The sequence below is a fragment of the Neovison vison genome, chromosome 13 (assembly GCF_020171115.1).
Source record: "Neovison vison isolate M4711 chromosome 13, ASM_NN_V1, whole genome shotgun sequence".
Classification (NCBI taxonomy): Eukaryota; Metazoa; Chordata; class Mammalia; order Carnivora; family Mustelidae; genus Neogale; species Neogale vison.
The window spans coordinates 113,721,776-113,791,874 of record NC_058103.1 but is presented as its reverse complement, the minus strand read 5'-3'; the positions used below and the strand labels follow the sequence as shown (position 1 = coordinate 113,791,874).

Genomic DNA, 70,099 nt, shown 5'->3' with positions numbered 1-70,099 from the left:
CAAATTCCACCGTAAGTGTCCTTTGCTAAATTGCCAGGGGCTCCTAGGCTTCCTCAGGACACTGCTTGACCCCTCAGGGGCTTTCCCTTGAGACTCTGTCACATGTACCCCAGGGCATTTGCACCTGCTAGTCCACAGACTAACTGCCCCTCCTCCTCTAGGCCCTTATCCCACTTGTCTTTCAGTGCCCAGCTGAAACATCCTCCTCCCCAGGAAGCCATGCCCATCTCAAGGCCAGGTGGGGGCCCTCCCTCTGGGCTCCCATCCCCCCATGCTAGACCCTTTGGAGCTCTAAACATGGAATATTGGGATTATCTGGGGACAGGTCTGTTCCCCACCTACAACCCTGACAGCAACTTGGGGGCAAGGCTTGAGTCCTATTCCTCTCTGAAATCTTGGGGCTGACTGGCTAGATGCTGGATGTGGGCGGTGGGTGCAAGGCCAGTGGGGCCAGAGACCAGCATCCTCAGAGTGGAGAGCAAGGGAGGGAAGGAGAAGGGACACAAGCTACACCCCTAGCAAGGCCTTTCCCATATCCCCTGGCTCCCCCACCCTGCAAATCCAGACCTGAGCAGCTCACTATCCACTCCCTAGCCCTGGCTCCAGAAGGCTCAGATGTGGCAGGGCTGATGGCCCACAGTTGGCCTTTGTGATGCTGACCGGGGAGGTCAGAGCAGGCGGAGATGGGGCTGCTGTCTTCTCCCTCCTGCACATCACCTACCAGGCCACCTAGAGAGTGGGCTGTGACCAACCCCAGAACACTGTGGGGCACTGTAGGAGAGCGTGGTCCAGGCGTGGCCACGCCCCCTTGCCCTAGAAACACGGTCCCTGGAATTCCCCGGTGAAGAACGAAAGAGGAAGCTGAGGAGAGGTGTCTGAAGCCTGGCCCGGTGGGGGACTCAGCCATGCAAAAGAGGCTCAAAGTCCACAAGCTGGTTTTAGTTTCACTCCTGGCTCAGGCTGTGTGAGGTCATTCATTCGTCCATTCAGCAAACAGCTTAAGGACCTGGGGAACGCAAGGCTGTGGGACTTTGTTACAAGTCACTTGTGCTTGCTGAACCTCAGTTTCCCCATCTGCATTGGAGGTGTTAAACTAGTTCGGGTTTCCAAAAGTTGGGGATAGGGGAGGATTTTTTTTTAAGTGATAAAAGGAGGCATTAACAATCATTGACTCACAGCAGGAAAGTTACGCCTTTTCTTCTTCTCTGTCATTCTTATTTAATTCAAAAAATTTTTTATTTATTTATGACAGAGGAGACAGGGAGAGAGGGAACACAAGCAGGGGGAGCTGCTGGCTGGAGAGGCAGCCAAGCAGGGAGCCCGATGTGAGGCTCGATCCCAGGACCCTGGGAGTGTGACCTGAGCCGAATGCAGACCCTTAATGACTGAGCCACCCAGGTGCCCCTCCGTCAAACCTTCTGATGAGATCAGGCAGTGAGTTTCATTTCCCTGCTGAGGAGTCCTCACACTGCTCAAAGGTCCTCAAAAGTCTGCACACCTCCCCTCCCCTTTGGTAACGAAGAGGTACTAAGAAGGACTTGAGGCATAGCTAGCAAGGTTTGTTCTGGTCGTATTAGGAGCGTGGAGATGTTTTTTAAAGCTGGGCAATATCTATTTCAGATGATGATATTAAGTTTCCTTTTAAAATACTTACATTCAGTCTTAAAAACTGTTTTTATTTAAAGAAAAACTACAAAGTCACTCAACAGGCTGGTGGGTTAAGTAAAGCAGGGCAAATCTCCCTAGACAATAATTTACAAATAACTGATTTCCTTTGCTCCTTGGGTCCAGGGCTGCTGCCTTGCGAAGGCAGCCGTGTTCTTGTTGGGAGACAGGACTCCGACCTGACAGCTGTGGCTCCTGAAACTGGACCAGCAGGGCCAGGGGAGGGATCCCCACCCTGATAAAAAGGTGATGGCAAGTCAACTGGTAGAATCTTGGGTAACATGGATGCTTGGGGCTTCCTGGGGACTAGGGAGTGTGTCCCCATACATGCCTGAATGCAAATTACTTTCGTTGACAAACAAGCTGATCTTGGTAGTGCATGCAAAGCAGTTGACAGTCCCTGTTGGGAACAGCCCTCTGCCCTCAGAGGCAGGCTCTCTGTTTCCTGAAAGCTGGCTCGGGCCCACTGCTCCCAGCCTCCTCCCTTCCCCTCTCACTCTTAGTGCCTGCCCTCCTGCACACCCTTCAGGGGAGACACCTAGGGGTTCTCCAAGGAGTAGCCTCCAGCCCCAGCACAAAGATTTGCAAAATATTCAGCCATCCAGGAGCAAACTAGCTCAGCACTAGAGAGAGGCAGGCAACTCAGGGGCTAATGTGTCTAAAACACCTTTTCTTTTCTCAACCTGCAAATCCCATGCATCCTTAAATAGCCAGGACAAACCTGATTTCTGAAAGCCTTATTGGGTAGCTCCCTTTTACCCTTGTAAAAGTTGCCCCATCCAACCTTCTCATAACCCTCAAAACCTGCTCTCCAGGCCACTATTTATTAATTGCATTGTTTTATCATTGTTCTGATAATTTGAGTTTGTTTTCCCCACTTGGGTGCATTGCTTGAGGGCATGGACTGTTTATCTCTATATCCCTTGTCCTGTATACGGCCATACCACCCTGAACGCACCCGATCTCGTCTGATCTATATCCCTTGTCCCTGGCCTCCAACAGTGGGGATGCTCTGTCTATTTCTGTTGAATTCATAGATGGGTGAATAGTTTCAGCTTCGATTTGGGAGCTAGTTTTCAGATTCCTTGTTTTCCTTGAAAGCCTCATTCTTTTAGGTATTCAGTAGGTTTTTTTTTTTTTTTTTTTTTTTCAGTAGTTATTTATTAAGCACCTAGCAGGTGACAGTTACTCTGTTAGGAGCCAGGAATGCAGAATGAATCAAACTTGATCTCTTCCCTCAGGAAGTTCACTGTCAGGTTGGAGAATAAGGCAAACAGCAAATGGATAACAACAAGAGAAACTTTTGAACGTCATTGTCACTTAGCTGTAAGCCACTCAGAATTTAACCCACTTTGTAAGAAAATTCAGATAGAGGATCAAAGAGGTGATGCGGAAACATGCAACCCTGAATTTGAATTAGAAGTGTCAATAGATTTCATGATGTGTTTTATCTTTAATAAATACACACACACACACACACACACTTAGCTCGCTACTGAAGGGATCTAAAAACAATGACCAAGCACTCCTTGCCCCCAGATTATGGTCTCTAAATACCATGTCCCACTAAAAGGACTTGGAGACATGGCTGACTCCAGGTTCAGTACAGAAAATGTACAAGAGGAGTCAGAAATGTTGTCTTATATCAGAAAGCAATGAAGTTATCAGTGACTACCAAAGTCATATCAAAAAGCCTCAGGAGGCATCTTGAAGAGGATGATTTGAAAAATGATAAGGATAACTTCACTTGACTGAAGCATGTAAAATATGCTTAAATCCACAATTTCATAATCTTGTCTTTAAAAAAGAAAACCCCATATCGGTCAGCTGTTGAAGATACTAACTTACACTTTAAAAATTGCCAAATAAAGCAAATGAACCAAAGATTAATCCTGCATTTAAACTATACATTAAGATAATCCTATGGTTGAGGAGGAGCAGTTTCTCTTTACAGAAGCATTCAAGCAAATAGACGGAGGAGTGACAGAATTAAAATGTCACCATTTTGTAGCCCTTAATGAATTCATGAATCTAAATGTTATCATCAGTGACAGCTAATACACAAATAGAGAAACATCAGTATAGCATGTGTTTCCTCATGGATCCATGAAGTATTCTCGACCCCCCAAGCCCCAAAATCAAGCCTTGAGTTAATCAAACCCCAAGATCTAAAAATTTAGCAATCAGCCAAATTCAGACTGTGAGACGCTCTAAGACCAAATAATTTTCTTTCTTAATAAATGTGTGTGTGTGTCTGTGTGTGTGTATGTGAGAGAGAGAGAGAGAGAGAGAGAGAAAATAAGACATGAAAGAGGAACCTAAAAGATGTAACAACTATACTTGCCCTGTATGGACCTTATTTGGATCCTAATTCAAATAAACAATTTTTAAAAAAATTATGAGACAATTGCAAAAAGTTGAGTACTGATTAGGTATTGGATGGCATTGGAAATTATTATTCGTTTTTTAGAGGGGGATCATAGTATTGGTTATATTTTTGAAATAGATCTTAAGATCTTATATAACTTAATAAGATCTTAACTGGAGATACTTAAATATTTACTAACTAAATGTTGAGCTATCTGGGATTTGCTGCGTGATACCCCACTGGTGGTGGTGGCCAGTAGAAATGGGTGGGGTAAGATCAAACAAGATGGGCCCTGAGTTGGTAACTATTGAAGCTTGATTAATGAGCACAGGGAGATTTGCTATACTGTTCTCTCTCTGTTCAGCATGTCTCACAATGAGAAGCTAAACTAATTTAATTCATGTTGTCTCTGTGTGACATAGTTGCCCTTGCATCCCTACAAAATCATTAGAATCACAAACATCTAGGCTGGAAAGGAGCCAAGGATGGCTTATCTAGCCTTCAAGCATCAGTCCGTAGATGGGAAGACCAAGTTCTGGAGAGGCCCAGTGATCCTGCTGAGATGATGTGGTGACCCGAGGGCTTTGCTCCTCTGTCACTGGGCATGCGCACCCCCAGACCACCCCCCCCACTTTTGTCCTATGAATGGTGGTTTCTTATCAGATCCTGAGTGGTCTGGCTTTCCTCATTTGATCCTTAATTATGAAATATTCCAAACACATGGAAAAGATCAGAAAATAATATGACACTACTGAAAATTTTTAAGATTTTTAAAATGTGAACATTTTAACTTTTCTCCATGTTTTTTAAAGGTAATAAAATATGATAGGTATAGCTAGACTCCCAGCTGACCCTCAGTTTCCTTCCTTCCTTCCTTCTTCTCCCACAGATAACCACTGTCCTGGGGGGCAAGCTGTGTTTTTTTCACTCATGTTTTTGTATTTTGATATATATACTTGAAATTTAGAAGTGTTTTATATTTATATTTGACATAAGTAGTATCATATCATCTATTTCCTTTTGCAACTTGCTCTTTTCACACAACATTGTGTTTTTGAGATTTATCCAAGCTGATACATAAAGATCTAGCTCATGTATTTTAATGCCCACATATAATTTCATTATAGGGAAGTGCATAGATTATTTTTCTTTATCCATTCCCCTGATAATGGACAGGCTATTTCCAGTTATTTCTGCTACTTCAAATAGTGGGGCGATGAAAACCTCCATGTACATCTCTTTGTACTTGTGTTTAAGAGCTTCTCCAGGGTATATACCTGGACGTCGAATTACCAGGTCATAGGGTTGTGTTGCTTCTACTTTGACAAGATTGCCCAGTGTTCGCAAACTGGGTGACTCGGGTATGCTCCACAAGCTGTAATAGATGGGGTTGCTGATTCCCCATCCTGGTGCAAGCTTTGTATTAGGAAACTCATCAAAGACCTGCCGATCCAATGGGAATGAATTGCTTGTTTCCCTCTCTCTCTCTCTTTTTTTCCCCCCAAGATTTATTTATTTGAGAGAGATAGAGAGTGAACAAACAGGGGGAGTGGCAGAGGGAGAAAGAGAAGTAGGAGCCCGATGTGGGACTCAATCCCAGGACCCTGAGATCGTGACCCGAGTCTAAGGCAGAGGCTTAACCCACTGAGCTACCCAGACACCCCTGAGAATTGCTTGTTTCTGTCCTCTACTCATTTCCCTGAGTTGTTTGCTCTCATGTACTGACTTGGGAGAACTTATTACGTATTCCAAATATCACTTGTCAGTTGTGCATCCTACATGCATATCTTTTCATGTCTTGTTTTTCATCTCTTGCTATGCAGATGTTTAAAATTTTAATGTAATCAAGCCGATCTTTTTTTTTTTTGTTATAGCTTTCGCTTCTTGTGTCCTGTTCCATAATCCTTTCCTTCTTCACTGAGGCTGTTCTCCAATATTTTATCCTGCAAGTTTAAAGACTTTAATCCCAGTAGAGTTCATTTTTGTGTAGTGCGTGAGGTAGGGATCCATCTTCCCTTCATAATGGTGGCCTACTGTCCTCGAATTATCTGCTGAGACACAGAATGCCACATGGGTCATAGTCGGATTCTTATTTACACGGGGGTCTCTTCATGGACCTCATTCTGTCCCACTGGTCTGTTTGACTGCGTAGCTTCACAGTAAGCCTTGGCTTCTGGAGGACAAGGCCTCCTTTCTCACTCCTCTTCAAAATTATACTTGCTATTTTTTGGTCCTTTACTGTTCTGATAAATTTTAGTGTCTGCATATCAAATTAAATAGGAAACATCCCAGCTGGATTTTGTTTAACATTCCATTACAGGTTTCTGGAAAAGACAGCATTTGAAATAAAATTGGATTTTCTCATCAATGAATATATATATATATATATATATATATATATGTATGTATGTGTGTGTGTGTGTATAACATATATATGAATAATGTATGTATACCTATGTAAAATAGAGGATCCATGTAGGTCTTTTAAAAATATTTCCTTCAATAAAATTTTGTATTTTTCTTTATTAAGGTCTTGTGTAGCTTTGCTAAGATCTATTTGTGGGTAGGTTTTGTTGCTATGTAAATGCATTTTTTCTTTATTTTCTTTATTTAATGCATTTATTTATTATTTTTTCTAATTGGTTATTGTTTATGAATAGGAATGTTGTTGATTGAAAAATGTTGAACTTGGATCCAGCAACTTGACTAAACTCTCCTATTTGTTTTGTTTTTATATTTTCTATGTATACAGCCATATTATCTGCAATAAATAATTACAACTTTTTTTTTTTTAATTTCACTCATTGTACCTTGTTTATCTTTTGTCTTTTTACATTGGCTTAAGTTCCCAGAACTATGGTGAATAGAAGTGGTAATAATGACCACTTTTGGTTTTTTGCTGACTTTAAACCAATACTCCTGAAACTTAACCACTATCTATTATCAGGCCACTGGTCTGGTTGAGTTATCCATTATCAGATTAAAGACATTTTCTTTTATTCCTAGTTTGGTACTTTAGGAAGAGTCATGACTGGGGATTGAATTTTGTAAAATGCCTCATCTGCTCCTTTGATTGGTAAAACTAAGTGTTTTGGGTGTTTTGGAAAATAACCTCTGTTCTTCAGTAGTTGGTTGTAGGGTTCGATGGCTCAAGCTTGAAAGTTATGCTACTCAAATCTTCTACATTCTTATACATTACTCTTGGATTGATCTACCAGTTCCTGTTAGTGGGATGTTAAAGACTCCTGTTCCTCCGTGTAATTTTGTCAATTTTTGCTCTATGTAGTTTGGGATATTATTCTGAGTTTGGGAGCTCCCTATTCTGCCTTTAAAGTTTTAAAATTTATATTAAAGGATTCCCCTTCCTTCCTTCCTTCCTTCCTTCCTCCTTCCCTCCCTCCCTTTCTTCTCTTTTTTTCTAGGTAAGCTACTAAAAATGTTCTAGCTTAATTTTATCCATCATGTCTCAGTATCCACATGGTTAAAGGGAAATCTTACTAGCCTGCTGTTTCATTTGCCAGAATTAAAAATTCCAGACCTGCTTTTTTCAAACCATGAAAACCTATTTTCAAACATGTAACGCTTGCACTGGACAGCTACAGTATCGAGGCGAGAGAAACGCCCCAGCCCCATCTGACTTTCATCCAGCCTCCACAGTCCGGGAGGTCCCAAGAGCCTTCTTTTGAGCCATCAACCCTGCCCTCTCTGATCTGCCTGGGAGAGAGCTGAGTTGGGGTCAGGGCAAGCACATTCGAGTTTTCTGGGTGCTGACACACGGAAGGCCTGAGCTGGACAGGGTTGGAGTTGGGAAGGGGGCTTCTTTTCTTTCACGTTCCCTTCTATGCTCTTCACTTCAAGATCACTGATCTCCCCTGTCTGGGATCAGCTCTTTCCTACCTCTGGTTGAGAAAGTTCTGTAGGCATAAGCATTATGTCTTATTGATCTTTGCATTCCAGCACCTAGAACCATGCCTATCATATTAATGCTCATTACATAAATGTTGGTTGGGTGGATACAAGGATAGTCCGACAGATGGGTGGCTGGATGAGTGGGTGGGGGAGGGATGGATGAGTGGGTGAGTTCTAGGTTCTCAAAGGAGGCGGCTGGTTTCCATGACTTTTCCTGCCTATCTATTTCCATGAGGAATTTTTTCACCTGCACTGTTTGTTGAAGGGGCAGGAGCCCTCATACTCTGGATTCGAATCCTCCAAACATCAGTCCTGGCCTCCCTGAAAAGGAATTGAGGAAAGGGAGATGTGATTTGGTTGACTCAGTGAGTCTCTTGACCTTTCTGGGCCTAACTGTCCCATTCTTAAAATCAAGGGCTCAGTCGAGCTACCTCTTCAAACACAAAAGGTCCAATTTTAGTGTAAGTTTAAAAATGCTGCCCCGGAACTGGTATCGAGTGTGTTTTCTATTGCTATCGTGAAGAAAAATAAAATGGTGCAGAACTGCACAAACTTTTTAAAGATGAATCATGTTTGTTAGTCGTACTTTACATTAAAAATAATGTTCATTTTCAGGCACTGTGTTCTGGGGGGGAAAAAAGTATACTCTATCATCATGAAATATTCGATGGCCAGATTACACCGTTTGGCAGTCTTGCTAAGGATCTGTCCGGCTGCTGTATCCAGAGATGCGTGTCTCTGTACCTTCTCACAGATGCTAAAATTAGGAGTCTCTGCCTGGGTTGGGTTGAATAGCTGAGGGGTGGGGAGAGGGGATGGGCAGTGACTCAGAGAGAGGCCAGCAGGCGTGCGGCCTGGTCGGCTGTGGCTTGGGATGGCCCGGACACTTGCACATGACCCGATGTGGACTAAAAGCAGGAAAGCAGCCTTCTCACAGCAGTGCCCTCCCCATTTTTAAAAACAGATCTGCTAGCCTTGAGCAATGGAAGAGTTGAAAGATTCCGGAAGGCAGGCCACTTCTCTGCTTCATTTCCAAGCATCCACACGCCTGGCTTCCCAGAGAGATAGGATAACCTCCAGCGGGGGAAAGTTCAACATTTCTTGACCAGGACCGTCCTGAAGTCCTGTATGCTGCCCTCTGGGGAAGCTCTTCTAGCTGGGCAGACAGACAGGTGCGATGACAGGTGGCCAATGCCAGGACTGACCGGGCCTGGGTTAGGGGTGACTTTGAAAATAGTGTCAAGGTCTTCTGCCCCCGTTGGGGAGGAGGCAGGAGTGACCTGGGGGTTCTGAGGGAGGCAGGCGTATCGTTCATTGCGAGTAGGCCCCTCGCCCTGGACTATTAGACAAATGTACAGGGGCCGAGGGATCACAGAGCAGCCGTTAAAATGTGGAGTCAGCTGCCGCAGGACTGGGGTTCCAGGTTTCTAACAAGCTGGGTGGAGAGTGGAGCAGAGTGCTGGGTGAGAGGCCGAGGAAGAGGCAGGAGATGGGACTATCTGCATGGAGGCTTGGTGAGCCCGTGTAAGGGACAGTGGCCGTGACAACAGGTGGGAGGCAAGGTGATTGCAGCTGGGGCCTGGGCGGTGTTGCCAGCAGCACGTACACAGTCAAACCCAGGGCTGTATAAGCTCGCCACCATCGACTGTGAACGTCCATGGTCGGCTCTACACCCTGGACAGCGCCCGAGACATCAGGTTACAACAGCCTTCCGCGGGCTGCTTCCCCGTCTCAGACAGGTACGCTGTTTGTCCTCTCCTGGAGGCCTGCAAGCCCAATCCTATCTTAGCACTGGTGGACAATCCCCAGGCGGGTCCTGGGCATATGCAGACTCTTAGAATCTTCTGGCCAGAGCCCACCATCTGGCCCTCTGCTTCGGTGCGTCAACACAGGGTGCCGGTCTACTCAAGTCCATGAGATCAACACAGAGCTGTTGGCCACATTTGGCCTCGGCATTCCTCCTCCGACCTGCTCTACCTGCTGGAAGCTTCTCCTCTAGAAGCCTCTCCAGCTGGACAAGCCCTGCACATGCAGTCCCGCTGTCCTTTCTAGGCTAATAAAGACTGTGCTTTATCCTAACTGTAACCCCTTTTTAAAAACGTTATGTTACTCCCTTTTTGTGTAAAGTGACAGTGCGCACCTGTGATTTACAAGGACTTTGACCAAGTAAGGAGTTGGAAACCACGTTAGTCCCCAGCTTTAGGACAGGTTTCTCTACTGGGTGGAGGAAATCCCAGAGCCTCAGAAGCAGCCTTAACCCTGCTTCCCTCCGGGCACTGGCCTGCATTTCCTACCCTGCTCCCCCTTCTGCAAAATACCCCCTCTGAAAGCCTTCACGTGCAGCTTTGTGAACTAGAGACTGAGGTCCCCCGCGTGACATCTAACTTGAAACTTAAGATGGTGAAGGCTTTCAGAGCCCAGACGTTCACACTTTACACCTGAAGTTCTTGGAGTGTCATTTTTTGCCAAAACGTTTAGCACGGACGGCTGTTTAGTTAGACTCTGGTAGAAATCTGCAGTCCTCCCTTCCGGGAACTTGATCCTGAACAGGCACCCGGAGGAAATCCCGGCTCCCACCCACCGTTCCCTGGCCTGCTGGAAGGTGGCCTGGGGAAGTCAGGGAAGAGCACCCACCCCTTACTGTCCCGCGAGATCAGACTTTTAGGGTTTGGGGGCAGTGCGGGGAAGTGCTTTGAGATGAGAAGAGCTTCTGTTGAGGGATGACAAGGGAAATCACCCAGAATCCAGGGTGTGCAGACGACAGCGGACCCCCTCTCTTTTGGGGGGAGGTCTGACAAACAGGTGGGAGGGACAGGTAGAGGCAATTAAGACACAACAATCAAGCCAACCTTTAAATAGCAACTTTTAAAAATATAAAAACAGCTCATTACAATGACTTTTCATTTTCTTTTTTTCTTCAGGAATCAACTTTCTTCTACCCTCACCCTCCCTTGTGGCTGGAGCCTTTAACAAGACACGGCAGAGGCATACCTGGGACCCAGAGAGAGAGAGAGAAATTCTCCAGACGGCCCCTCCCCACCCTCCGAAAGGTACAGGGCGCCCAGCCAGTCTCCACGGTCTCTGGGTCACGTCACGGGAGCTGCTCGCCTGGAGCAAGATCACTGAAGACCGGCAGTTTCCACTGGGGCCCCTTCCTTCCTTCTCACCAGACAGAATCACACATTATAAAATAATCCATAAAAATGCAGTATCAAAATTATCTTCCATATGCTACATCCACGGAGAGCCCATCACCAGGACTCCCATCGGCCTTTAGCTTTTCCTTAAAAGAAAAAAAAAAAAAAAAGACCAAGAAGGGAGGAAAAAACAAAAACAAAAACAAAAAAAAAACAACCCAAATCCTAATACCTCAGAACATTTTGGTACCAAAGAGTGGCACCTACAGGAGACGATTTTTCTACCTGTAAACTGTTTGGGCTCCAAGGAAAGACTGAAAGCTACAAGAAATCACCACAGTGCCAGGACCGTGTCCTCACCCAACCCCGGGTCCCTTCAGCCCTGCTGTGCCCCCTGGGGTGGGCCCGGGTTGGGGAGGGGGTGGGGGGGAGAGTATCCCTTCGGACTCCCAACTCTTAAAGGTTGATTACGATTTTCCCCTCTAGGGAGAGAGGGGGTCAGAAGCAGGAAAGGTGGGGGAGAAGGCATTTTATAAAGGACATCGATTCTAACTCTTTTTATTCAAATTAAAAAAAAAAAAAAAAGCACCCACATCAGTTTTGCTATTTTTCTCTGGTAGCTCCCTGAGCTGAGTTGCTATGCTTTCCTCTTTCTGTCCTTTGAAGGTTGTGTCCGAAGATCAAGAAGGTCCAGAGATGGAGTTCCTTTATGCCTCCACCTCTCCTCACCATAACCGAGTGTGCACCAAAGAGAGAGAGAGAGAGAGGGAGGCAAGAAGGAAAGAGAGAGCAAGAGTCAGACCCCTGAGACAGAGGGAGGCAAGCGCAGGCGGCCACAGGAAGTCTGACCTTCGTCAGCCCAGCTGGCCACCAAGCAAGCCTTGCCAGGGTCCTGACAGGACTCAGGCTGTTCCCAAGTCCACGGGGAGGTGCGCTCGTCCCAGGGACCCCCACTTCCTAGTCAGTCTGGTCACGGGCTGCAGCTCCCTTCCTCTGCCCCCTCCACGCCCTCTCCATTTGGCTCCCCCTCCCGGCCTCCCCTTCCCAGGTGGGGGTGTCCCTTTAGGGAAAAAAAAAAAAAAAAAAAAAAAAAAGCCACCACCACGAGTGGGTTACAAATACAGCAGGCGAAGTACACGGCTAGCGTTTTCGGTGGGAAGGAGCCTCCTCCCCCACTGACCAGTCCGAGATAGAGGAGTCTGTTATTTACATTTTTCACAAACATTGTGCGCTGCACAATCAGGAAAATGAGATTCCCCCCCTCCCCCAGCACAAGCACGTGGTCCACTCCGGCATCCCCGACCCGGGGCAGGGGACAGAGCAAAACAGAGGGGAAGGAAAGATGGAGATTCACGAGGGCGTCTGTTGGGGGATTGGAGCCCCAACCCTCCAAAGAGATCTACTTGTAGCATCTGCCAGGGTTGTGGACGGGGAGGAGGAGAGATATCCACCGGCGTCCTCGAGACACAGGGGTCCATGCCCAGGGGTCCGGACTGTGGCGGGCGCGCCCTCTCGGCCTGCCGGAGCGCAGCCCTGGCCCACTCGGCTGCCCGCCGCCAGCCTCTGCCAGCCTTGGGGCCCCTCGCGGGGTCGCCCTGTCACCGCCGAGTCGGTCTCTCCCAGAGTCTGACAGCCCAGTTAGAGTCCTCGTTTAGTAGATGACCTCATAAACCGTGGCCTTCTTGTCACCAGAGCCTGTTACAATATATTTGTCATCCGCCGAAATGTCACAACTCAAGACAGATGAGGATTCCTTGGACTGCAGGAGGAAGGCGAGGGCAGGCAGGAGGGTGGGGGGAGAAAAAAAGGCAGACACTCACTTTCCTAGTACTCAGCATGACTTCTGTGCTATGTGTGTCACATCCCACCTGCCAGCCCCTGGAGCTCCAACCCCGAGCACACCCAGCACCACCTGGAGAGGCACTGTCCTCTGGCTTTCCCACCGGGAAAGGCTCATGAGCAGGGTCCAGGGGGATCCTGGAGTTGAGTTGCCCGAAAGAGCATGGGAGAAGAGCATGGGAGCACGAGCTTCTCCCCGGAGTTTACAGACAGGAGTGAGCACTTCTGATCAGGGTGTGGGCAGCCACCGGGCCGAGCTAGGAAGGGGACCTACGCCTGACCCGAGAAGTCCAGTGTGACTAGGGAGACTCTGAGGGTTACACGTGGGACACTCTGGATGCCATACAGTCCCAACACAGGTCCCGAAAGTGTCTTGTAGGCTGGGAGCCCACTGTGTGTGTACGCATACACGTGCGTGTGTGTGGTCAAGACTGTGTGTGAGTGAGAGCTGTATGTCGGGACCCAGATCTTGAAAAATCACCAAAAGCCTCTCCCCGCTCTCCCATCTCTTTCCAGACCATTCTCTCCTGCCTCACCTCACTCCTCACACTGAAGTGTCGAAACACAAACTTAACTTGAGTATCAGGTAACACTACTCTGGAAAGAGCTGCCCAGTGCACCTCCCATGAGTGCTCAGTGCACCGGCCAGAACCAAGAACATGACTTAACTCCCTGTTCTAGAAATCCTGTAGAATCCCTGCTTAAAAGACCTCAGCCCATGGGTCAGAGGCCACGAGCAGCAGTGCGTGGCCCGCTGATGTGTCCCAGGACTTGGCTCCAGGGGACCCATCCCAGACCCCCAGGAAGGGGCCATCCCCATCCCCGGGGGAGGCCGAGACCTGGGGCAGGAGCCGGGGGGCCCCCGGGCGGTACCTGGAATATGCTGGCTCCGTACGGCGTCCTCCAGGCATTGAGGAGATTGTCTTTCCCAGTGCTCACGAACCACTTGCCTGCAGGCGGGTGGCAAAGGGAACGTCAGCTCGTGGTTCGCTGCCTTGGAAAGCAAGACCCACCCCAGACATGGCTGGCTGCCATGGAGAGGTGGTGAGGACCACAGCTGGACTCTCAGCTGGTGGGGGGCATTTCGTAAGTGAGACCTGTAATGGACTCACAGACCCTCCCAGAACGAACTCTCTGCAGTCCCGGGCGGAGGCGTGGGGGCGGTGGGCACAGCTGGGACGGAGAACAGTAGGATTTGCACTTCATCACAGTCATTGCCCTTCCCCAAAAGATTCTTTGTAAAGCCACCAGCTGACTGACCCTTCTCAGTTTTACAACTGGAAGGCGGCAGAAAGTGCTAGAAATGGCAGAGCCCTGAGGTATGGAGACCCAGCCAGCTGCAGGCGGAGATGGGCCGGTGCTCGGGCTCTGCAGGGCTCTGCCTGTGCTAATGCGCTCCTGCTCCCCAAAGTCGCACGGGGGCCCCGGGCCGCTCCGGAGAAAGAACGCCCGGCAGGCGGAGAGGATGGGGGTAGCTGAGGTTGTGCAGCCAGACCAGGGAGAAGGAGCTCCAACCTGGGGCTGTCAGCCACCACAGCCTGCAGTCTTAGCCTGCTGCCATGAGTGCCTGGTACCCTGTGGCCATATCTGCATCCAAGGGACAAGGATGGGGGGGGGTAGGGGGGCCCACGGAAGCTGAACATGAATGACAGCAGTCGGGATCGGGAGGCTGGATTCCAGGACGTAGCTGGCGCAGAGGCTCTGCCCTGCTCTCAGCTTTGGGCCCCCCTCTGCGCAGAGTGCAGGCCAGGCTGCCCGGGGTTCCCGGCCTCGAGGCTCACCGCAGTAGGCAAACTTCAGCGACAGCACGCAGCTCTCGTGCAAGTGCAGCTGGTACTTGTCCGGCTTGGTGTGGTGCAGGACCTCCACGTTGCTGCTCTCCATGCCCACAGCCAGCCACTCCCCAGTGGGGCAGTAGCCCAGTGAGAAGATCTGCAGGGGGCGGCAGACCAGATTCAGCTCCTCTATCCCCCCACACTCCACCTGGGGCCCCAGGGGCTCCTCAGAGGCCCCACTCAGGGACCCCGGGCCCACTGCTCCCCTTCCCATCACATCCCCACCTGCAAGGCAAAGCCCCTCTCCTCTCCCTCAGCCCTGAAATGCCTGGGGCCAGGACGTAGGGGCTCAGAGAGGTCGCTAACTCTAAAAAGTTAAGTGGTAGGGGCGCCTGGGTGGCTCAGTGGGTTAAAGCCTCTGCTTTCGGCTTGGGTCACGGACCCAGGGTCCCAGGGTCCTGGGATCGAGCCCCACATCGGGCTCTCTGCCCAGCAGGGAGCCTGCTTCCTCCTCTCTCTCTGCCTGCCTCTCCGCCTGCTAGTGATCTCTGTCTATCAAATAAATAAATAAAATCTTTAAAAAAAATTAAAAAATAAAAAGTAAGTGGTAGAGCCAGCATTCCAACTCAGAGGTGGCACAGGTGTTTCACTTTCAAAGTTACTCTGTCCCTGGGACTTTAGCCTTTCCTTAAGGAAAAAAGTGAATAGAAATGCTAAAATACTAAATACATATGGTTAAAACATTTAAATGAGTAACACAAACAACGGAAAATAAGGCTACCCGATGTCCACAGAACATCCTCTACGAGTCGGACTATGGTGAAGGCTTTTAGAGGGACCACTTCAAGGCTCACCCACATACAATATAGCTACTACCGTGTCCATCCCAGGAGAGAAGAAAAAACTGGGGCCAAAGTGCTCAACAACAAAGGAGCTAAGAATCCAATCACAGCAGCTGGGTCAAGTACATCCAAGTCCAGGGCCTTCCTTCTCCATTCTATTCTATTGCTGCCTCCTCCAGAAAGCCCTCCGAGGTGGCTCAAGTTGGTCACAGGTCCATTTGCAATAACCACCTGTGAGGGCTCCCTTGTCCCCTGACCCAGCCACTGGGACCCCGAAAGTGACAGGGCACACGCTGTCCTGGGGGAGGGGAGGAGCGCGCACACCTGGGAGGTGAAGTCATGCTGCTGCAGCTGCCGGCCCTCACGCAGGTCCCAGGAGCGCACGGTGTTGTCCAGGCCTCCAGTCCACAGCTTGGTGCCATCGTGAGAGATGTCTATGCAGCTGGCCCCATCTGTGTGACCCTGGAACTGCCTACGGAGGCCAAGCAGGGAGAGGGAGTGAGCCCTCCGGACCCACTGACCGCCAATGCCAGCTGTGTCTGAGCAGAAGAGGAAACTTAGGCTGAGAAGGGGGTGGACCGTGCACCCACTGCCCTCCAGTGAGCTTGCAGCAGAGCTGGGTCTCCTCCCCCTGGACGGGGTCATAATGGCGGCAGGATTCGCATGGGGCCGCCACTCCTGAGGCCCCACAACAACCACCAAGTGACACTGCTCCAACTGCCCGGGGGGCCGACGCCCTCCTTCCTCAGTTCCCTCCCTCTGCTCGTCTCCAATGCTCTGGATTCTACGCTCCCCTCTCCTCGGAGCCTTCTGCAGAGGTGCCCTCAGTCCCCCACCCACACCGAGCACCTGACACACAGCTGCCCCCTCAGCCGGCCCACTCTGATGTGACCACCCCACAGCCAAAGCACCCCGGGCGGGACGCTGTTAGGACCAGCGTGACCTTCCCAAGAACGAAGCTCCCCGGCCCCCTGGTGCAGCCGCACCTGACCAGGGTCTGGTTGTGCAGGTCCCACACGGCGATGTTGCCATCGCTGCAGCAGGAGAAGCAGACTTTGGCGTCAGGGCTGATGGCCAAGGCGTAGCAGGCAGGGGCTGAGGACGTCAGCTCGGCCTTGATGCGGGGCGTGGGCGAGGCCAGGTCCCAGATGGTGAGCGTGCTGGCCTCGCCACCCACAATGAGCGTGCGCCCGTCGGGGAGCAGCTTGCACGAGCGGATGTAGTTGTCCCTGTTCTGGAGGGAGAAGGGGCAACGTTGAGCTCTGGCCACCCCTCCTCCCAGGGACCAGAAGAATCCCACCCAGCAACACTGAGTGTCCTCCGGAGGCCGTTCCCTCCCCCACCCACAACCCTTCAATCTTTCGTGCACGTCTTCACCAACCCTGGCAAGCTCAGTATCATCTCCACTTAAGGATGGTAAACCCAGGGCTCAAGGGTCCACCAGCCAGTTCACTGCCCAGCCAGGGTGCCCCTCCGCCAGCCAGAGGAAGTGTCTGCGGTCCTGGGGCCTCTCACCAGGCAGTCCAGCTGGGAGATCGGGCTCTTGCTGCCCGGCTGGCTGATGTCCCAGATCTTCACGCAGCCCTTGCCCCCCGTGTAGACGTGCCGCGTGGGATTGCTGATGGTCACAGCACACACCACCTCCCCGTGGCTCAGCGTGTTGATCTGCCGGGCGTGGCGGGGGATGCCGGGACCAGCCAAGGCGTCGTGGGGGAAGGGCACGGGCTGCATCTGCCCGTCAGCACTCACGTGGAAAGAGTACGCCCTAAAAGGGAGAACCCGTCCCTTCCGTCATCCCCAATCCTCTCAGTTCCCAGGAGTCCAACCCAGGTCAGATGGCACCACCCTGACTGGTCCACCTCTGCACCCTACTCCCCAAATCTTAGGGAACCTGGGCAGCCCAACCTCCTTGGCCTGGCTCTACAGGGTAGGGGGCTGCTTAACAACCCAGCCTGGACTTCAGCTCCTGCCCCCAGATCCTTGGCTCTAGATCTCGTCACTGGCCCCACATGGGCCGCGGAATGCCCTTTCCTACCACCTTTAAATCCCTGTGGAAAGGGTTCGGCTTGAAGGTCACCTCTGCCTTTGCAAGCCCGGGGGTTAACAGGGAGGGAAAGAGGTGTGCCCCCCAGGATGAATCATGGAGTGCATGTCGGAGCCAGAGGTAAGCCAGTATAGGCTGCCTGCTGTTTTAGGCCACTGTGGGTGCTAGCTAGGGATGCTTCCTGCAGCTCAAATCCAGAGGAGCTCCTGAGGCCGGGGTGCTCATATCATTTAGCTAGGGAGGCCCCATCAATGGAGGTGTTCCCCAGCCCCCTCTCAGTTCCCCACTCAGCAGGAGCCCCAGGGCCAATCAGGAGTGTGGTCAGGCAGCCGTTTCCTGCGGCTCCAATCTGGTCTCTGCGTACCTCTAGCGGGTAGACACCTTCTCAAGGCCAAGGCCAAGGCCAAGGCCAGGGCCAGGGCCAGGGAGAGGGGTAGGGGTTTGCGTGCCTTCCCCAACGAGCATGCAGTAAGCCAGCCAGAACTTACGGTTTCCCGCCAGGAATGGAGGCAAGGCTTGAGGGAAGGCCGGTGGCCCGCATGGGAGGGTGAGGGTCAAAACCAACCTGTAAGGCAAGATAAGGCCAGCCCTTAGTGAGGGAGGCCGCCTCGCAGTCCCTACCCCCAGCCTCTTCCTTCACCATTTCCTACGTCCTGCCCATAGTGCTCCCTCTTCAAAACCCAGAAGTCAGAGAACAGCCTATGGTCTCAGAGGAAAAACAGGTCCAGCAGGCCAGATGTCTTGCCCAGGACAGTGGGAGGACAGGGTGACAGTCCAGACCCACCAACTGTGAGCCAGTACCCTTGAGCCCTACACCCCCAGTGCTCCCTGTCCCACCAGGCAGAGCTGACCCGGCCCCAGTTCCTTCTCTCCCCTGGCGTCCGGTGGACCCGTCACAGGGAGAGGAAGCCACCCAGGAGAGAAACCATCTCCTGAGAAAGAACCCCTCTCTGCCGATCCAAATCCAAACCCATTCTTGGTATAGCAAGCAGCCTCATTTACCAAACCCAGGCTATGTGGAAGTCCTGGGACTCCTTTTGGGATTCCCAACCCCATGGAGCCCAGAAAAAGAAAGCAGCCCCACTTTCCGGATGGAAGAAGATGGCCTGGGCAGGGGGAGGGGCGAGCCTGAGTTACAGGAGGTCTTTTGACGACTAACAAGCCAGATGGGGGTAGGTCTGCTGACCCCAAAGCTTATGTTCCTTTCTTTTTCTAATAAACACTCTGCTCCAGAGGCAGCTGCCTGACAACCCCCACCAACTCCCCACTCCTTTCCCAGTCCCCTCCCCCCCAACAAAAGGAGCCAAAAGGTCTACGTACAGCTCCAAAGCTCACCATTGGCGATCGGCCATAGGCAGCGGCGGCGGCAGCAGCCGCCGCGCTCATCTGTGGTGGGATGTTGTGGAGGCTGGCGTAGGCGCTCGGGCTGGTGAGCGAGCCGTTCATCTCGTGGTGGCTCATCATGGCAAAGGGGGCCGCGTAGGAGCTGGTAATGGAGATGGGCGTGCGCAAGGCCGAGGCTGCAAGGAGGCAGGCGTCAGCTCGGGGGTGGGGGGCACCAGGGGGGAGCGGGCCCACCCCTCCTTCCAGGACAAAGCTCGGGCCACCAGGATGCCTCCCAGCCCCGCAGCAATCCTTCCTGCACTCAAAAGCTGCCTGCTCCAGGCTGTCCTCTTGGACTGAAACCATTTAACTAGGATCCTGGTCCTCGCAGTCCGAAAGGTTCAAGCCGAGAGACGTGCCCACTTCTTACAGAGCAGGACACGGAGGCCCAGAGAAGGGAGTTGCTGAGAGTGTCACAGAACTAAGGACACGATTGGGAATAGACTACAGGTGTCCTGATCTATCTGAAGCGCCTTGCACATGCCGAGTCCAACAGTGGCCTCAGTGAGCTTTGACATCAGTGTTGACCCACCAGGTGTCCATGTCCTCTTCACTGTGGAGTCCCCCTGGAGGCAGGTCCCGGGAGAGCCCCAACTCCCACACAGTGCTCAGAGCTCTGGCCTAGCTGTGCAGCTCCAGCCCTGCCCCGGGCAGACCCAACCCTCCAGCGCAGTCGCCCCAGCCCCAGCGTGCCTACCCATTATACCTATCGGGTCCATGCCTGGAGGTTTGCCCGGCATCGACCGGAGCCCTGGGGTCGTGCTGGTGCCTGGAGTCGGGGCATCGTTCCTTGGAGTAGGCGTGTTGGACTTGAGCCCAGGGGTGGAGGACTTGTCATTCTGAACAGGGAAGACACCAAGATTCCTTTCTCTCAAGAGGCGGGCATCTGGAACCGGCCACACTACCCAGTGCCGGCCCCAGTTCTAAATCTTCTGCCCAACAGCCCCTCAATTCTTGCCCAACCTTACTGGGCCAGGACTGTGGCAATTGTTCCCATTTTACAGATGCAGTAACCAAGGCTCGGGAACATTTCACTGGCAGCACAGGGCCCAGCCAATCAGTGGGAAAGCCAGTGTTTGAACTGGGGCCAAACCCCAATCCATGTTCTTCATACTCCACCCCTCTCCCCTCCAATTATGACCACTCCAGCTTGTCCCTTTCCCAGAACCCTCTCCCTCCACCCCAACCTGCCCCAGCCCTCCGCTTCTGTGGCACCAGCGACAGACCCCACATACATGACCAAGGTCTTTGGTCTTGGAGGAAGGTGTGCTGCTGGAGGAGGCTACTGAGGCGGGGCTAGTGGGGGCATCCTTTTTCAGGCCACGGGCCTTGTCCAGCCCATTTTCAGGAGGGGAGTGCGCCGGGCTGACCCGGGGCGTCGCGGGGTCCTAAAAGCACAAGGGACGCAGAGATGCACTGACAGCCACATCAGCCAGGAGTCGCCCCTGTGCCAGGGACGCCGCGGGAGCGCAGTGGCTGCCGGGGAGGGGAGCTGGGCTGAGAGAGACCAGAGCCCCTGAAGTGGGGATCTGGTCTCACCCCTTTATCCCGCAGATGGGGAGACTGGGGCCTGGTGGGGGTGGGGGACGGTGACCAGCCCAGGACCAGACACAAGCTCAGGACTCAAATCTGGGCAGTGGGGCCTCTCGGCCTCGTGCAGCTCTCTCCAGGTCCTCCTTCCCTGCTGAGGCAGGTCCCAAGGGGCTCATGACCTCTACCCTCAAGATGCCGGGGTTGGGGGATGGGAGGGAAAAACAGAGCTGACCTGGAGGACCACGGGGAACAGAAGCCGGCCCTTGCCTGGGACCTCTGAGGCATGCTTGCGCTCCCTCCCCTGGGCTCCCGTCTTAGGAACCCGGGCCACCATGCAAGCCAAGCCCTGTCCTCCTCCTCCTGAGCAGCCCAAGGCGCCAACACCAGAGGCCTCGCTGCCCTGCTCAGGCTGCCAGCCACACTGGAGCAGCAGCCGAGACACACAGCTCCAAGCCAGGGGACGGGGCCGCCTAGAACCACCCCAAGCAGAGCACGCCGCAACCCAGGCCTGTCTGTGCTCACCTCATTGGAAACATCCACCACCAGATCGTCACTCTTGTCCCCGTCACTGTCCTGCAACCAAGAAAGAAGCCCGTCGGGGGGCCACTCCCAACCATGCCGAGCCTGAAGCACCTGCTGCTTCTAGCACTGGAGTCTGAACCCGGGGCCAAACCCCACCGTCCGCGCATTCTCCCCTCTGGCCCACCGACGTCAGCGGTCTGCTTGCCCAGCCCCGGCCCCCATAGGGATCACTGCCCTCCACGCCCACTGGCAGCCTCACCCACACCTGCCCCATTACACCTGGCTCCTTCCAGTGGCTTTGTGGCCACCATCACAGACGAGGAAGTGTGCTAGCCTCATGTCATCGCTTCCACCACTCTCTGTGGGAGGGGTGACCTGCCTTGTCTCCCAGAAGCGCAGCCGAGGCCCTCGGGTGACACGCCCAGAGCCGCAAGCAGCAAAGCATGGCCATCCCCCCTGGTCTCAGTTCTCATCCTAACAGCCCGCCCACAGCAGATCCTGTGACCGCACGGTGGGCTCAAAGCATGGGGGCATCGGGGACAGCCCCCTGGGGCAGACCAGGATTGTGGGAGGGCCACCATGGCAGCATGGGGCACCCTGGCCTGTTGGGGGGACACCCACAGCTCCCCTCAGTTCTCCCTGTCCTGGCCATGGCCCATGTGCTCACAGCGTGTGTGTATGATCCTGACCCCCCCGACCAGGCAACCCAGCAACCACCCCCCATGCCTCTGACTCACCCATGAGTCAGGCCTGCAGGTGTTCCCATGCCCCAGCCCCCAGCCCCGGCCTCGTGGCGCCCACTAGACGTACGTATCGGCTCAGACTATCCTTCTCCTCGGCTTTCCGCTTCTTGGCTTCCATGCTGTAGTCCGCGGAGCCCCGGTGCTTTTCACTGGCCCGGAGGCTTTCTGAGGGCGACACGGAGTTATTCTGGAAACCAAGAGGAGATTCGGTGTGAACGTTTCGTGCACCCTGAGACACAGCTAGGCGCAGGGGTCTCGAGATCAGCAGAGGTGTGGTGTGTGTCCTCTCATCCTCCCCCCACGGGATCTTCGCCAGGGAAGCCTTCCCAGCTCTCCAGACGGGGTCTCCATGGTGGGGGGAGCCCTGGGGGCACCATTCTCTTTTGTAGCCATGACGCAGCTGTTACATAAATAGGCTTGCGCTGAGCTCTCTGCTTCCCAGCCTGTGGAATCTTCCATTCTTTTTTTGGCGGGGGCGGGGGGGTCTTCCATTCTGAGAGCTGGATTACCCCTCCTTCACTCCCCACCTAGTCCGGCCCCGTGTATTTGCTCAAAGAAGGGACAAGAGAAATTTGTACTGAGTCTTGAAAGATGCGTCTCAGTGGACACAGGGGGGACCGCATCCAACACTGCCTAGCTCAACTGGAATGGGGAGACGGACAGGGAGGGAGGATGTCGGGTTGCCAATAAGCCTTCTCTACATATGGGGGGGCAACTTGGCATTTTGTGTAAACATTCTACCCCCCCACCCATGCCAGGCCTTGAGCCACTTCAGAGAAAGTGTTAGAAAGAAACAAGAATTCCAGCTTTGTGAAGCCTTTCCCTCTGAAAGGCAGGGAAAGGTGAAAGGGCAGATGGAATCGTGTCCTGAGAGGTTGGGAGACACGCCCAAAGCCCCTCATGGGGGGCAACATGAAGGAAACCTGAGCAGGGCCTGGAAGGGCTTAATGAGATCCCCCTTCAAACTCCAAAGCAAGCAAGTCCAGCAACAGGAATCCAAGGCCTGGGAAGAGCGGGTCAGGGCCAGCAGACCAAGCTGGACCAGCACAGGCAGGTGGAGAGCATCCCATAGAGGATGGAGTCCAGCTGGCTTGGGGCCCCGATGGGGGCCAGGAACGGCCCACATGGTGTGACCGGCAGCACCGGGCTGGGGAGCCCAGAGGGAGGAGCTACTGGCCACAGTACCTGCCAGGCGGCCTGTGCCCTCCAGACCCGGGCCAGGACAGTATCAGAATCGATGCCCCTCCAGGGGGGCCACTGAGATCTACTCCTTTCTAAGAAGCCAAACTACCCCTTCCTTCATCACTCATTACTCATCCCCTGCCTCTCCGAAGCACCCACCCTAGATCAGGCCTGAGGCTGGGTGTCAGGGCTGGAGGAAAGAGCCAGACACAGCCCCTGCTCTCCTGGGGCGCACAAGCTGGACTGCAGGGCTGGGCAAGGCCGGTCTGGCCACGTTCCCCCAGCAGTGTGGACGTGCTGGACACGGCCATGCAAGAAACCCAGAGAGACGTGGGCAGAGGAGGACAGCGAAAGGCCGGGGGCCATGGGGGTGCGGGTAGGGAATGAGCCTCTACCTCCCATCTCCCCCACTCTCCTGGAGGCCAGCGCTGGTGTTTGGAGGGGAGGGACGGTGTGGGAACCGCAGAACTTCATTTCCTTTCCTAAGCCGGTTCCTGGGCAGCCCTTCCCTGCCAAGTTTCTGCCTGAAGCAAATTAAAATGGCAGAGTTATCAAGCCTTGAAGAAAAAATGGAGGTCCTAATGGAAGTGCAGCTCAGCCTTCCCCAGCGCCGGGCGGGAGCGGCGGCGAGCACACCGCAATTCAATTAGCTGCTGCGAGCCCGGCCCAGAAATCAGCGGCATTTCATTTCCTCCCACGGCACCGGCCACCCCGCGCTGGGCAGCTAGGCTCCCAGGCGGGCGGGCTGGCAGGCGGGGAGCGGGGCAGAGGGGGCGCACGGCTGCTCGGCTTTCTCCCTGCGACCCGGTCTGTGGTTCGGGGAACAGCAAGCCCTTTCTTCTCCTGCAGTCAGGCTGAAAACCCTCGCCGCTACTGGAGAGAGTCATGTCAAGCATTTAGCGGCATCGATCCAGCCCGCCTCTGGCTGGCAGGCGGCCAAAAAACTAAGTATTTTTTATTGCTTCGGCGAGGCAAGGAAATATGAATGAAGCTACCTCTAATTGGACTCCAGACTAACCCCTCCGGGACAGCTTCCAGCCCGCCCAGCCGTCCCCCTCCTGCTCGGCCGCAGCCCTGTCCTTCCTGCAGGGGCCTCATCTGTTGACAACCTGCTTTTGCAAAGGGCTGCTCGTGGCAGGCTGCAGGGCCGAGGCCGCCACCGCCCCAGGATGGATGGCAGCTTGACTCCTCACCCCCCGCAACCCTGCTCCTGATAGTCTGGGGGCTCGAGGGGGCCCCCTCTCTTGGAGTCTGACGAGCACGGGTGTGGACCAGCACTGCGGAGTGAGGAGCTCAGCTCTTGGGGGGTTCCCCAGGGGAGTCTTGGAGCAGAAACCTTTCACAGACAGGGGCACAAAGCCAAATGCAAACAGCAATGGGGAGGAGGACGTGAAGACAGAGGGCGTCAGGCGTCAAACCCTCATGTCACTCGGCAGCAGGTCGTGTTAACCGGGTCACCTCCCGGAGGCTGGGCGCTGCTGTGAGGGGGTCTCCTAAGCAGAGAGGCTTGGCTGCACAGGAACATGCCCGTGGCACAGACAAAGAAGCTGCAGCTCAGGGAGGCCGAGAGAGTCACCCGGTGTCCCATGAAGCTGGGACCAGACCCAGGCCTGGAGGGGTCCAGTCCAGCTCCTGACTCCTATCTAGGCCAGCCCAACTCTCCAAAAATGCCACTTTCTGAGGATCAACGCTCAAGCAATCAAAATGGACTTTCAGCTTTGGTTTTCCCTTTCGGATATACCCTAGCTGTTGCTGGGCCCCAACGTGCACCCGGATTTCTGAGCACGTTGGCAAGTCGAGAGGGGACGAGAGCACCATTGCTAACTGGGAGGTTTAAAAAGTCAGTCTGGTGGAGGGCCAGGAGGAGGGAAGGGGGTCGGGAGGGAGCTGCCCGAGGAAGCTGCCGTCTAGATGGTTAGTTAACTGCCTGACCTTCCAAGTCCTACTTAACACGAGGTAATAACCAAAGCCATCCTTGCAGATTAGATGGCCCCAGATACAAGGACAGCGATGAGGAATAAAATAGCTTTGCTAATCGCTGGAGGATTTTTTTTTTATCCAGACTCCACTGCGCTTATTCAGAAGGCTTATTCACTTGAAACAGAACCTCTGAGCCTCAGTGTGATCAGGAAGATTTACGACAAATCTCAGAGCTGGCAGACGCGCAGAATGCCTGGCCCTGATGCTCGCTCGCTAGCACTTTCTTAAACCGAGTTTAAGCCCAGAACACGGAGAAACCTCAGGCATTGGGAGGAAGGGAGGAGGATATAGGATCAGACAGGGGCAGCCAACTTGGGATGAGGGAAGCAACCCCGCCTGGGACACCAAACCCCCAGGCTGCTTGTGGGGGCCCGGGGACTCCACGAACAGGCCAGCTGACCTCTCTGGTTAATCACCACTCATAAAAAAGAGGGTTAGAGCTCACTTAAAGCTACTCGTTGGCCAAATGATGGGTGGAAAGCCTGCAAGACCTCCCCACAACCCCAGGATCCCACATGGTACCCCTTCTCCCCCCCAGCACCCCACACTCCATAGGCTCCAGAGGGCTGACACTTACCGCACTGGATTCTCTTTCTTTGGGGATGGAAGGCCCGGACAGGAGGAGGGTCAGGCCCCCCAAGAGAAAAAGACAAAAAAAAAAAAAAAAAAGGTCAGTCTTATGCAGCTGGCTTTTATGCTTTGCTAGTTGATGGGTTTTAAAATGGGCAGCAGGCCTAGCTCTCTGAGTCACCGTGGGTCAGCCAAGGCAGGGTCATTAGGTGACATTTCCCACTTTGCAAGTTAACCGCCTCCATTCCCCATGCTCTCTCCCTGGCCACCAGTGCCGGGTGGGGCAGGGGCCGTGGCTCTCCCTGACATGCCAACAAGGGGACCCAGATCCCTGGTCAGCACTTTTTAAAGCCACCCGTTTGTAAAGGATCTGGGTATTGAGCATGTTATTGTTTCAAAGAAACAAACAAATAAAGGAAATGTGGGATTGGTTTTTGTTGTTGTTGTTGTCGTTTTAAACTAACACCACACTGTGTGTCTTTGCAGAGAAGCTTCTGTCATTCTGCGTGGCCAAGCGTAAGCTCCCTAACTCTCCTCTCTGCTGTAAGGATACCCTCTCCTCTGCCTAGTGTGCCAGCCCTCTGCAGCGACACACAACTCCGTCTCTGTTTCCCATACTCCGCTGCTGCCCTGGTGCTCTGGCCTGGGCCGGATGCCCTGGGCAACAGCCAAGGGCCAATACAATTCTGGTGCACGCCTTCCACTCGCACAATTCTGCAGGTCAATTCTATCTCAATAAAACAGGGAAAAAAATGTCTAAGGGCAGACCACACGACAGGACAACTTTTGGAAAAGGGCCTGCCAGGGAGCCATGACTGTTCCTTCCCCAGCAATCACGATCTCTGCTTAAAGACAGTCGACTTGTAAGTCTTTACTTCGAGTGCCAACTGTGTACCTTTTCCAAGGCACCTGCGTTGCTGAGACACATATGCTAAGTTAAAAGCCTGGAATGTGGCCCCTGTTCTTGAAGGACTGATGCTCTTGGGTGAGGACAAAACACTCTGTAGGGGCAGGCTAGAAGAGGACAGCAACCAAGGGCTCCTTCTTGGGACCCCAGCTCTTTAACTCTCCTGGAAAAAAGCTGCCAGCACAGACTAGAAGGCATCTTAAAGGAATGGGCCCTTTAAAGATGGGCAGCGTATAGATGGAATGATGGAGGCTGCACGAGAGGCATTCTAGGCCAGAGAAGTCCAGGTTCACAGCAGGGAAGGAGGGGTAGTCACAGAGGGTGGGGCTCTGGCTTCTGTGTACCAGAAATCTGACAGACGGCCCCCCATCTTTTGCTAACTCTCTCACTCCTGGCCCCAGGGTGACAATACCTGCTGTGTCCCCTCGCAGTGGGACCTACCTACAGGACCCCCACCCCCAGCCCAGCCCTGCCCTCTGCCCCAGCTCTGGGCCGCACCTCTGTGGTCCAGCTCATGGTGGTTCTTCTCGTCCTTCACCGTCAGGTGGGCCTGGCTGCCCAGGGCGCCAAGCGCCAGCAGCCCCGAGCTGCTCCCTGTCACCGGGGGGATCCCTGGAGGCTGAAGGCCTGACGGGTGGGGAGGCAACTGGACCGGGGGGCCATGCGTAGCGTGGGAGAGGTGCTGGGCCTGGAGCTGCTGTTGCTGCAATGAAGTGGGTGGTGAGCACAGCTGAGCAGGGATGGCCGGGGAGGCCGCTGGAAGGCGGGGGGGATGCCCTCCAAAACCCTTACCCGCCCAGCTCATTCCACATGCTGTCTGGCTGAAGGAAGCCTGTTAACCGACGGCAGTTTAGGCACCAGACTTTTGTCTCCAAACTCTCCATCTATCCCCCCACCCCCGTTTTGGGACACAATTCCTCAGTGTCCATTTCCAAGCCCCAGATAAATAAAGCATGCATGTCAGGACCAAAGAATCATCGGGGCTCCCCCTCGGTTGAGGGGGGCCCGTTTTTAAGCCAGCAGTCACACTTGTTCATGCTTGCATGCCTTCAGACATTCACAGCCGGTGGTTCCCACCCTGAGCCCATATCCTGGGAAGCCTCCCTAATTCTCAGGAACTCCAGGCTGGCTGGCTGAGCCAGGGCCAGGCCACAGAAGAAAACTCCTGAGATCAAGAGGACCTTGGGGCCAGTGGAATGAGAGCTGACGTCGCTGGACCTCAGAGCGGAGAACAGAGCAGAGACCAGAGTAACAGGAGTAGAGTTTGGAACTAGATGGACCAGCATTCCAATCCTGGCTATGGTGCTTCCTAGCTGTGTGACCTCAGGCAGCTGACTCATTAAGTGATCTCACAACAACAGCTTACAAGGGACCCCTACCCAGATTAGCCCCAGAGTGTTCTCTTTCCCCGCCATACCCGACACCCTCCGGACAGCCAGGTCCTCTCCCCAGCAGCCATTACAAAATAGCCTTTATCTTACCATTCCTAACTTTGTGCCAAGAATCACAGGAATTGTGGGGCGGGCTACACCCCCGCCAAATACCCCTGAGGAGTGGCCAAGGCCTTAGGTATGCTGACATCTTCTCCAGGAACACAAGAGAAGGGGACTGACATTTACTGAAAGCCCGAATGAACGCGTGGCACTTTCCAAATATTCTCTCTGACCCTTCTGGCCAGGGTGGCAAAGGAGGGTTTGTGCCCATTTTACAGATGGCAAACTGACACTTAGGGGGCTGGAATGGGTGGCCAGTAATTAGCCAGGCCCAACCACTAGTAGGTGAGACCTGGACTCAGATCTGTCAACCATCGATCTTATCCAACGAGTGTCCCTAAGAAGAGTCCCCCCCACCCCCCCATGACTCCTCAAGTCCGAAGAGCTTGGTAGGGATGACAAGCTTGCCTGATGATGTAAACTTGGCTTTTGGGCCAGGCTGGCAGACAACACAGGGGGAACACAGGGGGAAAGTCTACAGTCTGGTGGGAGGTGAGGCTCTCAGAGGCAGGAAGTGTTTGCCATCGGGGTGAAGGGCCCTGCTCTCCCACAACCACGACACAGCAAACTGCAAATCTGGCTCATCTGGAAGTCAATGGGGGAACCCCAGCTACCACCACACTCCTGCCCCCCTCAAAAGGGGGGGGTGCTTTCTTATCAGCTCTGGGTCAAAGGCTGGGACCAGTGGCCATTACTCAGAGCTGAAACATCTACTGTTGGATGATTCAGGGAAATTACTGGTGGGCACGGGTCCCTGATCCGGAACAAAACCCCGGCAGGGGGCCCCATGCAGAAACCCCACCCAACCCAGCCTGCAGTCTGGCTCTTCCTGGGACACAGGAGCTTAGAGCAGAGCTCCCCTATTCTTTCTTTTCAAATAAATTGTAAGTGTTAGGTCTTATTACAAGAAAAAAAAACATATGCAGTCAGAAGACACGTAAAATAAGTATGGATTAAAAAGTTGTTCTTAAAAAAATTACTCTTCAATCCCACGCTCTAGAAGATTCCACTGTTCCTCTCTCTAGAATTTTCCTTTATGAAAATCTACATATTGTAAATGTGTTCCTAAATCAATAGGCTCTTGCCAACCTCACCACAACTGCTGCTACTACACAACTGGGTTTTAGTTGAAGACTGTTCTGTACCAACCAACACGTCCTTTCCAACGGCTACCCATCACTCCTCGGTGCGGGCCAACCATCCAACTGCACCTACACGGGCGGCCTTCAAATGTCCGCCAGCAGCCCTGCGGTTTTAGACCGGTTGCTGGCAGGCCGTTTAATTCTGCCAGTGTTAACTATTTAGTAAAATCCCAGAAAGCAAGGAGTGGGGATTTAATCTACTTTTTCACAGGGCACAGCCAGTGAGATCGCTGCAGGGGGAGGGAGGAGAGGCGAGGGGAGGAGAGGAGAAGGGCTTCTGGGAAGCAGCTGCGTGGGTTCAAGGCCGGCTCCCTCCATGAACAATTCTGTTGCTAGAGAAAGAGCTGACTGCAGATTCCTGCCCAGGGAGAGACGCAGCTGAGTAAGTCCAAATACCCCAATTCTTACCTTTCCGGGTAAGCTCTGTCCTCTTTACCCAACCTTTTCGGCTCTCTGCCCAGTTTGAAATGCCTCCTCCTCCAGGAGCCCTCCCCACCAGTCTGGTCAGCACAGAGGTTTCCCTTCTGACACTGGGGCCAGACAGGCTAAGGCAGATGTGCAGCTCTACCCTTTATCAGCCCTGAGACCTTAGAGGAGTCAGTGGACCTCTCTGGGCCTCTGTCTTCTCCCTGTGCAAGGACCACACACGTGATACTACACATCAAGGCAGAGCAAATGCTCAGTTCACGTTAGCAAAAGCTATGAATGGATCACAGCTATAACCATTTCCTTCATCTCTATGGGATGCTTGCCGACCTGTGAGTTTCAGGAAGACGGGACCTTGCTCTATCCATCCCAGCACCTCTAATGGTGCCTGGTTTGTTTGCTCAGTGTGCACTTGCTGGGTAAGTAAGTGATCATGTTGCAAAAGGCAGACATGGAGAGGCTGGAAAGTCAGTCCGCACGGTGACTCTGTCTGAAAAGGGCCATCCACCTCCTAGATCCGCGCCTCCTCTTCGAGGCCCACTGAAATACAGCTAGAACAGTTCATGGGGACAAGGAGCTTCCGTGGAGCGTGTCCTGCTTCCTGGAAATGTGAACCCGTGAGCAAGCATCAGAAATCTGGAACAAAGGCTGTGGTGGCTGTTCGGAGAACAGAGGCTTTTCAAAGCTACTGCGCATCCAAGCCTGGGAGGGTGATTTCCTGCCATAGTGCGTTGGACATCAGTGTCCTCTTTGCAACAGAGGAAAGGAAATTTCCCTATACTTCTCATCTTCAAGTACAAAAGCACCCCCTGTGCAGCCAGAAAGTCCCCTGAGGTTGTCCTTTGCCCAGTTTGAAGGCAGAGTCGGGAGTGGCCCTGCCGGCTTCAGGAAGCAAGGATGGAAGCCCTGGCCTCCAAGGCTTATCTCTTGGGGCGAGGGCAGATGCTAGAGCTTACTGGGCGTGGGTGGGGTGGGTTCTGCTCATCACAGTCTTGGTTGCAAAAAAGAGAGTGAAACAAAAGTTTCTCCCCAGCGGGGCAGGGGTTGCTGGCTGGCAACGATGCACCTGCCTTGCTGTTCCGGGTCACCGACCCAGTCCCTCTGCAGGCAGGCAGGGCGCGGCCGGCTGGCCTCAGGCTGCACTTCAATCTCCTGTGGCCCGCCCTGACCTCAGAGAAAGACTTTGTGCTGTAATACAAGGCCGTGTGGTGGTGGTGGGGGTGGGTGACAAGCGGGGAGACATGGAATCGAGTCCGCCATCCAAGAAGGGATGGAGCTCACCACTTCGCTGTAGCCTGTTTCCAGTTGCTACTACTTCCAATACCGGGATGGGAGAGGAAGTCACCAGCACCCCCCATCCACCACCAACCCCCAAAGACCCGCTAAGTGCCTGGAACCAAGCCTGCTCTGGAGGACTCGTCCCTCCTGTGATATTTCATGCCAGAACACAAGCATGTCGAAGCAGGCGGCCCACGGGCCCTAAGTGTGTGCCTGTCTTCATGTGTGTCAAGTGCCAATGCCCTGGGCTCAGAAGATAGGGCCGCTTACAGGAGAGGCTGACGGGGAAGAGCTTCCTCCCCGCGTATGGGTAATTGGATTATGCACATCATGCTTTAATGCCTTTGCTGGCTGATTTAATGCTTCACTTCTCAGGTTCATGATTTGGGTTAAACTCAGTGAAGTTGTCTAAGCATTTCCAAAACCCACTTAAGATACCCACCAGAGGAAACCCAGAGGTCTGGTTGCATAAAATGGACACTTACGGCCTCCCCAGGATCGGGGGGAGCATCCCTGGGCCTTCCCTGTTCCTGCTACCTTGTATGGCTGGGGGCCCCCCCACAGCTCCGCACTGGACCACGCTTCCGTGCTGAGATAGCTTTGAGAGCTCCCAGCAATGCCTGCTATCCTATTTTGGAGATGGGGACTGGCTCGGGGAGGCAAGCACAGCCCGGACTGAGAGCCAGCACGCCCTCTCCCCTCCACGCCACCGGCCTGAAAAGAAACTGATGCATTCTGAAGCATGCCCTTCGCTACCTTCTTCCTCCTGGAAAACTCAGTCAAGTGAATCCTGCCCATCTACATCCTGGAGTGAATGCAAAACCCTCAGGAAGGGCTTCAGAATACCGAGTGTCTGTGACTAGCTATGATCGCCCTCTTCCTCCCCCTCATCCCCCAGCCCCGCCCCATCAAATCAACACTTTAGAACACATCTTCCGCTAATGAATCTCCAAGGGAATACAGACCAAACTGTCAGTGGGCGGATGGGGTAAAGGCCATGCCGCCCGTCAGGTTCAACGACCTTGGGCCAGCACAGAGCGATGGAAAAGGAGGATTCTGGAAATAGTTGCTAGGTCAGCTCACAGGGTCTATAATCGGCCTAGGGATGCCTTCCACTAGATGCTGCTCCAGGGACAAGCCTACCTGCGCCCCGCCCCCATGCATAGGGACCTTGACTCTTTGAGGACCTCTGTCATTATAATGTGGATCCAAGACACAGGGCCTAGCACAGTATGGGGTCGACAGTAACAGATCGTTGGGCCCATGGGGAATACCTGAGTTCCCCAGAGAGGGGGTGTGCTGGGCCGGCAAGCCTGGGCTCCCCCCATCTGTCCCTTTGTCCCCCGCTCCCTTCACACCAGCCTGATGGCAGTTCCGAGTCTTCCACCCCAGGAGACCCTAGAAATACTCTACTTCGTGTGATAAATAAGCCAGGACAGGTGCCCACACCAGATACACTGCACTATGGAACCAAGACATGACCTCAGAGTCCTTCAACCCCATGGCCAAGACAGCCAGAAACACCCAACTGAAGCAGGCACACTCTAGGACACTTACCCAGCCCTCCTCTGTCTGGTCATAACTGGAGAAACTGAGGCCTGGAGGAACTCTGGACGGCCTTGCCCAAAGCCATCCTAGTTCCCGGGCCAGGAGGCCAGGCTACTTCTCCTTCTGGACGGGCAAATCCAACAACACCATGGGGTGAGGGGAGAAGCCACCAGTTCCTACTGAGAGCCTCCTGGGCCCGTCCCTGCACCGCGCTTTACCGCTGGGGCCAGAACCCCGGCCCTGCGGTGCAACCCCCACCCCCCACCTCCACCCCACCTTCCCCAGTCAGCTCTCAGCAGCCAGCCCCCTCGCCCCACTCCTCCCAGGGAGCAGAGCCGCCCCTTCTTCCCAGAGTGCAGTCAGGCCTGGCTCCCCGGCGCGAGCAGGCCTCAGCTGTCCGTAATTCCTGCCTTGTGAGGCTCTGTCAGGCGCGGCGATGAGACAGCCTCCTGCTTAATGACAGGCCAACGGCTGCATTCACTCAGAGCCGGAGAAGCAATTACCTTGGAAATGGGGGTCACAGGCCCCACTCGTTGGCTTTAATTGAATTCCAATATCTGCCTCGAGCTGCCTTGACCTAACTTGTAGCTTCCTAAATACTACTTAAAGGAAGTGGAGCTAATCCAAGCTGCACTTCCTCCCCAATCTCACTCTTTTCTTAGAATTTAGAAAAAAGTTATTTTCATAAGAGGATTTTAATTCCAAAGGGGGAGGCAGGAATGGGAGAGGGGGCACCTACCGGGGCCACTGCGCAGACGGGAGGGCTTGGCCTGGAAAGGGGACTGGGACGAGGACCTGGAAGAGGAGGAATTTCGGAGGACAGAACCCACGGCGCACTTCCCGCCCTGGGGCCTCTTTCCACTGCTGCTGGAGAGCCGCCACACCACCACCACGCCAGCCGTGAACTGGTCCTTGAGACCAAGGCCCCCAGGGGCCGCAGGCAGGCTGACCAGTGAGTGGAGCAGGGAGGGAGCCCGGGGCTGGGAGTCAGCCCTCAGGCCTCTGACTGACTTTGTGCCCATCCTCGAATCACTGCCCCTCTCTGTGAAATACGGGCATTGGCAAGATCCGTGAACCAGGGAGGCCCCACCCCTCGGGGACATTTGGCTGACATCTGGAGACATTTTTGGGTTCCAGTGGCATCCAGTGGGTAGAAGCCAGCATTGCTGCTAGACATCCTACAGTGCACAGAACAGGCCCCACAACAAAGCATCCGGCCCCAAACTTGACAGTGTCAAGACTAAAGAGGCTCAGGCTGGCTGATCTCAGGGACAATAAACTTTACGAAAGCACAGTTTCCCCATCGGGGTGCCGCCTCCCAGCCTAATGGCACAAACCACTTACTCATAGTCCTCTTTCCGGACTCTGCTCTGCTCCCCACAAGCACTGCCAGGCTTCAGACCAGGCGAATGCTTCCATGCCCTCTCGCGGCAGCGTTCAGCAGCCGCCACGGGGCTGAGACCAGGACAGAAACTGGTCACCGTCACAGGTCCTCACAGCAGGACGACGGAGCAGCAGAAGCCACCAGCATCCCTCTGTTCCTCTGCCCCCAGCCTCCCTGCACGTGTGGCCCCAGAAGATGGTCCACTCCCTCCTTTAAAAGACGCAGAAACTGAGAAGACGCAGAAGAGACAGGACCTGCCGAGGTCATACAGGAAAGAACCGTAACTACAATGTATGTTTCGGGGTTTCTGCCCCAGACCGAAAACCTAAGAGTTATCCTTTATCCCACCAAGCAGAACATTCTGGGACTATCGGTTCCACCTTGAAATCATGACCTCACACGAGAACAAGAGAAATGAGGACCAAGCAGGGTCCCAGACGTCAGTCATTTGGGCCACTGATTCACAAAAATCTGGAAAACCTCAGAAACACACATTCCCAGCCCCACCCCCAGATCCATGGAAAAGAGCTCCAGGGTGCGTGTCCTGGAGTTTATATCGCTCAGAAGCCCCCTGACTCTCTTTCATTTTAGGGACAAAAGGTGGAAAAAACACCCGAGGCTAAGAGTTTTGCCCAGAGGGACACGCAAAAACTGTTTGTCCTCAGCTGCTTCTCTTAAATATCCCTAGCCTCACACCAAAGCAGGAGAGAGATGCTCTGTGAATCCACGAAATGCATTCAAGATGCAAGCCAGAAAGGGATCCAGAAGAGAAGAGATCCGGCTTCCTTCTTCCACGGAGGGGTCTGACCAGAAGTGGACCTCACAAAGCAGTCTTGGGTATTTTTCCCACTCCCGGGGAGACAGGACTCCCAGAATATCCCGGCTGGAATTCACAAGGGCGCACCAATCACACAGTCAGGCAGCTCAGTGCATGGCACAGGAAGGCCCCAACCCAAATTCCACAGCACATTTCAGATCCACAATACAACAGAGATAATTCTGATCTCAGCTGGCCAAAGAAGGGCAGACCTTTGCCAGAGAGGGGGACACAGGGCAGACAGGGCCCCCCGGGGAGGCCTTGAGGAGCAGCTGGGTCTGACGGTTATCTCAGAGCCTGCCCCCCCAACCACGGGGTGAGGGGACACCAAAAGCTGGGGGAGGTTAGGGCTGGAGAGTTTAGAGGTAGATTTGAGGCATGTCAGATAAGCCGTCCACTTGGGGAGCTCATGGGGTGAGAGCCCCAGATGGGTCTAAGCCACGGGAAGCTGGAGCCCTGGGCCCGCCATCCTTTGAGGCCAGCTAAGGTCAGGGTCGATCTCTGGTTATGGTAAATGAAAGGAATAAAAGGGCTATACACACGGTGAGAGGCAGATTGGGGAGTCCACGTACCCCGATGATGGCGTTTAGTTCCGTCATGGTGACCTGCTTGGCACGCTCCACCGCCTGGGCCACCTGCTGCTGGTGCTGGAGGGAACAGGGAGGGGTGAGCTGCACTGTCTTCCTGACCAAAGGGGGCACAGGGGACCGCTGGGGCCAGGCAGGGACGGGGCCCCCACGTGAGGCAGAGGAGGCGCCTGAAACAGGTGGGGCCTTTCTACCTTCTGTTTTAAACACTTTTCAAAGAGCGCGGGTGTTCAAGCCCCACATCCCGCACATTGCTTTAAGTTTCAACAGAAATGAGCCCAAACATGCCTGTCAGTCACCCGTCTCCCCTCACCACACGTACAAAAAAAATGTCCTTCTGCACCTTCGAATGGGAGCCAAGTGGGAGAGGCTAGCCCCCATTAATGTTCTAAATGCGGGAACAGCATCGTCACATAGAAGGGTGTTCCCACGTTTTAGGAGACGCAGCTAGAGTGTGTGCCGAGTCGGGAGAGTGGCACTCTACTGTAAGGAGTTCAGAAGTGAGGTATGTGATTTTACAGATATGCAATCCCTAGCCACGTACAGAGGAAAATGAAGATGTGTCTGGAGAGAGAGAAAGAAAAAGTGGCATGGTGAACCCTTAAATCAAGCAGGGACTGGAAACGGTCACGATGGGTCCATGCGGGTTCATCAAGAGTAGTAAATACACCGCTCTGGGGTGGGATGTTGGGAACAGCTCTGGACCTTCCACCCGTGGGCTGCTGTGAACCAAAAACCACTCTGAAAAATACATAGTTTTTTGGTGCATTCATTCCCTTCGGCCTTGGGGTAACATCCACTTCATGTGCACCTGTCTCCCCTACTGGGCTGTGAGCTCTAGGACATCTCTGGGTCGTGTTTTGGATGCCATCATTTATGGGTTGCTGCTCTGACTCAGGAAACCTAGAAGTCTGGAAGGGAGCTGGGGGGGTGGCTGGAGCCTGCCCCAGCTGGAGTGAGCTATGCTGGACAGACAGCTCACCTGTCTGACCTGCCCCAAGGGGACTCCTTGGAGATGCTTCCCTTGTCTCACCCTTTAGCCCCGTCCAGGCCTCAGGTGGCGGCCTCTTGGAAGGCATGCTTAGAAGGTAGTATGACGGACTGGCCATGCCTCCAGGGAGGACCCTCTGTCCTAGCGGCTGGGGTCCCCCTTGGGTACGCATTCCCTTTATAGCGTGTGCCCCTTTGCACTATGTGGCCAGGCGTCTTGCTCCTAGATGTTTTCAGGTGTTGGAGATGGGACGGAGAGATGCAGAGGCATTTAGGAATGCCCATTTGGATGGGGGGCGGGAGGCAAAGAGGGCAACCACTGCCCATTGCTAGTCCCATCACAGGCTGGGATCCTCCTCCTTAGTCTCAGGAAGTGGCAGAGAACCAACCAGTTCTACCAGAAGAATGAGCAAACACTCCCTCTGATATGCTGGAGTATTTTCTCTAAAACCCCAGGTTGCTAACTTCAGTCCCTATGAACGAATAGGGGCTGGGGCTCCAGGGGAACCCAGGCGACACCGGGAGGCATTGCACTCAAAAGACGAGAAAGATGCAGAGCAAAGGTCTTACCTCTTGTGACAGAAAAGGCATGATCTGTGCTAAGATCGTGTTCAATCTCTTCGCAATCTCTGTCTGCAAAAGAAGAGAGACGGTGTGAAGAACAAGCAGATACATCGAGTCGCCGAAATGTTGCACAGGGGTCTACGCACACTCCCCTGAAGCTACAGACCCCCTCATCAGGCCCCCTGCCAGGAGGCCTTGCTGAATCCGTGGCCCTCCCCGAGCCGGGCTGCCTCGGCTTTGGGGAGCTCCAATTTCCTATCAGAGGGGAGTCTACATGTGTGGCTCACACCAGAGAATCTGCCGGCTCTGGATGGAAGCCCTAATTTAAAACAAATATAAATAAATAAATAAATAAATAAATAAATAGAACAAGAACCACTCCCACCCCCCGGTGCCCTCCGCCGCACACCCCAGTAAAACCTATTATCCGAGTTCAGCGCACAGTGGTGAGGACTTGGTTGTGCCCAATGGCAACAGCTAGACAGGTTGTCCAGCTCAGATGAAGCAGGTGACCGGAAGTCCCCAGGGCCACAGGTGCCTTCGAGGGTCTCCTTCAGCACTCTCCACTTCTCTCTTGGCCTCTCCCCCACCAGACAGACCCCTCCCCCATGCAGCCTGAAATCCCACCACAAGTGCCTCCCCATCTTAGGGTCACAACACTGCCTTCTCGTAGCAGCTGCTCACGGGTAAGTTGCTGGAACCCCAGTCCTTCCTAGAAGCAGATTGTGAGCTGAGCCCTTCTCTGCTCCACCCCCATCATGCCAGCCAAGATCAATCCAGAGAGGTTTGGGGAAAAAAAAAAAAAAAAAAATAGAGCCCAATGGTTAACTGTGTCCAGACAGGAAGGACTAGCCTGACAGACAGGGCTCAGGACAGACTGCCTTCCTCAGCTCCTGCTGAATCCCGAGGCCCCCAGGACCGGGGTCCCAGCGCAGGCTTCAAAGCTCTCATCAGCACACAGCAATCTTCCAGAAACAAAACCATGACAACAGCCTTTAAAAATCTCTGATCATCTGCGTGTCAAATGGCTCTCAATGAGAAATCTGGTGCCCTTAAAATAAAAACAACGCTGTCTGAAGGCTTACAAACAGAGTGCGGACCTTGGGAGAATTCCTGGGGCTAGCACCCCCCACCTCCCTCTAGCCCCCGGCCACTAAGGAGGACCTGTCTGGTTGGGGAAGTGCCAAGAGAGGGAATGGGCTAGGGTGGCCCTACATCCTGGGGCTGCCAGCCACAGCAGGCAGGCTCCAACACGGGGACAGTCTGTCTACCCCATGGGGGAGTCCTGGGTGGGGTCCAGGGATTGGTCCTCTCCTGGAACACTCCGATCCTCGGGACAGGGCCAGAGTTGCCCACTGTGGGCATCTGGGGTGGAACAATTCTTTGTTACAAAGGACCAAATGACCCACTGAATGCCAGTAATGGGTCCCACTTCCAAATTCCAGGGTGGAGAGAGAGCATTCCCCTAGCTACGCCCTCTGGGCCTTACTACCCCATTTGCCGTTTGGGTATGCTCCAGTAAGGACACTGGACACCAGGGCTTCTCTGCCTCAGTGCTGTTGACATTGAGGCCAGATACTTCTTTGCTGTACAGAGCTGTTCTATGCACCATCTCTGGACTTGACCCACTAGATACCGTTCATTTATATTGTAAGGAATCTAGGAAGATGACTAAGTAATTACTGTATAAATTATTAATCTAAGTAAGTGGGAAGAGTTCTTCTCTCAAACAGTATCTTCTCTTCCAAACAGGATCCTTCCTCATTTCTGTTCCTCCCTCCCTTGATTGACAGTGGGGAAGGGGGAAGGAAACGGGATCAAGGTTGTATCTGGCAGGAGTTCTAGAACAATCCCCTACATCTCAGTCCAAAATTGCATAGGGTAACACGGTCCTTCAACCATCAGATGTTCATGTGCCCCATCAGAACAGAAGGACATATTAAAAACGGGAAACAGACATAAATTAGACCAAGTGGGCTCACTGGTCCAAAGGCCTCTTACCAACAACCAGTACGGCAGTGCCTGGCACACAGTAGGTGTGTAGTATCACTAGCCGCCCTGCATTGATTTTCTAAGGCCCCCCTGGCTGCAGATCTGGGCCTGGCCCATAGTGGGCGACATCTGTGGCCAAGGTGGCAGTGGACGGAATGCTGACATACATACAAGTGGGAGGCGGGGCAGACAGGCGCTCTTCACCAACAGGGTGAGGCACGGCCCCATGGGTCTCTGGCTGCTGCCCTCCCAACCCCTGAGCCGGGAAGGCGGGCAGCAGGCAGGATCTGAACCTTCCCAGTTACTCTGGCCTACACAGCAGCTCCAGCTCTCACACAACCTCTGGGGCAGGTGGTTATAAATGGGTTCCCATCTGTTGCTTACTTCCACTAGCAAATAGGTCAAGTGTCAGGGTCTTGGAAGTTCCAGGCAAAATATGAAAAGGAGCTGGCCTTCCCCTTCCCCATACCCTTTAGCCAACATGTGGCCACAGCTTTTGCCCAGGTGGGATCTTCCTGCAGGGTGTGGTCGGGAGTCCAGCATCTTCCAATTGTAAGGAAAAGGGACCTGCTGAGATTTCCCGTAGCTGTGCCCAGCTCCAGCCTTGGCCTCCCAGGCCACCAGGTGGCTCTGAGCAAGTTCCCAGTGTCACCCTTCCACCCCCACTAGAAGCAGCTCCTGCCTCCTTCGCCCACCTCCCAAGACCACAAACACCAGAACCGCTCCACACAGACAGGGAACCTTCTGGAGCCCTGGGATATGGGCATTCGGGCCCTTTCCTGGGCCCAAACTCCAGGAAGGCCTAGCTGCGTAAGACAGAATGAAACAGGGTAGGGAGGTGGGCAGAGAGTGGGTGGGTTGGGGTAGGGGAAGCACACTTGGTCAGTGTTTATAGTAAACCAGGGCTTCCCTGTCCCTGGGTCCGGGCCTGGGATGGCCTTTCCACACCCCTTCAGTCCCTCCCAGCTGTCACTGCAGGGTGATCCCCTGCCTTGGAGTGACACTCCCCTGCTGGCCTCCCCAAACAGCAGAAGCAGGGAGTAAACCTTACCCATCTCTCTGTGACTGTGTGCGGAATGGGCTCCGCACACCAGTGCGCAAAGAATGGACGGGACTATCCCCCTCAAGGACTTTTCCTTAACACTGATTTTTTGGAGGGTGGTGATCCCAGAGGGGAAGCTCCTAGAAATGTAAGCTGGACGGACAGAGCCACTCTTCACAACAACCATCATCATGACCGTTACCAAGCACCACCCCAGCTGCCCCAAGCACTTCCCACATGGGAGTTCATAACACCCTCCAGGCAAGGCCCTTCCAACGAGCAGCTCCACGTTTCAGATGGGGAAACTGAGGCCCGCCCAGCAATGAAGCAACCACACTAAACGACTTCCTTCCAAGAAGCCCGATTTGGACATTTTGAGAGAGTTTGGAGAAGTATTTTTGAAAGAAAAACTACCGTCAGGGTTAATCATTGACAGCATTTCCGATTAGAACAGCTGTTAAAACAGCATTTGGTCCAACACAAATAAGCCCTAAACATTCAGTTCCAAGAAAGGGGGGAAAAGAAATTAAGACATGTGACTTCCACAATTAGGACAGGTCACAAATCACAAACTGGAACCAGACCACATATTGGAAAACTCCTCCTGGCAACTCTAGAAGCACCGTGTTATCAATAAGGCAGCCGCGTGTGGTCCACATGGGTCGCCCAAAGCCACTGCCTTTGAGTGAGGTCCTCAGATGCGGACCTGGGAGAAGGTAGGTGCCGGCAGCAGGGAGACCGCTGCCTTTGGAAAGAGGCGTTTGGGGAGGCGGGCATAGACTTTGAATGTTTCTTTTCAAGTGTGGTTCAAAGAAGGCAGCTTGGCTGGTAGGAAAACACTGCTCCTTGGAAGGAGCTAATCTAGCAGACACAGACAGAAGCAGCTCAGACACACGTGCCCAGAGACCCTGCGAGATTCAGAATCTGTGCTCCCAACTGGGCACAGGGAGTAACATCTGCCCAGCGTCTCCGGTGAAATGGTTAGGCTAATAAATGACGGAAAACAAGATGGGGCGGGGGGCAGGTGACTTTCCCGAGGAGCAATCTGTTCAGTGCGCCTGCCTAGCTACCAGGCGTGCGGTGATTGTCTCAGGAAAGCAGGACCTGCAACCATCTTGCTGGAAACAGAGGGTCCTTCAGCACCCCCAGGTCCTGCCTCTCCTCCCATCACGCTCCAGCCATAGGGCCCAGTCACCCCCCAGTCTCCTGCTCCTGAGCTTCCACAGCCAGCCAGGCTTTGGCCGCACCCCCCAACTTTCTTTTTCTTGAAAATGTAGCTGACTGCTCAACCCAGTCCACAGCCACCTCCACCCAACGGTCTCCCTGCTATTTATTCCAAACTGCCCTGTTGTCCGTCCCCGCCGGCTTTTGGGAATACATACATCATTGTAACCTCAGCTCCATAAAAACAAGGCGAGGAAGAACCCTGGCACTTTAAAGAGCATGTTATGACCCACAGCCATGAAGAAGCAAGCTGGCTCCCACCCCCCATCCCCCAGCCCTGCCTCCATCTAGCTGTGTGGCTTTGGGCAAATAACTACCCTCCTCCGGGGTCCCACTGCGTTGTCTGCAACACAGGGCAGCAGAGAGGTAACGTGGAAGATCCGGGAGTTGTCACTGCGTCTCAGCCTGCTAACGGTTCCTGAAGGGCGCTGTGACATGTCCTTCCTCAATACAGCGCAGGAATCGAGAGCACGGCAAGAATTTAAAGGGTGATGAGGAAGGAGAGAGAGGCACTTCATGATGTGGCTGGGCTGCCGCTGCCTGGGGTTCAGTCCCCAGGACCAGGCTTCATAGCACAGAGGGGTCCACGGCAGCGACACGCCATCTGTCAGTCCTGAGCAGCCACGGTAGGAAGGGCTCATCCTGCTCGCCCGGGACCTTCTCCTCCAGAAACATGCATGTTTGGGGTGCGGGGTGGGACTCCACGGTTCTTGGACTTTAATCAGGTATTACCAGGTTCTTTGACTCGAGCTCTGGGGTATTCCAGATGAGTCTGCTTCATCTCAAATTAAACTCAGAGGGGCACGAGGGGTGGGAGGCAGCGGCTGCGGCAGCCGGGTGCCATAACCACGAAGCAATCAAATGTTCAAAGATTCTGGAACAATGTGCCTGAGTACTTTTAACTTAAAATATCCCATCGCATGTCCCAGGCAATTCTAAATTGATAGGCCCTCAATTATTGGACTAGACCATGAAATTCCTTGCCAGGCAGTTTCTCCCCAGTCAGGGCTTAGACAACTCTGAAAGAAAGCAAGTCGCTGTTTTATCAACAGCGGGAAGGAAGTCCAGGGACAAAGAGGGGTGACACCTCCAGGAAACACCGGGATGGGGCTCCCCAGCCCCACTCCAGCCCCGCCACAGGCTCTACGGGAAAGGAGCATCCAGGGTCTTAAAGAAGGGGGCAAATAAATTATCCACTCAGCAGCCCAGGGAGATAATGGCCCCTGCTTCTGGAGGGGCCGGGAGGGTTTCCATCACGGATCACTCCGTGATAGGTGAGCCTCCATAAAGGCCCTTTTAGCACTGACATATTGATCAAATTATATATAACTACAATGCCATTAAATATTTATGCCTTCTGTGGAAGCCTGCTGAATTCTTTATGCCAGGAGGGCTGGATATAAGAAAAGGCCCAGCCCTGTGTGACCCCGAGGATCTGCCTCCTGAGGGAGGGAACGGGACAGGACACTGGCTGTGGCCAGCCTGGACCTGGCACTTGGCGATAGCCCCCATGTCCCTCACGCAGGTAAGGATGGCAAGGAACATTCGACACACTTGCCCCCACCCAGCTAAGACAGATGGCAAGAGACTCCAGGGTGCCCGGCTTGGGACATGACCCTCCACGTGCCACCCTGGATGGAATCCCACCTTCCCTTCCTCTGCCTACCAGAAATCTCTGGCACTTTCTTCCAAGAGTCTAGGGAGTAAGGGAACTGGGAACGGTGAAGTCAAGGAAGGGGAAAGAGCTGGTGGGGAGAGGGGCGGGAGAAGAGGCATCTAGGCCACTGACCCCAGAAGAGTTGGCAAGGCGAAGTCCCAGGTCTATCCCGTACTCAGGCCTCAGTTCCCACTGCATGAAAGAGGCAGATCGGGGTGCAGTATAGTCATCAGAGCTCTCAAAAATGAATTAGGTGTGTGTGAGAGCGAGCATCCTGTCCTTAGGAGCATTCAATGGCCACCTAACAGGGACAAGGGTTAGATACTAACTCCCCGGGAGGGACCTGGGCCTAGGTGACAGCCCAGTCCCTCCCTGGCTCTCAGACTCCAGGACTTTCATTTCTCAGACTCTCAATTTCCATCCACCAGGTTTCCTGTTAACAAGATCCAATAATCTTTAAATATTTGTTCACTTTAATTTTTTGGTTCCCAAACACATTAAACTCTGCTTGCTTCCCACCCCCACTCCAGGGGATGGCCCTCAAAGAGCTTGCTTGTGTAGACAGAACAGGGAAAGCCTTTGCCGATTAGACCTTCCCCCAATACCGCCCATTCATTCCAGGCGCCACCAACCGCCCCCCCCATCCCTAGAGCCCTTGGTCCCCTCCCTCCCCTCAGATAACCCTCTGCCTCCCTCCCCCACCTTCCCAGACTCCATTGGCCAACTCCTGCCAGGAGGAAAAATTCTCAATTCATCCCTGTGGGGTTGCCATGGCAACCCCCAGCCACCTAATCCCCCTTGGAACATTATGCAAATCTCCCTTTGCCCCTCAACAGGCTGTAAAAGTCACATTACCCTTGCAGAGGCAGCTCGTTAAATTTTGGGGGTCTCCCCGTTAAGGTCAGCACTACAAATGGAACATTGGCTAGGACTTTGTAAGGACAGAGGCTCGCGGGGAAATCCGGGTGGCAGGAAAGGAAAATGAGGTGTCGGGGGAGGGGACAGGCGGACTGTGGGCAGACACAGAACCCCATTCTAGCCACCCACCAGCGAGTTCACAGCCAATAAGCAAGACCATCCCTCTTAGACTGAAAGGGTCTCTCCCCCCAGACAAGGATGGCAGGATCACAGGCCGAAAAGATCAAGACGGTTACTTAGAAATTTGTTCATGGGTCAGATGGGACCGCCTCCCAAATCTCCACCCCCACATTCAACATCTCGGTTCACAGACAAGGAAAGCTGGGCCCAGAGAAGGCAAGAAGCTGCCCTAGGTCCCAAAGGCAGACAGTGGCAACCAACTCTCCCAGCTCTCCAGCCGGACTTCTTCCCCTGACACCAAGGGTTCACACCTGGGGAGCGATTCTGCCTCCCAAGGGACCCTTGGTGATGTCTAAAGAACAGTTAAGGGTGTCACAAGGAAAGCAGTGCTCCTGAGAACTCGTGGCTGGAGGCCAGAGGTGCTGCTAACCTTGGGGAACACAGGACAGCCTCACTGCAAAGAATTATCCAGCTTCACATGTCAATAATGCCCATACTGAGACAGCCCGATCTGTGCATGGGGGCCCCAAAACCTACCCAATTCTTCAAGGCCTTATCTGGGGTCTTTCCAGGCCCAGAATCTAAGTCCTGAAGCACATTCAGGTGCATGTCCTGAAGGCAGCCATGTGGGGAGACCATGCCTTAATATGGCCTGGGGGACAAGCGGTCCGGCCAGGAGTGAAAGAGACTGAGTTTCTGGTTCTGAACCTGCTTCCAGTCTACCGGGAACCACGAGCCAGTGCCTGACCCTCTGCAGACATCTGTGTTCACGGCTGCATGCAGAGCCAGCCAGCCGCACGTGGCAGGGTTCTAGGAAGTCCTACAATATCCACAGCCCCAAGGATCTCAGCCTCACTCTTGGAGGCCTTCGCAACTTGTGGCACTACGTCCTGCTGAGAGAGGACACTGCTGAGGGACTGTGCGAAACAGTTACTGTATATCCATCACCTGACACACACTCCTCCTAGTGCTGCCTGTAAATGAGGGGTCAGACAGAGGAGGTGGGGCTAGTGGTTACTTAGAAATTTGTAACTAACTAAGTCGTTAGTTTCGACTCAATGTCAAACGCAATTCCTCAGGCATGGTAGCCATGTCTCGGTTGGCACTGTTCTGGCAGGCAGGGGTTCCCATTCTCCCCCCAATACAAACTGAAGTTCACAGAGGTCCCACAGTCAGCCCCAGGTCACACGGCCAGGGGGTCTTGATAGGGACTCAAACCCAAGGCTGTCTGACTCCTAAGCCTGTCGCTTTGCCACCAGGACTGACCACCTCCTGGCAGCTGGTGCTCGGCACGGGACTGCCAGGACACCCCTCTGAAAACCAGTGGCTTCTGATGGAGAAACTCGGATTTCAGCACCGGCACAAAGATGTCAGGAGAAAGTCTTAACAGGGATAGGCACCAGTCCCCACTGGGGAGCCTGGGCAGGGGGAAAGTGAGGGAAGGTCAGGTAGAGGAGGTCCCTGTGGAAATGTGGTCTGACACAGGTGAGAGAACAGAGAAAATCAAACAGTGTGAGAGAGAATGGTATCTAGAAAGCACTGTACCCATCCCTTTACGTAGTCCCTACAGGCTGTGTACTGGGCACAAGAGGCTGGCATCAAGCCAACAGTGAGAGGACTCCACCAGGAGCAGACCTGCTCTCCGAGGGCCTCAGGGTTGAGGAGGGTGGGACACAGGACACTGGGCAACACCAACCACCAACCTCAACCGCTCTGTTAGGATTTCTGCCCTGAGGCAAAGCCAGGTAAGTACTGGACTGCAGCCCTCTCCAGGAGTGAGGGGGCTCGGAGGAAGGCACCGCTTCCAGGAAAAGCAACGGGGAAGGGTTTAAGGAGAAGCTAAAGCTCCATTGGGCCCATCAGTCCTGGCCCACTCACGGCCTCCATCTGCTGGGTCTCGTGCTCACTCTGTTCCCATCGGCCACGGAGCCCCTCGCTCCAGACCACTTGGGACCACCTATGCTCCGGGGCTCGCCAACTCTGCCCTACCTCTTCCTGCACAGGAAGTTGGAGACTTCCTGGCCTCCACCCTAGACCAAGGACTGACTCCCATCCTTCACTCACTGGTCTCCCCCAGACTGCCTGGCTCTTCCCAGCAGAAATCGCCACCGGTTCACCAAGCATGCCCTTGACCCGACAATCAGTTTGACACTCAGGGTCCGGACGGACCTGTTGAGGGCTCTCCCTAGGCAAGTATTTGGGTACCGGGTAGAAGGCCTCCCCCCTCCTCCTCCAACCTTCCGGTCAGAGACTGGCTGGGTGGTGTAGAAGTCCAGAACCAAAGCCTTCACAATCAACCAGGAGGAGACCCCTTCCCTGCCCCTCCCCTGTCCCCAAGGCGCTCCTGGCACCCCCCGTGCTGCAGGACCGTGGGAAGGACTCTTGCCCGTTTGAGTCTCCTTGCAAGGGAGGATGTCACTTTCGGGGGCAAACAAAAAAGGAACTTCTAGGGACGCTTGGGTGGCGCAGTTGGTTGGACGACTGCCTCCGGCTCAGGGCGTGATCCTGGAGTCCCGGGATCGAGTCCCGCATCAGGCTCCCAGCTCCATGGGGAGTCTGCTTCGCTCTCTGACCTTCTCCTCGCTCATTCTCTCTCTCACTGTCTCTCTCTCTCGAATAAATAAAATAAAATCTTTAAAAAAAAAAAAAAGGAACTTCTACCACTGGGCTGGACTAGATGTCGTTCCGTTTTTTAAAAGAATGACAATAACAACAACAAACAGTTGAAGAGTGTGAACAGTACTCAGCAAGGATTTAAAGGGCAGTAGGATAAGGCTGTGGCACGTGGAACTCCCCGGCCAAAGAGATGTCCAAGGCATGCCAGGCACAGTTTACCAATATACCTCCGAGCCACTGACTCTCGCCTTCCTGCCACTCGGTTCCTTCTCGGAATCCCAATTCAGCATGTTTTCTCTTCCTCATTCCTTCCTCCCCCATCTCTGCTTTATCATCTTCTTCCCCACTATCTCTTTCCTCACCACCTCCTATCTTCCCTTTGTACAACTGAACTGCCCACAGACCAAGACAGAACTCAAAAACAAGACAAAACCCTTAAACTGTATTAAAGACGCATTAACACAAAAGCCCAACAGGACACTTTCATGCTTCTTTTCTCCAATCACAACTTTGCAGCCAACAGATCTCTTAGAAGCTGGAGAAAACCTATATCCTTCCCAGAAAGTCCATAATGCTCTACAGAGTCAGGGGAGAACCTCAAACTAGAACGTTGCCCTCCACGAGTCCCCGCAAAACTTAACCTTGCGCACCCAGTATGGGCCCAGAATCAGGCAGGGCTCAGGAGCCCCAATGAATACAAACTGGTCCTACCCCTCAGGGAACTCACAGAGACAGCATTCCGCACACACACACCCCCGCCAGTCCCTGCTGCCCCATCCAGTTTAAAAACACAGCCCTCTAGTGCCCCGGATATACCCAGGTACTCTGATGCTCTCCTCTTGGGAGTGTGTTTGTCCTGCTCCCGAATGCCTCTATTTGGGGTCTCTAAGATGAAAAGGTCTACTCCGCTTTGCAAACGACCAAGTACAACAGAAATACCAAGAGTCAATAGTATTACAACATTTGGAAGATCACAACGTTCAAACTCTCAGTCCTCCACAAAGGCCCTCAGGGGAATTACTTGGTGGTGGTGGTGGCAAGCTGCTGCGGGACCCCACGCCCCTGGTGGTGTCACTCACATGGTGGGTGAAAGGACGCCGCCCCTTTGGACACACAGGCCAAGCCCATCCACACACAGTCCTGGACTTTGCCACAGCCGGACTCCAGGCCCCACCCCTGGGAACCTGGTTCTTTCTTCACCCGTCAAGGATGCCACTGGTGAAGGGGAGCTTTGGGGTGAGGAGGATTTCTGCCCAAAGGGCCAAGTGGCATCTTCACAGTTATGAAGTCGGCTGGGGTGGAGAGGAGGGAGGTTTTGTTCTCAGGCAAAATCCCCAGGGCTGAGAAGATGGGACCCCCTGGTTAAGTCCCCAAGCCCTTCATGAACCTCCACTTAAGAGTGAGTCCCTGCCCTACGGGACCCTCGAGCTTTCTAGAGGGGCCTCTGCATAATGAACAGCCTCCCAGAATCTGATTTGAAAGGGGCCAAGGCCTCCACGGTCCCTGATGTGCTTCTCCAGTGAGTGGAGCCTGCCCCCACAGAGGTCCCCCCAGCCAATCCTGGGGACACAGAGGGCCCCTTGGAAGCCTACCCCCACCTCCTCAGGCTGTGACATCCTCAGCCAACAAAAGAACTCCATATCCACACACAGGGGAGACAGCCCTTCCGAAAAAACCTCCTTCCCCAAGTTTCTCCTCAGCCCCCAACCTGAGAGGGAACATGTCGTGTGAAAGGCTAGAGAGAGGAAGAAAAAGCCAGGGGACAGGAGAGGCGCGCGAAGAGGAGCCAGCGTCTTTGGCCGGAGTCTGCGAGAGCATTTGTTGAAAACAAGATATTGTCCCTTTAAGCATATAAAAACAAGGCCCTCGAGCACGCAGTTCTCACTCTGGTACACAATTATGGGTGCTTTCAGCTGTCTAGCACTACTTCAAGTGCTCTCTTAAACCAGACTGTCAATGGCATGTTGAAAGCTATTTCGCTGGCTGCTATCATTAATAGCAAAGTGGAGAGAGCTGGCTGATGAGAATTAAATATGGGGGAGGGGCGGGTCAGAACCAGTCATTACAGAATTACCCACACGGGGGAAGGAGGCAATGCCACTTTGGGGAAGAAAGGTCAAAGCGGCAGGCGGGGTGGAGAAGCAGGGCCCGGAGGCCTCTGCCAGCCCCAGGCGTCTGCCCCCCACCGCCTCCCCCCCTCCCCCCTCCCCCACTCCGAGTCAGCCCCAGGCAGATGGACATGGGCCAGCCCTGCAGAGCCATATGGGGACAGAGGGAGCCGCTGAGGCGGGAGTGTGAGAGCAGAGAGGCCTGGGAGATCATTTTGCTGCAAAATGTCACCACCTCGCCTCACTCCCCAAGTGGAGCCCCACGCCCACCGTCATTCCCAACTTGTGGACTGTGCTTCCGCTGGCCTTTCCAAGAGCTGCTGTCACCAAGAGAGACAGAGAGAGAGAGAGAGAAGCCGAGAAGCCTCCTCCTCCTCCTAACCCCTGCCCCCCTTTAAGGCTCAGGTAACAGCCCTTCGGTGTAGTCTTCCTGGACCCGAGTTGACTCCCCTTTTCGGGGATGAATAAGCCGTCAGTCCGGCTCCTGTCCTGGGTGCTCCTCCGGGAGACTGGGCCATATTAGTAGCACTTCCCTCATTGTGCTCCATGACTTCCTGAGATGCCGACTCCCCAGGCGAGGGGATGGTGTCTTATTCGGCTGTGTAACGGGCCCCAGCCCACACCCGGCACATCCCAGCCCCTAGTAACTGCTCTGGCAGGCTTCCAACCCCCTCATTTTCCTGATGAAGAAACTGGATGCTGAGCTGTAGGAGGAAGCCTGCAGAGCTGGGGGGCCAACCCACAATTAAAACCCTCACTTCCTCCCGCTGAGGCTCAGGGAATCTGGAATCCCACCCTCTGAAAAGCTGAGGAATTCGGAGTAAAGGAAAACCAACGTGCTTCCTGAGCACCTATTTCGTGCTAAGTGCGCGCATAACAGACCCCAGCCCAGGGGTTTCCTCCATGGCTACAGAAACAAGATGATGAAGTGTGAGAAAGGCAGCCGGAGTGTGCCACAGCAGAGGGGGAAACCTCACTGAGATTTGGCCTTGACTACCTTCTCGCCCCACGTGTCCCAGTATATTGTACAAACAGATTCAGATTAAAAACACTTCCCCGTGCAGGAGGGAAAAGGGAACTCATTCCTTGACCAGCACACTCCTAGAATAAAATGGAAATGAAGGGCCTTCCACACAGACCAGACCCTTCCTATACTAAGTGGAGGAGGAAGAATCCAAAGAGAGAAAGAGCTCTGTGCCCTCCGGGGGCCACTGGCCTAGGAGAATTCACCGAAGGAGTCTTATTAAGAAGCCAGGTTTCTAACCCAGGCTCAGTGTCCTTGAGTAAGAGGGGGAGCCATCCATGTGCCCATCTCCTGGGCCATCCCAGTGATCAAAAGAATGAGAAGGGAAAGAGCCACACCAACCCTGCTCAGACAGCTCATTCAGAGGTGAAGACCAGGGGTCCAGAGAAGACTGGGGTAGAAGGCAGTCTGGGGCCTGGAGCTCAGCAGACCCCAAAGCCGATCAAGGCAGGCCTCCAGGGCAGTGAGAGAACCTGTGGGACTCGAGAAGACTGTCCTGGGTGACAGTGACCAGCCGGGAAAGGTTAGATGGAAACCAGGGCCTAGGAGGGGTGCCTGGATGCCAAAAGAAAACACTAGTCCAGATCTCTTCTTAGCTCAATCCTGATGCCACAGAGACTGGCACTCCTGGGTGCGGACTCTGTAACCTCGCCACCTGCTGGTTCCCTCTGGCCACCAGCACCTGCTAAAGTGATGGTCACAGAACATCAACTTGTACCTGGAGACCTTCCAGCCAAGGCCCTAATTACTGGGGGGATGGAGAGGGGAGGGGATGGAAATTTGCCATCTCCTTCTTCAGCCCCATGTCCGTGGTTTTCTGTATCCTCGGGTAAAAAGTTCACAGGTTGTACCACTTTACCTCACCAGCGAACCTTCCCTCTGGGGCTCCTAGTTATGCACTGGGTTTATTATTATGCACATCAAGTCATTGGTTGTGCAACAGCGGGCAATTCGGAAGAGGACTATGGGAAAAAGTGTTCAGCTGATAAGGTTATACAACCAGAAATGGGGTACTTTGTACTTTCGTATACCCAGCTTTGAGCCTTTTGAGATTATAAGGCAGAGAGAAGCAGGAATACTCAGCCACAGAGGGCAATGGCTTAGTAAATATGTTTCACTTCTCAAGTCCTGCTAAACAGAGACCCGGGGAACGGGACAGAAGGCTGCAAAAGCAGCCCCAGCACTAACTCGGGACTGGGTGACTGAGTCAAGCTCAGCTCCCCTCCCGTGCCTCAATTTCCTCATCTGTAACATGGAAGGTTTGGATGAGAAGCCAAAGGGCTCTCCCCAGTTCTGGGATGCCAAAAGAAACTCGGAGGAAGGGTTCCTCCTCCAGGCTTACAGAAGAAAGGGGGCTGTTAGGTGTCGGCATGGAGCCGCCCCAGAGTTCCAAATGCCTCAAGTCCTCTTTTGAAACCTCAGTGCTGAGTGGGGGAAGTAAAGACAGCCTGACCCAGCTTCTCCTGCCTCAAACCCAGTGCCCAACAGGTGCTCTGGGGCGCTCCTTTCTAAGCCGGCTTTGGGAATGGTGGCTGGCACCAAGAGCCTCAGCAGGAACAGGATGGGAGCCAATGAGCTCGACAGCTACCGTCGCCTCCCTGGCCTCGCTGTATCACCCTTGACATTCTGCCTGGAAGCAGGAGCTTGGAGGAGGTGGGTGACCCCCTCGAAGCCGGAGGCCTGGCCCGTGGTTCTGTAATCTTTGCTCTGCCATACTCAAGGAGATAGGCAGAGGAGTAGGAGGAAAATCCATTTATTACTTCTCTGGGATCTAACAGCTTGGAGAAAGAGCGAGAAGGAGACAGAGAAACAACCAGGAAAGGAGCTAGCCCCAGTGAGTTTTATCTCTCGACTGGATACACTTTGTCAGCTGCCCTCCGTCAATAATTGCGGCCCAGCTGGCAGAACCTGAGGTTCCCAACTAATAGGCATTTCTTTTTTTTTTTTTTTAAGATTTTATCTATTTATTTGAGAGGGGAGAAGGTCAGAGGGAGACGCCAACTCCTCGTGGAGCTAGGAGCCGGATGCGGGACTCAATCCTGGGACTCTGGCATCATGACCTGAGCCAAAGGCAGTCGCTTAACCAACTGAGCCACCCAGGCGCCCCAATAGGCATTTCCCATAGAGACAGCAAAGGAGAGCTTTAAAAAAAAAAAAAAAAGTGTGTGTGTGTGTGTGTGTGTGTGTGTGTGTGGTGGCGTTGGTGGAAAGAGGGGGCGTGGCGCTGCGAGCGAGCAGGCTGAGGACCCCCCAGTTCCCAAGATGCTGGCTCTAGACCTCACCTATTACATAAAGGTACACCCAGTCCCCGCCCCCACTGCTGAGCTTAAAGATGAAGAATCCGGCGTGTTTGTTCCAGGCAGATGTAATCACACGAACAGTCAAGTCTAGAGGGCAGGACACTGCATGAATAATTCAAGCACTCCAGTCACTTGATTGTGTGTGCAGATAAAACACCAGTCAACCGCTAAACAGGTCAGCTGATAAACTTGTTTGCTCAGGCCTAACCACCATCCGCCAAATGCACCCAAGACCCACACTACAATTAGTGGCTGGGCTTTCTTCTGCAGAACCCTCACAAGCCTAGGGAGTGGCCAGCCTCATTAGGTCAGGGCTGCCTTCTCAGCCCCGGTTTCTTCACCTCCGTGCCTCTTTGCTCCTCCACAGCCACAGGGCGATTACACCCAACGCAAGACTGTGCCCTAAACCCTGCGAAGGCCTTGGCGCTCAGAGCACACTCGTCCATGCTCGGAAGCCAAGTGGAACGAGCTGGAAGGCAAAGGGGAGCAGGGAGTGGGGTCAAAGTGCTCAGTGGGGCAATCCAGAGGTGTGGCCTGGAGTCCCAGCTCTGCCCCACTGGCCTCCCTGAAGCCTCAGTTTCCTGGCCTCTACAAAGGGCGCAAGGAATCCCATCTGTCTGCCTCTAGCAGCTGGGAGGCCTGGGAGACTATGTTGCCAAACCTCAGGCATTCTCCCCCTAAGAGCTCAGTCTGGGGAATCGCCAGAGGTCCCAGACGCACACAGCTGCTCTTGGGGCGAACCCCACCACCGAAGGCGTTCTGACGGTTAACTCAGAGTTCAGAGTCTCCCCAGGACTCTGGGAACACCTTTGCTCCACCGGCCAAGGTGGATTCTTTGTGCCAAAGAACCATCCACTCACAGACTAGGGAACACCACCCATGCAGACCTCAACATGCAACAACGTATTACACCTTAATTACGAAGCTCTTAGAATAACTGCTGCTATAAATTTTAAACCTGGGTGCAATTACCCTCTTTAAACACACCCAAGATACTAAGGACTGAGGGGAAAAAAAGAGTGGGGGTGAAGAAAGGGAGGAGGTGGCACCTTGCCTGAGACCCCAAGATCCTTGAACTCCTGAGAACCCAGGGCTGCTGCAGGCATTCGGACTGGAAGAGTCAGATCCCGCTGGTCCCACCTAAAATTTGGATAGAACCTGTCTCCAGTTCATTCTTCTGAAGAGAAATATCCTTACGTACCAAGCCGTGTCTGTTTATGATTTTCCGTGGCTCAAGAAGTAAGACCCTGGTAGCCTTCCTGCGCCTTCCTAAGGAGGTCATAATCCCTCAGGAAGCCACAGACTGGCTTCCTACCTTGCTCCAGAAGCTCGGGCCCCTTTCTGGCTGCCCTCTACCCAACACTGGGGCTCCTCCAGTACTGAAAGGAAACCACAGATTCAAAAAGCTTTATAGGAAGCCGCTAGAGCAGGTGGCAATCTACAAGCATTCCTGGGTCACCTGCCCTTCTCACCTGCCTGGGTCCCTGTGCACCCCCCCCCACCCCGAAGAAAGAACAAAATTTAGACCTTGTAAATGACTGTTCTTTTGAAGCAGAAAATCCATTCAAGTCACGGTCACCAAAGGCTAGAATGAGTCAACAGCCTTCTGAGATTTCAAGAACACCAATTGTTAAAAAGAACAACCGGCCTGGGCCATTTATTTGTGCCAAGTCACTTCTAATCTCTGGCCAAGCCAAATTACAGGCAGCCTCTCCTTGGAACACAAATACACAAACAGGCCTCTCCCACAGCCCAGCCTAGCGCCTGGGACTAGTTACTGATATGCACCGGAGATAAAGGCTGTTTGTATTTGCTAGGTTTGAGGTATACTGTTATTAGAAGAGTGACAATTCGAGGTAGTTTACATATCCATCAAACAGCAGCACACTAGCGAAACTGGTTTGACTTCAGGATTTCCAAGCTGAGCTCAACTACAAGCCATCTCAGCAGCCCCAGCGAGGCTGCCCCTGGGCAAGTTACTTCACCTCTCTGCTTCAGCTTCCTTCTCTGTAAAATGGGAACCCAGCTGCCTTCAAATGAAGATGAGGAGAGGAGAAAGCGGCCTTGGAACTGCAAGGCATTTTAGCCGTAGTTCATCCTGGATTCCTATTTCTCAGCAGTTAGTGGCTTGTGCCCTTAAATTCTGACAGTTCAGCCTGGCTTTTGAGACTCTTGAAGTTTAATCTTACCAAGGTAGAACATCAAATTTTCGCACACAAACACACACAGACATACCCCTCCTGTGTTTCCCCTCGAGAATTTTACTTTAAAACATTTCAAAGCAGCCAGACTTCCCCACTCTGGGCTTTAGGAGTTTGTAAAGCAGATCCTGAACGTACAACTTTCCTTTGCTCCTTTATCGTCCACCAAGATCCAAAACCGGGACTAATTTCACAAGCTTGATTGCTAAAAACCTCAACATGTCCAAGAAATCAGCGACGCCTCAGACCCTGCATTTTGGAGACTGGATCCGTTCACTCTTCAAGGGGAAGTAGGAGGAACACAAGAACTAGGCTCATTTTCAAACAGGAGGGGCTATCAGAAACCCATGGATTGTATGTTTTTAACCATCAGATTTTTTAGAAAGAAAAGCACTTACCTGCTTGTGCATTTCAATGTTCAGGCCGTAGGACATCTCGTAGTACTAAAAGTGAAAAGAATCGCCGTTAACAGGCAACACACTGATCTGCTCACTTTCCAAACTCAGCTTTTGGGGCAGGTTTCTGGCCAAGTCATACTTTTATGATATGTCTGCTAAAGGGGTTCAGCCCAAACCCAAAGCCAGCTACAGAGATGGGTTTAAGAGCTGACAGTGGGCGAGTGCTGTTCTCTCCTCTACAGGACATTATACATGCAGTAGTGCGAAGAGCAGAGCCCAACCCCTCCCACAAGCATCCCATGTGCCATATATCCTGTTTATACAAGGTTCGGGTTCAACAAGGAATCGTGTGTACACTGGGACCCTCTTGTCCTCTGAGAGTTATTTAGCAATGTGTCGAAGGCCTCTTATGTGAAAAGCAGTGCAGGGAGGCTGCTTAAGTGCCTTCCATGTTCTCTCACAAACGGAAGATTGAAACTCACTGAAACAGACACTGGGAAATGGGTGAGAATCAATCTCCTGCCCCAAGGCTGACCAGATTCTCCAGTTGGGGTATCCCTGAGGAGGGAGGGGAATGGAGGCAAAGGGCTTTCAAAGGCTCCTCCAGGCTCACAAAACCCAGGGGGAGGCAAGGGGGAGGTGGAGAGAGCTTCTGTCCCACTCTGGCCAGATCCCAGGGCTGCAAAGCAGCGAAGTTTCCAAACACTCCCAGGAGGTCTCTAAGAGAGAGATTCCTCCAACCCCAACGTGGGCTGATCCAATGCTATCTCACTAGCCAAGACAGGGCAAGCAGCCCTCTGGGAAACCTTGAAAACACAAATGAAAGGGGCATAGAGGTAGCGTCCAAGCGCCCCTCCTGGAGTGGGGTTTCTCTTTCTGCCCCTCCTCTCACCCACCCTCCTGCAAGTGGCCCTGGCTAAGGCGGGGGTGGGGGTGGGGGGGTAGTGAGGGGGACGGCAGAAGTGGAGGGTCGGGGTACACTGCTGACGACACCGGCTCCCAAAGTTACCCTGCGGCTGGCTGGCCGCCGCGTGCTGTGGACCCCGCTGCAGGGTCCCCGGACCCCCGCCCTCGGCCCGCCCCCGCCCCAGGCCCGCGGCCGCCTCTCACCATCACGTAATGGCGCTGCATCTCCGTCTTCTCGTTCGCCAGCTTGTCGTACTCCACTTTGAGGCTGCGAGGGCAGGAGGAGCCTGCTCAGGCCTGGAGCCCGCGCAGCCTCCTGCGAGGCTCCAGCGCCAGGGCCTCCACGAGCCACTTTCCTACTTCCTGACGCCCCGGGGGTACCCCGATCATCCCGCAGCCTCGGGGCGGAGGGGGCTCTGCTCCCCGCCGCCGGGAAGGGAGTGAAACAACTTGAAAGTTCCCGCGGCCGAGCGCGTGGGCTTCTCCAGGCCGCGGGGGACGGGGGCGGGGGGGCCGGCTCGCGACCCCCGGAACCTGGAATGAGCCCCCCGCGACACCGATCCTCACCTCCCGCGGGCCCCGCGGGCGGCCCGGAAAGCCGGGAGGCTGCGGGCAGCAAAGGGTTAAGGCGCCGCGCTCTCGGAAAAGGGAAACAAAAGGCGGAGGCCCGGGCTGCCCCGCCGCCCCGGGTCGGGAGCCCCCACCGTCCCCGCTGGGGGTGGCAGGAGCCGTGGCGGGGACGCCCCTCCCCGCCGGCCCCGGGGAGGCCCCCACCCGCCTTACCTGTGATATTGAGCTTGCAGGAACTGGAATTCGTCTTTGATCCTGTCACAAGACTCAGCCACCGTGAATTTAAATCCCGGCTGCCCGGGCTGATGGGGAGCCTGGAGTCCGCGAGGACAAGACAGGGGAGGGGTCGGGGGAGTCAGATGGGGCTCCGGGCTGCCCCTGCCCCTCGGCGGCTTCTGCCGGTTCCCCCCGCCCAACCCAGGAGGCCACCCTCACAGCCCAGAACGTTCCTAGCAAGTTTCTCAGCTGCCCGTCGAGGCGGGGGGAGGGGGAGGCGGCGGTGGACGCCCCATATCCCTCCCCATTGGCGGCCGGGGCTTGCATCCCCTGCACGAACGGGCTCCCATTCCCAAGTAAGACAGGGACTGGGAGACAGCTGGGTGAGTTGGGAGAGGGGGCGGGGGGGGCAGCGTGAAAACAAACAGTGCCGCTGGAACACGGGCAGCCCCCCACGCCACTCGGGCGGAATTAACCTCCTCTCTCAACGGCGCCCCCCCATCCCTATCCCCTTTGTGTGAGCGCGCGCGCGCGCGCACACACACACACACACACACACACACACCCCATAAAGGTAGCAACAAGCAAAATGGAGGTGCCAGATAAACTGCCTCGTTTACCCTGCCATGATAGATGCTTAAATAAACCGAGTTGCAATTACTCACCGGATGTCTGCCTTGCGGATACATGGCAGGGAGGGGTCGCGATTCCGAGAGCGTAGAAGCGCCGAGAGCTTGGGCCGGGGAGGTACGGGGGAGGGGGGAGCCAAGCCCCTGCGGGGGGCGGCCGGGAAACCGAGAGCTCGCCCCCGGCCCCCCCAGCCCGCTCTCGCAGCGAAATCCCAGAGTCGGGCGCTCGCCCCAAGTCGAGACAAAGAGCTGCGGAGCAGGCGGCAAAGTCGTCGGCGGGCGCCGAGGCCGGGCGGCTGGCGCGGGCTTTGTGCGCCTAGGGCTCGGCGGGCTGCGGCCGGCCGCCTTCCCCCAGCTGCGTGGAGCGCTTCAGAGCCGGGCGCTGTGCGGACATCGTCGTCTCCACGGTGGCTCCGGCGCGGGGTCTCGAGGCCGGGGTCCCCTCCTGGGGCGACTGCGGGCCCCCTCCGGGATCACTCAGCGCCTCGCGCTGCGAGGGGGGCGCGCCGAGGCTGCCCCAGCATCCGGGGCGCGCGGGTCCGATCCCAGAGGCGGCGCTCGGGGAGAAGAGGAAGGAGGCAAGCACCGATGTGGTGGCTGGGGGCCGCAGGAGCGCGGGAGGGTGAGGGCGGGAGCCCGGCGCGGGCGCTTCGACGCCCCCCCTCGGAGAGGAGAGCCTGCTGTTCCGTCTGCTACTGCCGCCGCCGCCGCCGCCGCCGCCGCCGCCGCCGCCGCTGCTGCAAGCCCTTCCCAGGGCCGAGGAGGAAACTCCAGGCTCAGTAGGTGCAAATCAGCCGCCCTGGCATCCTAACTCCAGCGGGCACTGGAAGCCTCCGCAAAGGGGTCCTCGCTGTTCCCAGCTCCAGCGCCGCGTCCTCGGCGAGGAGCGCTCGGCGCCGCCACCGCGGCCGCCTCGGAGCGCACAAGCAGGAGAGCGCAGCCGGAGACCCGGGAGCTCTGCGGCTTCCTTCCTTCCCCTCGGCCCGGCTGTCCTCTTCGCGCCCCGACAAACCCCCCAAACACACACTCCCAAACACACACACACACACACACACCCAAAAAAGTGCCCCGGACCTGCGGATACCACACACAGACAGGCGAGGGGGACGAGCACGAGGTCTGAACTGCCGCGAGAGCAGTTCCAAATAGGGACTGAAAAGTAACAAAATAATGTGGCAGCTTCGCCCTGCGCTGGCCAATGGGAGTGCAGGGCCCCCACGTGGGGCTACCGGACTCGGCCTGCGACTGGGCGCCGCCGGGCGCGACGTCACAATGCCCTCTTGTGTCTAAAACTATGCATGAAAAGTAGCAATCAGGCCCTACCCGCTGGTGACTTTCGCATGGGAGTGAAAAACAGCGCTCCTCAGATCAGGAATTAACCGAAAGACATATAATAAATAGATATATATTATAGTCCCGGGCTGCTAGACTCCCCCCCCCCGCTTTTCTCTTTCTTCCCCTCCCCCCACGATCTACTAGCAAATAATTATTTGGCGGGAGGGGTAAAGAAAGGAAACAGAGGAATAACAACAAAAGAAAAAAAGACAAGCTGTACGGTCCTCAAAACCTGTGGCTGGTAGTAATGTATCAGTTTATTCTGCAGTGGCGGCGAACGATTCCTCCCTCGAATCTCATTAGGTCTGCAAAGCAGCCCAATTAGATACTATAAAACAAACAGAATCACTTTGTCACTTTAACGTTTTCACTTCGCAAGATTTAAGACTGATAAAATGGTGGGTCGCAAAGTTGCCTCCCACCTTAAAAAATTTGCTGGGAACTGAGGGTGCCCCTTTCTTTACCCCTTCTCCTGCCCCCCCCCGCCCCTCCCCACGGGCCCCCAGCTTTTCTTCTTTGTTCATTCCTCCTTCTTTTCAGAAAGCCAAATAAACGGCGTCTTTGATGTGCTGCGACTGCCTGCGAGAAGTCCGAGGAACTCTTGCTCGGCGGGCAGCGCAGATGGAAGGGCCGGCTGCCGGCGGACAACCCGCCCAGATCGCGCTTTCCCCACTTGGGGCTCCTTCTCGCGGCTCCTCACCGCGCACCCGGGCCCGAGGAGCGGCGGAGGCGATGGGGAGGCGGCCCTGCCCTGCACGGGCCTGGGAGCTCCCCGTTCCCACCCGCTTTAGCCGGCCTGCTCGCGGCAGTGTCACAGCGTCGGCGGAAGCCTCCGGAGGGGCGCGCGTGCCGGCCCGTGGGTGTCTCGGCCGCCAGCCTCGACGCCCCGGGAGGCGCAGACGTTCGCCCGCCCCCGTGCGCTCCTCTCGCACCCCCACCGCCGCGCCCCCGGGACTCCCCGCGGGGTCGCACAGGCTACTCAGACTGCGGGGACCAGTTTGCCCGCAAACCGGTAGCTCTGGGTTACGTCAGGGAAGACGGGCCAAGGGGGTGGGGGGAAGCGGCCCTGCCCCGGACCCCCTCCGGCACCGCCAGGTGGACCGGCCCCGGTGGGGGGAATCCGGGTCCCTCCCCGGCATCTCCATGAGAGCGCACGTACCCCGGGGCCGGTGGCGGACGCGAGCGAGCCGGCCGCGCGCCCCCGGATCTATATTTTCCCCTCATTAGGATCTGGAGTTCGCTCTTGCATCTTAATGAGGAGCTGAGAGCGAGCGGGCTCTCGGAGGCCGGTGCGCAGGGAGTTACACGTGAGCGCCCGCCTCGGAGTTGAACCTCCAGCGCCCGCTCCGGCCGCCAGCCCTGAACCGCGCTCCTCTCTTCATTTATTTATTTTCCTAAATAAAAACATAAATCGTTGCGGCGCGCACCGAAGGGGGTGGGTAGGGAGAAGCCCAGCTCGACAGATGCGAGCATCTGGCCGCAGCATTCATTAGACACAAAATGGCTCCTCTTTGGAGCTTCCTTTTCCCCTCCCCCTTCTCTGCCCTCCCCTTTACGTCACGGGTGGGCGCACCCGCTTCCTACCCGCCCCGCCCCTTTCTCGCTCCTGCCCCCACGTGGGAGCCGTCGACCCCGCCCCCGAGCAAGACCCGGAAGACCAATCAGAGACCTCCGAGGGGGTTCCTTGTTCCTGACTGGTGGAACTGCCGGGAGCTGTCAGTCCGCGGCCAGAGCTGTCAGTCAAAACCACGAGGGGTGGGGGAGCGCTGACAAATGCCGAGGCTTCTGAGCCTCCCGCTTGCAAATAGTGCTTGGAATGGCTGCTTAATTAGCTTTGAATGGCTTTTCCTTCCAGCTCAAACAATCTGTCACTACCATGTGGTATAAAGGAGCCATGCATAAAAAAGTAAGCAGAGGCTAAATATCAATTTGATTTTGTGTATCAAAGGAATATTTTATTTTTCTCCCTAGTAATGAAACGTATCAATTTAAATAATAAAAGGTAAAAAACACACACACACCAAAAAAGAAAAAAAAAAGGAAGAAAAAAAAAGGAAAAAGAAAGGAAAAAAAAAAAAAAACCCTAAACTCCACGGTTCTCTGACTACTGCGCACTCCCGAAACAGGTAATGTCTACAGCCCACGTTTAGGAGAAAACCTGAAGATTTCTCCCTCCCCTCCCATCCCCGCCCCAAACTTGCGTTGTTTTTTTGTTGTCGTCCAGAAGTCTAGAAAGGAGAGATGGGGGAGGGGTGGCCTGTAAAAGGAAAGGTGGGGGCAGGGAGGGGGCAAACTTTAAAGGGAGCCCTTTGAAGCTGCTAATCAAAGTGGAGGGGATTTTAAGACCCCGTAAACTGGGGATCCCACAGCAGGTCTCGATTTGGGAGCCAAGAGGAGGGGGAGTAGCGGGTGTGCGTCTCGCCTGGATTTATTAAACACAATGCCTTCAAGATGCGCCTCGTCCGGCCTCCCTTTCTCGATCTGATTCCGGACTGACTCCGACGGCGCCCGCCCGCAGTCGGCCGACTAGTCCCAGCCCCCAGGTCAGGTCTACTCGGATTGCGGACAGAAGAGCCCAGCAGCTCTGTCCCCGGCGTAGGCACGGCTCTTGCCCCGACGTCCGCAATCTCCGGGAACCCAGGAGCCTGAACACTCCCACAGGGTGGACTCCCGTCCAGTTCACCTGTGAGCCCCAGCGCCCGCGCGGGACGCAGCACCTTGGAGGAGTGCGCGGCTGCATAGACCGACCTGGTTTTGCAGAGCGCCGCCTCCTGTAGGGCGCAGCTGGAGGGCCCGCCACGCAGTCAAGAATGGTTAGGGCCCTAGAGCGCTTACTATGCACCAGGCAGGCCGCTGTTACCCAAGCGAGAACTCTCTCTGTCCTCACCTCACGCCCTTGGAAAGCTGCCCGGCTGGTAGCCCCATTTAACAGAGTATAAAAGAGAGGCAGAGAAAGCTCCCAATTTGCCCCAAGCTGGGCAGAAGTGTTAAGATTAGAATCCCGGGCCGCCAGCTCAAGAACCAAGCTCAGCCCCTCCTTTGCCTGCGGGAGGAGGATCTGTGCAAGCATTTGCTGAAGGAAAGGCATTGATTCTTTCCTATTCATTCACTCTTTCATTCATTAGCAGCCTTTTCCGAGGGTCAAGCTGTAGGGTCACAGGCCCCTCTTGCCCGCCTCCGGAATCCTATTCGATGCACACCCAGCATCTCTCCCTGCTCTCCCGAGTCCAGAACAGGAAGAGGGGCGGGAGGTAAGTAACCAGGCCAGCACCCCGTTAGGCTTGCCACCACTCTAACCCGCGCGACACCCTACAAATTAAAAAAGAACAAGGAGAAATATACATTTCTTTTATGCTCGAGAAAGAGAAAAGAAAATAAAAAAACATGTATACAACACCATGTCCAAAGCGCTTGACAATTATTTTTAAAGAAGGAGGGGAGTGGAGAGAAAGAGTTCAAACGTCTCTGTCTCCAGTTCTAATTGGAAACGTTTCAACTGTTTATGTTACAAGAAGTGTCAGGGTCATTTGCTACCGGAGAGCTGACTTTTCATTGGCTGCTTAATTGAGTACCTCGGAGTCCACCCCACGTGGGAGAGGAATTCCTGGCACATTAAAAAAAAAAAAAAAAAGTCACCCGGGTGAGACAGAAAGCCCGGCCTGGATTTCCTAAACCGAGTCTCCCCAGCCCCTCATTTGGGGTGCAGGGTGGTTGATGGGCAGCTGTTTGCCAGCTCCAAGAGCTGCTGCTCTGGTTCTTTCAAAATAATTGCCAAACACTTCAGAGAGAGTTTTAATATATGTTTTCTCCCTTTCTCAGAAATTAAAGGGTCTGGCTCAGGTCAGCCACCAGGCTATGATCTCGTGTTTGAGGGACCAATCCCAGTGCTACCGGTGGAGTTTTGAACCTCTCCCTGTCATCCCTTCTTCTGCCTCTAGTGACTTTGATTTTTTTTTTTTTTTTTTTTTTAAGACCTCTCCTTTGGACTGCCGGGAGGGAAGAGAAATCTTCATCCTTCTCCCTTTGGTTGATTCTGTAAGGCTCCTCTCATGATTGGCCTTTTGGCTCCATTGCTAAGGCAATCCTGCCACCCACCCCCCCACCCCGCCCCCTACTAGGGCCTTACTCTGCAAGCAAGCACCTGGCCATAGAGCAAGAGGAAAGAGAATTTTTATTTATTTAACAAACTCTTACATAGTGCTTACTCTGCCAGACACTGTTCTAAGCACTTGACAAATATTAACACACTTAATCCTTTCACAGTGAATGGAGTGGATGCTATCAGGGTCACTCCTGTCTTACAGGGGACCAATTGACACACTGTGGTAAAATGACTTGCCTAAGGTCACTCTGCAGGCTGCTAGACTTGAACCCAGGCAATTCTGCTCCAAGGTCTTCACCACTAGGAGAGCTTGGCTTTTCCTGGGAATGCAGATAAGGCTTCAGGACACAGCACAGGAAACTGGAGGGCCCCAGGAAGTCCCAAAGGGAGCCCCTAGAGAGCATATCAGGGAACCACTTCTTATCAGGGAAGGGGACCAAGCTCTGAAAGGTGGGGGGGGGTACTTCCCAGGGTCTCCCAACCCCTCTTCTAATTCTCTGGCTGGCCCCAGTTATGTGACTATTTAATCTTGCTAAGCCTCCATTTCCTCATCTGTAAAGTGGAGATTACAATCCTGTCTACTGCCGAGGATTGTTCTGAGGCTCGGTGGAGATCATGCACACGATGTACTTAGTCCAGAACCTGGCATGTGAAGCAATCAATCACAGTCAGCTATGGTGGCCACGATGGTGATGCAGAACCAGGAGTGATTCAAGTTCTTGTGCATTTTCTGGGTGTCTGCAGAGACAGGAAGATCTAGTGTCAGGGCTCCTAAGGGGAGTAAACCAGGCAATAACCACACTCAAGTGGGAACACCTAGTTCCCTTCCCCTGACATCTGTGGGTGGTCCCCTCCCTCTCTGGAATTCCCATTCTTTATCTAGGCCCTGGGGTGACTTTGGAGACCCCTACTGCCCAAGGACCCCTGAGGGGTATGTCTGTGAGGGAAGGACAGGGAGAGCAATTCAAAGCCACACCTTGGGTGGTGGGGGTGTGTGATTGGGGGGAATCCAGGCAGAGAGGTCTTATTGCAACAGCAGTGGGGTCTTTAGCTTTCTGAGAAGACAAGCCTCAGAGAAAAGTACCTGCATATAAACGTGCAGTCTGGTTCTGTGGTTCTCAGAGGACTTTCAGGAAGGGTGGACCTTGAACTTAGTCCAGAAGGATGGACAGAAGTTCCAGTGAGTGGAAAGGGCCAATATGAACCTTCCTTGGATCCTTTCTGTTTTGCCACCTGACAAGGTGTCTTTGCTTTCCAAGGAAGGGAGCTAAGAGCTTGCTTCCCGAAGACCTCCTCCCTAGTCCCTACTTCCATCTCAGGCTCCAGTGGCAACTGAAGGCTCCCACTTGTGTCAGGAGGCCTGAGGATCTGCAAGACCTGAAACTCTTGGGGTCTCAGTTTCCACATCTATAAAATGGGAACGGAATAGTGGCATCTGATTGCTCACCTGGTGAGAATGGACAGAAAACCTACTTTACGCAAGACCCCTTTGGAGGTACCAAAATTTAAGGGAAGCCCTCGCCTTTGGAGTGTAGCAAGGCCAGACAGCTCCTACTTACTTCAAGGCTGGGTACAAGTCCTAAGAGCTATAAAGAGTCTATGGAGGGAAAGAGGTTTGGGTAGAAGGATGGAGGAGACAATCGGGGAAGTTACCTGTAGAGCGTGGCCCATAACATGGCTAAGTGGAGGAAAAGAGGAGAGTTCCAGATAGGGGCAAAGGTGCTCAGCCAGGACACGTGACAGAATGCAGGGGATGGTTTGGTTGGCTTGGTGGCCCAGCTGGCACAGGAGGCCACACCTCGTTCCAGAAAGTCAAGGAAGCCAGGCAATGATTTATGATAAGCCCCCCATGCCCACCTGGGGCTTTGTCAGGGGGCAGGTGTGCAGAGTAGGCATGGAATGTATTTGCTCACCTGTCGCTGAAAGAGGCATTCTCCAAGCCGCCATCCAAAGCCAGGCTGGACCGCATCCGGCGGCTCCCAGGGTGCACTGTGCTGACCCCTATTGACTAACTGCTCGGGGTTTCCAGCCTCATGCTGGAACCGGGTAAATATTTATCGAAGTGATTGGACGTCCTAATTAAGAGATTTGTGCTGTTTCTTTCTTTTCTTTTTAAGGATTCAAAGCTGAGGCTTAGGAGATTAAGAAATATTTTGCTGGTACTAATGTGTTCGACTTCTCAAGGGTGAGGTCCACGCTGCAGGAATTATCCAGGCCCGTGGAGGGGAGTTCTCGGGGTCAGCCAGGATGATGAAGGTAGGACTCTCGCCCGAGCACACCGAGCATACTGGGTCTTTGCTGGTGGGGGTGGGGAGAGGAGAGAAGGGTTTTGCCTGACAGCTTTGATGCTCATTTCCAAATCTGCTCTCAGTTTATGTCTTTCAGCGGATGAATTTATAAATGTGTATTGGTCACATACAGGCGGTATTATGAAGGGTCTCTTTTTTCCAGTGTGTTCAACTTATACCAGTGGTTCTCAGCTGAGAGGAGTTTTGCTTCCAAGGGGACGGTCATTGGACACTGTCTGGAAACACTTTTGGCTGTCCCCACTCAGGGTCAGGGGACTTCTGGTGCCTAGCGGGTACAGTCCAGGGACTCTCTCAAACATCCTAGAGTGTACACAGCAGCTCCCACAGCAGAGAATTATCTGGTCCCCAATGTCCCCAGTGCTGGGGTTGAGGATGGCAGACAACATTGTCTTTGAATCTGAACTATGGTGGCTCCCTACCTCCCCATTTGCAGACTAGCAAACCTAAGATACAAGAAGGAAAATCTCCCGTGTGCAGGAAGGGAGGGAGGGGCTGTGGAGCTCGGCCCCTCTCTCTCCAACCCTTTTATCAGGGTGGTCAGGCCCTTTTCTTCTTTTTCCTCTGTTCTCAGTGGCCCAGAAATGGCATATGTTTTGGCTTCTTTGGGAGTGCCCTTTCTGGAAAGGGGATTCTGCCAGATGGAGACTGAGGCAACCAAAGAAGTGTGGGTAGTGGCAGGGAAGAGGGGGCTGGGAGAAGGGGAAATCGGAGACTCTAGAGGTCCAGGCTGCAGGTAGACCCTGGAATTCTGGGAACATGGAAAGACAGGGAGGAAGGGGGCTTCCATTGTAAGAAAGGAGGAGATCAAGCAGATAGACCATTTCAGATTTTGAGGTTGGAGTAGAATTACAAGAAAGACTCATCTTGAAAGTCCGGAAGTCTAACTGATTCTGCTACTACTAACCCCCACTGCAAAAAAAAAAAAAAAAAAAAAAAAAAAAAAATGCAGAACAAAGCAAGTTATAAACAAAACCCGACATGCCCTTACTTCTGTGTTTTCAGCTTAAAGTACTTTCCTATCTATGGACTCAGAGACAAGAGACAGCACAGAAAGTAGGGAAATTATCCCCATTTGATAGATGAAAAAACCAAGGACCAAAGATAGTTAAGTGGTTTTGTCCAGCCCCACCACCCAAGCCAGTAACGGCAAGTTTGGGAGACAATTAGGCCTTTTGGCATTGGTGTTCACTCTTTCCATAGGGCCGCAGGGATCCTCTCCACCACTTTACTCAGACCAGCTCCAATTTTTAAAATCTGTTTTATAGGTTAGATTATATAAAATATTTTGTTTGGGGGAACTAGAGGGGGAGGTTCTTGGGCCAAAAAAGAAGTCTTGGAATTACTAAATGACATAGCATCCATCCATCCATTCTCAGCTGTGACTGCAAAATTCTCTCTTGCTCTGAGGGAAGGCCTAGAGAGGACTGAAAATGCCGGAGAGCAGAAGGCCTCATGCCATCATCACACTCAGGAGGCCCTGCAGCTCTGAGCCAGTGTCTCCTTGGCTCTTGAGAGATGTCGCAGAGGGAAAAAGGGAGCGAGAGACCCAGGGCCACACTCACCTCCCAGAGCAGGTTGGCAGAGGAGGAAGACTTAAAGTCAGGTCTTGCTGACCTGAGTGAGAAATGGCCCAGCAGCCCAGGAGAGAGCTGCAAGATATTCTGGGCTACTCCTTTTACAGAGACAGGGGGGAAAACAAGAAGATCCAGAAAAACCCAGTGACCTGCTCAAGCCACCCAGCTCATGCATGATAGAAGTGGGACTCCTCTACAGCCCTGTCCAGGTGCAGAATCGGTGCCCAGGGCCATGGGGCCACCCTACCCAGCACCAGCCTGCCTCATCTACCCCACCATGCCTTCACGCCTGGAAAGTCGAGGCACAGACTAACACTCCACTATCTGCTAAGTGGGAGCCTGGCGGTGTATCATCTAATTTATTACCTTGCCCCCCCTCCCCCCTCCCTGGGCCTTAATCATCCATTCAACTGTTCCGACCTCCTTACTGGGCCTCTGCTTTCAGTGCAGAGGCTGACAACCCAACATCACCCTTTTAGATTCCTTGGCTGCTGAACAAAAATATGGCTCCAGGATTAGATGCTTCCAAGCAGGACTGAGAAGCAAACGTACGGTAGAGACCACCCCCGCTACCCCAGTTACTTCTCACTGCTGACGTGTCTGCAGGCATGGTGGGTTTCTCTGCACCCAGGTTCCGGTGTCTAGTCACTGACTTTATAAACGTCAAGGGTAAAGTGCGGTGGTTGGGGTGGGAAGGTGCAGTGGTGCCGCTTTCTAAGCTCTGAATCTTGGTGACATCAGATTTTCTCGATGTTACTCATCTCCCCATCTTCCTAACTGTGCCAGAACGGCAGCACTCTCCCCAAGACCCCTAGAAGAAAACGGAGGGGAAAAGCTTCATGACATTGGATCTGGCAATGATTTATTGGACAGGACCCCAAGAGTACAGTCAATAAAAACAAAAACAGACAAATGGGATCATATCGAACTTAAAAACTCCTGCACTTCAAAGGAAACAATCAACAGAGTGAAAAGGCATCCTGTGGAATGGTGGAAAACATTTGTAAATCCTAAGTCTGGAGGGGTACAGGGCGGGGAGGGAGCACAGTCAGTTAAGGGTTAAGTGTCCAATTGTTGGTTTTGGCTCCTGTCATGAGGGATTCTGGGATCGAACTCCACATCAGGCGCAGGGCTCCGGCTCCATGCTCAGCACAGAGTCCTCTTGTCCCTCTTCCTCTGCTTTTCCCCCTGCTCTCTCTCTCTCTCTCTCTCTCTCTCTTCAATAAGTAAATAAAATCTTTTTTAAAAAATCACACATTTGATAACTGGATAATATCCAAGCTATATAAAGAACTCCTACCACTCAACAACAAAAAAAGCAAGTAACTGGATTAAAAAGTGGCAAAGGACTTGAATAGATGTTTCTCCAGAGAAGATGCACACATGGCTAACAGGCATATAAAATGATACTCAATGTCATTAATCATTAAAGAAATGGAAATCAAAACCACAATAAGATATCACCTCAACCCCATTAGGATGGCCATTATAAAAAAAAAAAAAGATGAAGGAAGTAAGTGTTGGTGATGATGTGGAAAAAATTGAACCCTTGTGCGCTGTTTGTGAGAGCACAACATGGTGACGCCAGTCTGGAAAATGGTGTGGAGGTTGCCAAAAAAATTAAAGATAGAAATTAAAAACAGAATAACTGTATCATCCGGCAATTTCATGTCTGGGCATACACCAAAAAACGTTGAAAGCAGGATCTTGAAGAGATCTTTGTCCCCTGCCCCATGTTCACTGCAGCATTATTCACAACAGCCAAGAGGTAGAAGCAACCCAAGTATCTATTTATGGATGAATGGATAAAGAAAATGTGGTCTTGGGGCACCTGGGTGGCTCAGTTGGTTAAGCATCCAGCTCTTGGTTTTCAGCCCAGGTCATGATCTCCGGATCGTGGAATTGAGCCCCTGGTCAGAGTCCACGCTGGACGTGGAGTCTGCTTGAGTTTCTCTCTCCCTCTCCCTCTGCTCCTTCCCCACCAATACACATGTGCCCTCTCTCTAAAATAAATAAATAAATCTTAAAAGAAAGAAAAAGAGAAAAAGGGAACTATACATACAATGGAATATTACTCAGGTTTAATAAAGAAGGAAATCCTGTCGTACGCTACAATAGGGAGGATGTTACATGAAGTGAAGTAAGTCCATCACAAAAAGATCATACCGTAGGATTCCACTTATGGGAGGTAAGTAAGGTAGTCAAAATCACAGAAACAGAAAGAATGGTGGCTGCCGGAGGCTGGTTGGGGGGAGGGGAAGGAATGAGGAGTTGTTCAATAGGTATAGAGTTTCAGTTTTGTAAGATGAAAAGTTCTAGAGGCCTGTTGCACAACAATGTGGATGTAGTTAACACTACTGACTGTACACTTGAATATGGTTGGCAGTAAAGTTCATGTTCTATGATTTTTACCACAGTGGAAATAAAAAAGTGGCAGCCCTTCCAGCAAGTGAGTTCTGGAGACTTGTGGGTCTTACCTGTCAGCTCCCAACACCATCCCCTGACCCTCCCAGTGGCGTCTCCCAATGGTGTCTCCCAATGACGTCTCCCATGCTCATTCCTTCCCCTGAATGTTGTCAGTGTCACAGAGCTTGAGGGACTTCTGTTCCTGAATACTGCTGGCTAGTTTGCTCCTGCTTCTTCCTGCAAACTTCCCCGGCTGTGCCAATCTCAGGCTGGCTTGGGATTTTGGGGTGTTTTGTCTTTCTTTGTTGTTGAAAGTCACGAGAATGGTGACTGAAAATCCAGTGACTCGTGGCCATCCAGTCTGCCCACAAGCAGGTGACTGTGCAGCCTATACTTAAGAACACACTCTACTGTTCCGAGCACAAGTGCTATTGGTGGTAGACAGAGCTGGGTTCTTATCCCGAGTCTCCTGGTTTTGTTGTTATTGTTGTTTGGGGGGGTTGGTTTTCTTTTCTTTTTTTGTTTTTTGTTTGTTGTTTGTTTTTTGTTTTGTGTTGTTGTTGTTGTGGAACCTTAGGCCAGACACTTTGCTAAGCTTCCGTTTCCTTATCTGTCAAATGGGGCTGAGTCATGCCTCTCTGCGGGGTGGTTGTGGAAATTAAGTGGGGATCACAAGGGTTGGCAGCATGCTTTCCCGGACTGCTTAGTGATTCGCGATGAATGAGGGTACATGTGCCACTGTGTCTCCATGTGTTCAGAGGCCCCAGCCTCTTTACCGACTTCCAAGCTTAGCCGCCTTTCTTCCTAAAGCCAGATTCTCTGTTCCCAGAACTGAAATATGTCTCATGTTAGTGGGAGGCAGGGAAAGAAGGGCAGCTGGAGCCCAGGGGCCAGAATGGCGGAGGTCATTGGTAATCAGACAGCCTCTGGAATCCTTGGAAAGGGAGATAGGAGGTGAATGCCATGGGTTGGCATCTGCAGAATTCAGGGCAGGAGCAGATCTGGCCATCGGATCCACGAGGGGGACTATGAGTGTGCCCCCCACTCCCACCCAGATGCTAAATCAACAGACTGGATTTGGGAAGACTGTCCTAAAAGGAGGGAGATGGACGCAGCAGGGAATTTGGACAGGAGTGGTTGGCTAATGGGCTCCAAGGCCCCAGCTAAGTGACCTGCCCTCAATTCAGAGGATCCCGAAGTCACTACTAAGTGTCAGGTTCAGGCTAAGCTGTTTTACACAACCGTCTCCTTTAACTGGGTAACAACCAGGTCACAGTTGTGGTGATAGGCTGCTGCCCGGATGTCCCGTCAGGCCTAGAGCTCGGGTACCCCCACCTCTGAGCTGAGTCCCCCCTCTGGAACTGCCCTCAGCAGAGCAGATCAGAGCCACCTGGCTGGCCAAGAGTCACACCCTTCCAGGAAAGCAGGGATCCAGTGACAAGTGGGGAGTGGGAGTATAAAGGCCTGGAGCCCCACCTGGCCTCAGTCTGGAGCTGCTCTGAAAGCCAGGCAAGCTCCAGAGTGGGAGCCCCCCTCCCCCACTCCCCACTCCCCGGATCAGCTGAGACCTCCATGTGACAGCATCATACCCTGCCTTCTCCCTCTGCCCCATCCTGCTTCCTTGACACTGAGAGAATTCCTTAGTCCACACACACACACACACACACACACACACACCCCACCCTGGAACATTCTCCCCTTTAGAGTCTCAAGTAAAGACGTAGAACACCCATTTAAATTTGAATTTTGGGGGTGCCTGGGTGGCTCAGTGGGTTAGAGCCTCTGCCTTCAGCTCAAGTCATGATCCCAGGGTCCTGGGATAGA

The 70,099-nt window shown here is 53.6% G+C and overlaps 1 protein-coding gene across 10 annotated transcripts; it reads right to left on the bottom strand.

Moving 5' to 3' along the window:
• Positions 1-10,792: 10,792 nt before the first annotated feature.
• TLE3 (TLE family member 3, transcriptional corepressor) lies at positions 10,793-57,699 on the bottom strand. 10 transcript variants are annotated; one of them, XM_044231933.1, is made up of 20 exons: positions 56,586-57,698; positions 55,918-56,018; positions 55,339-55,402; positions 54,229-54,273; positions 36,635-36,697; positions 35,030-35,134; positions 26,898-27,102; positions 25,500-25,516; positions 21,828-21,947; positions 21,018-21,068; positions 20,198-20,350; positions 19,660-19,801; positions 18,900-19,099; positions 18,068-18,144; positions 17,051-17,300; positions 16,522-16,769; positions 15,860-16,007; positions 14,700-14,850; positions 13,792-13,868; positions 10,793-12,838 (listed from the first exon to the last, which is right to left on the bottom strand). In XM_044231933.1, the coding sequence occupies exons 1-20, from the start codon at positions 56,607-56,609 to the stop codon at positions 12,731-12,733; spliced, it is 2,349 nt and encodes a 782-aa protein (XP_044087868.1). In that variant the 5' UTR covers positions 56,610-57,698; the 3' UTR covers positions 10,793-12,730. The 10 variants fall into 10 exon arrangements, with proteins under 10 accessions (XP_044087868.1, XP_044087870.1, XP_044087869.1 ...); XM_044231935.1 differs by having other exon boundaries at positions 18,915-19,099; XM_044231934.1 differs by having other exon boundaries at positions 19,669-19,801.
• Between the last annotated feature and the right edge of the window lie 12,400 nt (positions 57,700-70,099).

Coding starts and splice junctions, on each gene's coding strand:
- TLE3 (XM_044231933.1), bottom strand. CDS start 56,609: ATGTATCCGCAAGGCAGACATCCG. Junction 20,351..21,017: donor TGGTGGATGTTTCCAATGAG/GTGAGCACAGAC, acceptor TTGTGCTTTTAG/GACCCCGCGACGCCCCGGGT. Junction 14,851..15,859: donor AGCATGACTTCACCTCCCAG/GTGTGCGCGCTC, acceptor CGCCCCCTGCAG/ATCTTCTCACTGGGCTACTG.